At 34.4% G+C, this 72,089-nt stretch overlaps 1 non-coding gene and 1 pseudogene across 1 annotated transcript; one reads left to right on the top strand and one right to left on the bottom strand.

The window, feature by feature from the left end:
• Positions 1-3,196: 3,196 nt before the first annotated feature.
• Positions 3,197-51,060, bottom strand: LOC133668705 (uncharacterized; annotated as a pseudogene).
• Positions 51,061-63,195: 12,135 nt separating this feature from the next.
• Positions 63,196-63,304, top strand: LOC133668852 (small nucleolar RNA R71). Its single transcript, XR_009833808.1, has one exon. It is a non-coding gene; the product is annotated as a small nucleolar RNA R71 (small nucleolar RNA).
• The last annotated feature ends 8,785 nt before the right edge of the window (positions 63,305-72,089 follow it).

Below are 72,089 nucleotides of genomic sequence, written 5' to 3' on the forward strand. Positions count from 1 at the left end.
CAAGGGGCGGAAAATGGTTAGGTTTGAACTTGGAGATCTTGTTTGGATTCATATTAGCAAGGGCAGATTTCCAAGCAAACGTAAGTCCAAGTTGATGCCAAGAGCTGATGGTCCATTTCGGATTATAGAAAAAATGAATGACAATGCGTATAAGGTAGATCTTCCTGTTGTTTACAAAGTATCAGCTACTTTTAATTTGAAAGACTTGACTCCATACTTGGATGATGATGACGATTCTGATTTAAGGACAAATCATTTTCAACCCAGGGCTGATGATGTGCATCATAAGAATTATAATTCATTTTTTTTTTTGGTAAGTTGACGTATGTATTAAAAGAAGAAGATACAAACATTATAAGGGGCATACCCTAGATTTACAATGATAACAGAAACATAAAACAACAGATGGCTACAAGCTAGCCACCGACCATAACACTGAAACCTCACTGGATTAGTTAGGGAAACCAATACAACCAGCTAACTAACAAATTAAGAATCTATGGTATAATTCATTTCGTAAAGCTAAATTTAATGTGCAAGAGGATTCAGATGCTCCAATGACAAGAGCAAGAGCGAAACAACTACAAAGGGCCTTAACGAGTCAAATTGGAATGATTGAAGCTGCGTTGGAGTTAAAAATTAGCAATCAGTTTGAAATCAAGTGTGCTTATTTGCCTACAATTGGGACTTGGAGATGGGAAAAGCCCTTAATGATTCTTTTAATGGTGGGCTACTTGAGTTTGGATTGATAATGCAAATAAGTGAAGAAATTGATGCTGTTTACGGTCAGAAGAGTAGATGAATTTGAACCCGAATTTGAAGTCATCCATTGCATGTGAAAACAAGACTTATCTAGGTGGATTTCAAGTTTAGAACGTGATCTTTCTAGATTATTCAACCATGATTGCATTAGACTTTTGTGCAAGAAATTATAGCCGTTTTAACTTTGATCTGTTTATGTTTCAATTAAGGTTAGAAAATATGTGCTAGTTAAATTTGTCTAGTCACTTTGTCGAAGTCTACTTTTTGGACTTGACTTCTGTCATGTTGAATTTTCCTAACTATAGAGGGATGTTCCAGTTATAAAGATAGTATCAAAATATGTAATAAACAGTTTTGGCCAAGTTTTGAAACTTAATTCAAAGAATTAAGAATTGTTCTCCCAAATTAATTTATGAAGAACCCTACTTGACTTATCACTCTTCAATCACAAAGAGTGTGGCGTCGAAATCCTAGATTTATCTTTGTGGTGTCCAGATCGACTTATCAAAGTATATCATTCTAGTCTATCCTCCATCTTATTTACCTTAAAATCACTATAATCTAGCCTAAACACCAAAAGAAAGACAACACAACTAGATTTATTGTTGCTGATTTTCAAATCATTCATGGCACATCACCATGGCTCCTTAGGTACTGGCAAAGGGGTAAACAAGCCATGTGGTTGAGTTCTAGACTTTGTGATGCGAACCTCGTGATCACGCAATTAAGATTGAGATTTGATCCCAGAAAACTGAAATAGATCAGATAGTAGTATGACACAATGAAAATCTGCCTCAAGGTACCAAACTATTTGATGCAAACCTCGTGGTCACGCAACCCACACACAAAGACATCAATTCCTGGAAAGCCAAGTAAATCAGGTTTGATAAGAGTGTAACATAAAGATAACTTATACTCTAGGCACCAACACTATTGAAAATGGAAAACCCCCATCCAACGAATATTGATTCGCGAACGAGAAATATAAGGATGATGCCACGAAACTATTTTTTCTTCGATAAGTCATTTTGAGTTCTTTAGAGAAGCAAGAAAGGAAGATTATCCCACCAGCACAAACACAAAGTGCAGCAAACAAGAAGTTTTATTAATCTGAATTGCGTAACCTTACATGTTTGGTTATGCCTTTATTTATATTGACTATAGACTTAAAGAAACCTTATATAAAGCTCACTTACAATTGACCCAAATAAGTAATAATAACTCAAAGGCCATAAGAAAATAATAAAAATTCAAAAATTATCATCCTAATATGCTAGAATCAGATTTTTCACCCTTAAGAAGTCCCAAATAAACTAGGAGAAATATGATTTAGAAATTTATGGTGCTACCCCCTTTGATGTCCTTGATTAGCTGAGATTTCCTTGTTTCACCTGAGCAAATAAGAAAAAAAATTTCCTCATTTGTTGCTAATTTAATTACTTTCCTTCCTAGGTTAGAAAAAGTATTAAATAATCCTCCCTTTTAGAGGAACAAGATCTGTCCAACTTCCTTAATTAGGAGAATAAATTGCTGACTTTCCATCCTTGTAGCATTAGGAAAAAAACAAGCCTAACAAGGTTGGTATGGGGCCGGACACATCAGCCCCTTCTTCCACATGAATTGGGCACTTCTTAGACCTGAATTAGATGAATTATAGACTATCTCAAGCCCCTCTAGGTCCATCTCGCCCTATATGTTCTGAACAAGCCCATTCAATACTTTTTTAAGCTTCTTTGCCCTAGCTCTTGTAATTGGCCCAATTGGTATCTGCAGTGGGTTGTTGGTATGATTACGCTTGGTGTGGGCTGATCCTCATCATCTCGTCTCTCTTCAAAAGGATTCGACCTCGAATCATCACCTACATCAAACAAAATAAGATCAGAAACATTAAAGGTAGCATTAACACCATACTCACCTTGCAAATCAACTTTATAAGCATTGTCATTGATCCTCTCAAGGATCCGAAATGCCTAATCTCCTTGTGGTTGGAGATTTGATTTCTTATGGGCCGGAAATCTCTCCTTGTGCATATGCACCCAAACCTAATTGTCGGGCTAAAAGACAACATGTTTGCTCCCCTTATTAGCTTTGGTTACATACACACGATTCATCTTTCAATCATTGCCGCACACTCTCATGGAGTGTCTTCACAACCTGTGTGTTATGGTTACCATCCAAACTAACCCTTTCATCAAGAGACAAAGGAATCAAATCCATGGGAGTTAAAAGGTTAAATCCATACACATTTTCAAATGGTGAAAATTCAGTAGTAGAACGCACACTACGATTATATGCAAACTCTATAAATGGCAAACAATTTTCCCAATTCTTTAACTTCTTTTGAATGACAACACGCAGCGGTTGTGTTAAGGTCCTATTAACTACTTTGGTTTGTCCATCTGTTTGGAGGTGACAAGTAGTTGAAAATAACAGTTTAGTACTCAATTTGCCCCATAACACCTTCCAAAAATAGCTAAGGAACTTAACATCTCTATCAGACACAATGCTCCTAGGGACCCCTTGAAGTTGTACTATCTCCCTAAAGAACAAATCGTAATGTTAGTTGCATCATCAATTTTATAACATAGAATAAAGTGTCATCTACTCTACCCCATTTTGACCTCGGTAAACCTAAGATGAAATCCATCGAAATGTCTACCCATGGTTCCTTAGGTTGCAAAGGGATATACAAGTCATGTGGTTGAGTCCTAAACTTTGTATCCCTACAAGTTATGCATTTATCACATATACATTGCACATCTTTTTTTTCATTTTAGGCCAATAAAAAATGCTCATGCAACATATCCAAAGTCTTAACAACATCAAAATACCACATCAACCCGCCCCCATGTGTTTCACGTACAAGCAATTCACGCATAGAACTTAATGGAACACACAAACAACTCTCTTTAAACAAATATCCATCAAGTCTATTGAAGTTCCCAAAAGTCGAAGTTTCGCAACCATTGTAAACATTAGCAAAATCACTATCATCATTGTAGAATTATTTTATGTGTTCAAATCCTAGAAATCAAGCATCCAAAGTAGATAAAAGAACATACATGCATGAAAGTGCAACAGCCACAATGTTTTCTTTTCCTTGCTTATACTTTATCACATACGAAAAGGTTTCAATAAATTCAACTCATTTAACATGTCTCCTACTCAACTTACCTTGCCGTTTCAACTGCTTCAATGATTCTTGATCAGAATGTATCACAAACTCCTTGGGCCATAGGTAATGCTGCCACGTCTCTAAAGTCCTTACCAAGGCATAGAGCTCCTTTTCATATGTAATCAAGGCTGCCCAATTAAGTTTTTCGCTGAAATATGCAATGGACCTCCTATCCTTCATTAACACAGCTCCTACACTAATACCTGACGCATCACATTCAACTTCAAAAGCTCTCGTAAAGTCTGGCAAAGCTAAAACAGACGCTGAAAAAAGTTTATCTTTCAACAAATTAAAAGCTTTATCATGTTCATCATTCCATTTAAATCCAAGAGACTTTTTCACAATTTTAGTACTAAAATCCTTCACAAACCTTCTATAAAAACTAGCAAGTTCGTGAAAACTCTATACATCACTTACCGATTTTGGTGTAGGGCAATCCAGAATGATCATAACTTTCTCCTCGTCCATCTTGATACCCTGCGCAGTTGTGACTTAGCCAAGAAACACAATTCTCTTCATGCAAAAGGTACACTTAAAAAAAGCATACAATTGCTCACTACGCAATACACTAAGTACATTACATAAATGATCAAGATGCTCATTTAAGTTCTTGTTATAGATCAAAATGTGATGACACACAACAACAAACTTACCTATAAACGCACCCAATACATGATTCATTAAACATGCTAAACACCTTTATACGTCCAAACAGCTACAAACCATGCTTAGTCTTAAATGTGGCGGCTTATTTTGGAAATCTACTAATTCTACAAAGATCTTTAATGGGCTGCAACATAGTTTTCAAGTTTGGCAAGGATTCATAATTATTTCAGAATCCTTTTCTTACAAGGATTACTTATTCATCCTAGCTATAAAAAGGAAAGAAGACTTCAGAATAAATTCTACCTTCAGATCAGATTTCCTAGTCTATTTGGGACTTCTTAATGGTGACAAATCTAATTCTAGCATATTTAGGATGATAATTTTTGGATTTTTATTATTTTCTTCTTAGTCTTTGGGTTATTATTACTTATTTGGGTCAATTGTAAGTGGGCATAAACAGACATGTAAGTTAGAGAATTCAGATTAATAAAACTTCTTGTTTGCCGCACTTTGTGTGTGTGTGTTGGTGAGATAATCTCCCTTCCATGGTTCTCTAAAGAACTGAAAAATGACTTATCGAAGGACAACTATTTTCGTGGCGTCATCCCTATACTTCTCGTTCGCGAATCAATATTCATTGGGTGGCGGTCTCCGTTTCCAATAGTGCTGGTGCCTAGGTACAAGTTATCTTTGTGTCACACTCCTATCAAACTTGATTTACTTGGCTTTCTTGGAATTGGTGTCTTTGCGTGTGGCTTGCGTGACCATGTGATCACGAGGTTTGCATCACTTTCCCATCTATATGAGATTCCATTTTGGTCTTAGGTGGTTTAGCCTTTGCACAAGGCTTTTATTGAACAGCCTCTCTTCAGATTGGCCTCCATGTTGAGGAAGATGAAGCCAAATTGGTCTCAAAATGTGTATTGCCCCTTCTTTTGCCTCTCCACCTTCATTGCCATATGGATCATTTCCTCAATTCTACACAATGTTGTAATTCTACAACATTTGCAATGTCTCTATTCAACCTATTTAGCAATCTGACCATGGTAGCTTCCCTATCCTCAATTACATTGGCTCGAATTATTTTGATCTCCATCTCTCTGAAATACTTATCCACGGACCTAGAACCCTGATTCAAGCCCTGCAATTTCAGATACAAATCTCTATAATAGTGGTTAGGCACAAATAACCTTCTCGTCAACACTTTCATCTCCTCCCACAATGCTAACGGCCAGGTTGTCAATAATGTTTTTTTAACACGACATGAAAAGTACAATATAAACTCAGATCGTAAACTTAAATCATAAAATCGTAAGTAATTTTTTTAACTAATTATATATTGATAATTGTAGTTAAGAAATTAAATTACATTAAAATCTAATAAAATGAGTCAACAATATTTAATCAATGAGTGATCTAAATAAAATGAAAGAGATAGTAGTATGAATTAATAAATTAATGACATGGAGAAATAAAAAGACTCAGAATAAAATTTCTCAATACAAGAGAATCACTAAAAGGTAGGAAGCACACATAAACCTAGTGACAACCTAGTTGTTCCCATCACAATAAGTCTTGATAGACCCCTTTTGGGTTGCAAGCTAATGAGTTTAAATTAGTAATTAATTAACATAAATACAATAATGAAATAAACTCCTAAACAATGTCCAATGCGCTATAAAAAATTCAAATTAAAAATAATTATTTAAAAATAAATAAATAAATAAAAATAATAAAGAAAGTCTTCATGTTAAAATTCCTCCATGTAGCTTGAATCTCCAATTTGTATATATTCTTAGCATCTTTGAGTCCTGATTTCAAACATGTCATTCTCTTTTATTTAGGTGAATGATTGGGCCTACGATATATAGTTAGAGAGTTTTAGATGTCTAGTTTCTATCCTAACTTTAATCGAAACAAAATTACACCAGTAACTCTGGATATGTCCTAAACAGTACACGAAGGCATTCTTTGACATATTTGACAATTTTAGTTTACTAAATTTGACCATTTGAATTATTATGTTCCCTAACTCCATTTGACCTGAAAATGTACCATAATATATTTTCAGGTATCTAATATTTTCCTGTAAAATTTCATCTTTATCCAATATATGGTTTGAAAGATACGCTCAATCTCGCAAAACTAGTTAGCCGATATTTTAAGGTCAAATTTGAAGCTAACTTGATTGATATCACAAATTTAGTAAACTTGTAAAATCGGATCGATTTTACCGATTTTGCATGAGTTAAGTCCAATTTTACTGGTTTCAAGTTTTTAGTCTGATTTAGCACGTTAGATTTTACGAGTTAACTCGCGATTTTAACAACCTTGCTAGTGACCTCTCTCCACTCCTTTTTCTACTAATCACATTTTGATCCCACCAAATCGGTGCCTAATCTGTGAATTCGATGATTACCAATTTGCTTTCTTCGCCTTTGAATAGTTATGGCAATCAAAAATCCAATCCACCTTTTTCTCCCACTCTAAATACGCCTCAGATTGTTTTTACCTTGAAAGGAAGGTATTTTCAATTTGATAGCATCTAAATCACCATCTAAATCAACACTAGAGAATTTCCCCTTTGGCCGAATTGGCCCTTACTTCTATTCCCAAAATCCCTTCAGTTTCTAGGTTGCCGAAAACCTTCCCAATGGCCTATGGTCTCATCCTCAAAACCACCATCACCAATATCATCAACCTTCTCCTCAAAATCCTCATAATCAGCCCACCTTGGCCTTTGGGGCCTACTATCACTGTTTGCTTTTGGTTCAACCCCAACCTTCCTCACGTCTTGGGTGCGTGTACCAGCCTCGTTACCACATTTCTCCACCCTATCAAGTCTGTCACACACGTTTCCTATCATGAAATTCATCCTCTCCATCATCTGTGTCATGGCTTGCATTTTTGAACTTAAGTTCTCCCTCGGGAGGGGGTGGTGTATTGTTTTAATCTGACATAATAGTACCTGCAAAAATTGGTTAGTAGTAAAAAAAAAACTCTCACATCACTTAAAGAATAAGACATGTATTTAGATAAACACCTTCAACTAAAAAAAAATAGTATTATTTATTTGACATGAATAGTTGAAGTGAATTCTCCTAAGAGAAAAGTGTGGATTATGGGAGTGTGTAACTTGGACTATTGTTTTAGCCATGCAGATATATGCATTTAATCTGCCACATTGGAATTTACAACCAAATATGTCTTTGTTCTAACCACTGCGTAAGCCGCATACATAAGATAGGACGGTTCGTTTGAAGAGAATCTTTTTTATGATCAGACCCAATCATGTCGTGCATGAGCAGGCTCTGTAAAATCCAGTAGCTAGTAGAATAAGTGTTTCGCCCAAACACTTTTAATATCCTCACACGCTCACACTTCTCGTCTCACCATCTTCCTGTTCTTGCGGAACTGAAATCAACACCAAATAGAACCAACTTAGCAGCGCAATCCCAATATGTATATATGACTACATGTATTTGATTGTCACCCTAGTAATCAGAGTATCAAATTTGAGCTAATTCCGAATTGATTTGATCTAATTTTCCCTTGATTGTCTTCTGCAGCAAAAACAAATAAACGTCTGATTTGTTATTTTTTTCGTTTTCTCTTTCCTCTGTTTTTTTAATGCTACTGATATATTTTGAACAATAGCAAACTGAAATAACATTTTTTTTATATGGCGCAAATTCAAAGACAAGAAGAAATTGGACACTAAGGAATTTTTACGGAAACAACAAGAAACGAAAATTTCAGAAGGATATAACCTGATTAATGGAGCCAAGCTCTGATACCAAATAATGTGAACCTCGTGATAACCCACATGCAAAGATACTAATTCCAGGAAAGCCAAGTAAATCAAGTTTGATAAGAGTGTGACACAAAAATAACTTGTCCCTAAGAATCAGCATTATTGGAAACGAAAAACCCCACCCAACGAATATTGATTCGCAAATGAGAAGTATAAGGATGAACCCACGAAGTCAATTGTTCTTCAGTAAGTCATTTTTCAGTTTCTTTAGAGAACCAAGGAAGGGAGATTACCCACCAATACACAGTAAGTGCTGCAAAAGAAGTTTATTTATCTGAAAATTGTGTAACCTTACATCTCTGGTTATGCACTTATTTATACTGACTCCAAACTCAAATAAACCCTAAAGGAACCCTTATATGGATTTATATGAGGCCCGTTTATAATTAAATCCAAATATAACCCAAAACATAAAGAAATAAAAATAACATAAAGTCTGGTATGGTTTTGCCGCATATAACTTGAGAAAAATAAAAACTAATTAATCTAATTTAGTTTCCTTGCTGCTGTCCCTTTCTTTTCATTGATTAGCTTGGATTTCTTTGTATAACTTGGACAAATAACAAAGCAATTTTCCTCATTTGTTGTTGATTTAATTACTTTCCTTCTTATGAAAAGCACAAAATAATCTTCCCCTCTTTAGGAACAAGAGCTAGCCAACTTCCTTACTTAATTAGGAGAATAAAATGCTGACTTTTTATCCTTTAAAGATTAAAAAAACAAGCCTAACAAGGTTGTTATGGCATCGGACCATCAGCCCTTTATTCCACACGAATTGGGCTCTTCTTGGACCTGAATTAGATGAATTAGAGGTTGCCCTTCATGCTCATTCAATGCTTCTTTAAGCTTCTTTGGTCCAATTGGCAGCTCTAATGTATTGTTGTCATGATTACGCTTGGTATCCTCATCACTGCTTATTGTGCTATGAAACATATGATAAAAGCTTATGACTCGGTTCAATGGGATTTTGTTGATGTGCTTGAACAAAAATAGGATTTCCTAAAACAGTCATTGATTGGATCATGGTTTGTGTTACATCATGCCAATTCTCTATTAACGTCAATGGTGAGCTTGTAGGTTACTTCCAGGGGGGGTTGAGACAAGGTGATCCATTATCTCCATATGTGTTTACCCTATGTATGGAAATCCTTTCGGGGCTGTTTCGCAAGATGAGTGACAATCAAAACTTTAAGTTTCGCTGGAGATGCAATAAGGATAGAAATGTTGATGAAGTTTCAAGAACGGTCAGATCCGTATCCAAATCCAAACAAAAGTGACATCTTTTTGAGTGGTCTATTAGATTCCTATTATTGGGTTTAGAGAGGGGGAGCTTCCTATGAAGTATTTGGGAGTGCCTCTTATCTTGTCAAGGCTTAAGGTTATTTATTGTAAGGGTCTCGTGGATTGAATCACCTCTAAAGTTCAACATTAGACTTGTAGAACACTCTCGTACAACTGATTAGCTCAGTTTTATTTTCCATTCAAGTCTATTGGGCATCTCTCTTCCTTTTACCTAAGCAAATAATTAAAAATATTGAGCAAATTATGAGATCCTTTCATTGATCAGATATGAGAACTACTGGGGCTAAAGTGGCTCGGGATCAGGTGTGTCTTCCAAAAAAAGAGGGGGTGGGGGGGCCTAGGAATCAAAAGGATAATAGAATGAAATAAGAATGCTTTGTTGAAACACATCTGAAATCTGTGCAATGACTCAAATGGCTTAATCTGATCTACTTGGATCAGATCCAATCTGTTGCCAGGTAGAAATTTCTAGAAAATCAAGGCACAAGAGAATTGCTTTTCGGCTTGGGGAAAGATCCTTAAGCTCAGATCTTTAGCATGGCCAAAGATAAAGTACACCATAGGTGATGGAACTTTCATCCAAAGTTGTTGCCGACGATTGTCGGCAAGAAAAGAACTCCAATAACTTCGAAAGAAGGCTAAGGAATTGTCCATTCAACTTGTTAGTGATTCGAGGATGAATCATCTTGAAGAGAGAGGGAATGATACGATCCAGGAAAGGTCAAATTCGAATTTTGAAGTAAAATGTGCAACTATCCAGTTTTACGACAACAGTCACAATTCTCAATCCAACCGTTGGATCAGGCTGAAAATTTACATGGAGTCTCCTGACATGTTTTCATACCTTGGGTTAAAATTTTAGATCAATCAGAGTTTGGAAAGGCATCGCAATACGGGTCAACAGAGGCTATACGAATTTTGTTATTTACTTCCTTTTAACTTGTGGGCTTCCTATTTGGCTAGGATTTTTTTCCTAAAAGGATGTGGTAGGTTATTTTGGGAATCTCCTAATTCTCCAAATATCTTTAATGGGCTGTAACATAGTTTCCATGTGTGGCAAGGATTCATAAATGTTCATAATCCTTTTCTTACAAGGATTCCTTATTCATCCTAGCTACAAAAAAGGAAAGAAGACTTCAGAATAAATTCTACCTTCAGATCAGATTTCCTAGTCTATTTGGAACTTCTTAATGGTGACAAATCTGATTCTAGCATATTTAGGATGGTAATTTTTGGATTTTTATTATTTTCTTCTTAGTCTTTGGGTTATTATTACTTATTTGGGTCAATTGTAAGTGGGTTTAATATAAGTCCACCTAAGGGTCCATTAGGGTTTATTTAAGTCTAGAGTTAGTATAAATAAAGGCATAACCACACATATAAGTTAGACAATTCAGATTAATAAAACTTCTTGTTTGCCGCACTTTGTGTGTGTGTGTGTGTTGGTGAGATAATCTCCCTTCCATGGTTCTCTAAACAACTGAAAAACGACTTAACGAAGAACAACTGTCTTCGTGGCGTCATCCTTATATTTCTCGTTCGCGAATCAATATTCGTTGGGTGGGGGTCTCCGTTTCCAATAGTGCTGGTGCCTAGGTACAAGTTATCTTTGTGTCACACTCCTATCAAACCTGATTTACTTAGAGCGTGTTTGACAGTGTGGTTGCGGGTGCTTTTCAAATAACTTTTCGTGCCAAAATACATGCCAACGATGTTTTTTCATTTTTTAAAAATCATTTTTGATATCAGCACATCAAAACGATCCAAAACGTATAAACCATATTAAATTTTAGCAAAAATCAAAAATTCAAATTTTTTGGGAACGCCGCCGCAGCCGCGTTCCCAAACGGGACCTTAGCTTTCCGGGAATTAGTGTCTTTGTATATGGGTTGCGTGACCACGTGAGCATGAGTTCGCATTAGAGAATCTGTGATTTGGCGAATCCAACCAAACAATCTCATCCTTTTGCCCCATCTTAGGATTATAATTGGAAGGAATAGCTTCTACAATGGATGCCAGCTAATAGCTTGAGTGGTAGGAATTTTCCATTCTAAGTTATAAATCAGCACATTCACCTTCGTGTTCTTTTCCATACCTGAATCATAGATGAATCTTTCACCGTAAGAATCCGCGAGTGGGCTGTGAGGATGCCAATTATCAAACCATAGAGAGGTTGTCATACCATCTCTTATGATGTACTTCATCTTCGACCATGCTAAGGATATGAGCTTTAGAATCTTTCCCCAAGCCCAAGAGCAATACTCTGGCATCTTGATTGTCTAGAAATTCCTGCATTGCAGCAGATTGGATCTGATCCAAGTAGACCAGATCGAGCCATCTGAGTCATTGCATAGGTTCCAAATGTGTTTCAACAAGGCAATCTTGTTCTATTCTATTATCCTTTTTATTCCTAGGCCCCCCTCCTTTTTTGGAAGACATACTTGATCCCAAGCCACTTTAGCCCCAATAGTTCTCATATCCGAACATGACCAAATAAAGGATCTCATAATTTGCTCCACATTTTTAATTACTTGCCCAGGTAAGAGGAAGAGAGATGCCCAATAGACCTGGATGGAAAATAAAACTGAGTTAATTAGCTGTACACGTCCTGCATACGAGAGTGTTCTACAAGTCCAATGTCGAACTTTAGAGGTGATTCGATCCACGAGGCCCTTACAATAAACAACCTTTAATTTGGACGAGATAAGAGGCACTCCCAAATATTTCACAGGGAGCTCCCCCTCTCTAAACCTAAGAATACGAATAATTTGTTCCCTCTCAATATTTAACGCACTACTCAAGAAGATGTCATTTTTGTTTGGATTTGGGTACAGACTTGATAGATTTTGAATCTTTGTGAGCACAGTTCTAATCATACGAATTGAGTTTACATCCCTTTTGCTAAAAATCATCAAGTCGTCAGCAAAACAAAGATAAGAAATTTTGTCCTTCTTGCATCTCTAGTGGAACTTGAATTTTTGGTTGACACTCATCTTGTAGAATAGCCCCGAAAGGATTTCCATACATAGGACAAACAAATATGGAGATAATGGATCACCTTGTCTCAGCCTTCTCCCCCCTTGAAAGTAACCTGCAAGCTCACCATTGACGTTGATAGAGAATTGACATGATGTAACACAAACTATGATCCAATCAATGACTGTTCTAGGGAATCCTATTTTTATTAATGTAGCATCAACGAAATCCCACCGAACCGAGTCATAAGCCTTCATCAGATCAACTTTCATAGCACAACGCCTAGGTCCCATAGATTTATGATAGCCTTTCATAAGTTCCTGAGATAAAAGAATATTGTCACTGATTCTCCATCCAGAGATAAAAGCAGTCTGATACGGACCTACTAGGGATGGCAAAACAGCTTTGATTCTCCCAGCTAGAATCTTAGCGATGCATTTATACACTGTATTGCAGCAAGATATAGGATGAAAATCCATCAACCTCGTAGGATTAGCAACTTTAGGAATAAAGGAAATCGATGTAGCATTCATTTCTTTAAGCATTCTACGAGTCTAAAAGAATGAGCTAACAGCGTTGATTACATTTTCCCCAACTATGTGCCACATTCTTTTGAAGAAACCTGCGTTGAAGCCATCCGGACCAGGGGCTTTGTTGTTCTTCAAACTAAACATAGCATGTTTAATCTCCTCCCTTGTTACATCTTGTGCTAGTACATGTTGTTGTGTCGAAAAGAGTTTCAAGTTAATTGCCAATTCCATCACTTCCTCGTTCAGAACCCTAAGCATCTAAAACTTTAGGTGTTGTTAATTGAGTTACTTACATTTTATTTTAGGCTTTTTAGGCTACATCTTAACATATAAAAAATTGCAAGCTAATGCGCAAACTTGTTTCATTTATATAATTGAATTTTTATCTAATCATAGACCAAAATTCTATTTTGTTTTCTCTGTGCTATAATACTCAAAGTAAAAACATTGAGAAGTTAATGGGGCTACGGGCAACATGCTTTGTTTCCATAAACACGATGAACCTTTAGTTTATAGGACAACAAATGGACTTAACATGAGCTCATTGTCCTGCATTTTAAATGGATTATGAACTTTTATAGTCCTTGTCCTTCACTGCATGGCTTGGTTGGTCAACTCGTGTTTCATTACTTGTAATTAATGGCTATGAAACTGGGCCTGAAATAATCAAATGTTTTAGTTAAATTTCTTAGATGTGGATGATGTGGATCAACCCACAAACACGAAGGACCCATTACATGTTCCACATGGACCCATTATAAAGTCCAAAGTGAAGGCATTGAAAGGCATAGTTGTGCAAGTTTTGGCCAAGGTTAAACTTAGGGATCCTTTGAAGTATCTTTTTTTTGGTAAGTTGACGTATGTATTAAAAGAAGAAGATACAAACATTATAAGGGGCATACCCCAGATTTACAATGATAACAGAAACATAAAACAACATATGGCTACAGGCTAGCCACCGACCAAAAATTGAAACATCACTAGATTCGTTAGGGAAACCAATACAACCAGCTAACTAACAAATTAAGAATCTATGGTATTCACCCTCCAAGCTCGTTGGATCCTTTTGTTTTCATTTGTTGGTGCGACATTCCTCATCAAATCAAGCTTATCATGAATCATAGAGTATCAAAAGGAGGCGTTAGTATATTTAATCTATGTGCTAGAGGGTCATAATCCACCATTATTTAAGCCATGAAATTTCGACAATAAGGCTGAAATTTTATTTCAATTTCAGCTAGCCTTGTTACGTGATGTTTTCCATGTATTTTGTGTATTTTTAACTAGTTTTGAATTTCCTTTTATGTGTTGGAACGTTAATTATTTTCTTTAAATATTAGGATTTATTATTTTAATTTTATTCGTTGTCAGGTCAGGAGAAAAGATAGCAAAGAAAACCAAGGAATCGAAGTTGACCTAGGAAACATATGTGGTGGCAAATTTTCATGTTGTCCAAGGAGAATAATTCAGCAACTCAATTGTATTTCCCAGTATTGGAAGGATACCAAGAGGTGGCAAAGAGGAGCTTTAAAGGCAACATCATTTTCCTTCCAAAAGAAGGATAAATATAAGGCTAAGATTAAAATTCTAATATAACTTGAAAACCAAAAGGGCAACTTGTCCTTTAGTTCATAAGATTATTGGGCAGTGTATCAAACCTTCAGTGTTTTTTTCTTCTCTTCTCACAGCAGATAAAGACCTAGAACTTATAAACTTTATTTTTATTGTGTTAGTTACAACCCAATACTTGTTTGGGTTTAATTAATACTTTGTTTTCAGCTAGGATCTAAGGCTTGTTTGGATCAGGGTCAGTTTTTGTATGTGGATCAATTTAGCCCACAATGGTAGATCTATTAGGGTTAATTTCTCTGAACTATGTAAACACATATAAACTTAAATTTTAGAGCTATTGATGAATAATACTTCTGAACTTTTTAGTTTTAATGTTTGACAAACCTTCTTGTATTCTTTAGTTATTGAACAAACTAAATCTGACTATTAACCGGCTTCGTGGTATCATTCAAATTCATTCCAATAGTGTTGATGCCTTGGGATAGGTTTCCATTGTGTCACATTCCTATCAAATCTCTTCCGACTTTCCAGGATCATATCTTAATCTTGATTGTGGGTTTGTGACCATGTATTAAGAGGTTCGCATCAGGATCCTATGGAGTATCAAGAGGAGGCCTTAATACATTTAATCCATGTGTAAGAGGGGCTCATTCCACCCTTATTTGGGCCGTGAAGTTTCGACAGCAAGACTGCTAATTTTATATCAATTTTGGTTGCCCTTGTTATATGATGTTTTCATGTGTTTTCTGGATTTTTAACTAGTTTTGGATTTCATATTATGTGTGAGAAAATTCATTATTTCCTTTAAATATTAGGATTTATTATCATTTTTATTTCATTGTCGGGTGAGGAAAAAACACAGTAGAGGAAACAAAGGAATCCAAGCTGACTTAGGAAACACAAGGCTAGCACCGTCTCCTTGTTGTGCTAAGGAGAATAATCCAGCAACTTTATTATATTTCCTAGTATTGGAAGGATACCAAAAGGTGGCAAAGAGGAGCATTAAAGGCAACATCATTTTCCATCCAAAAGAATGATAAATACAAGGTTGAAATTAGATCCTATTCTAACATGGAAACTAAAGGGGCAACAACCTACAAAGTGTTTTTGTCTTTCTCTTCTTATGGCAGATAAAGACTTACGACATATGGGCATTATTTTTATTTTGTTAGCTACATCCCAAGGCATTTTTGGGCTTTATTAATACTTTGTTTTCATGTAAGATCTAAGACTTGTTTGGATCACGGTTTAGGATTACTAGTAAAGGTTTTGGGTCAGTTTTTGTAACTAGGTCAATTCAGCCCACAAGAATAGATCCATTAAGGTTAATTTATCAGAACTATTTAAACATATGTATGCCTAATTTCAGCACCTTTGACGAATAATACTTCTGAGCCTTTTAGTTTTAATGTGTGAGAGAGATTCTTGCATTCTTTTAGTTCTTGAATGAATTGAATTTGACTTATCGAAGATTAAATAGCTTCATGGATTCATTCGGCTTCATTCGACTTCATTCCAATAGTGTCGGTGCCTTAGGACAAGTTTCCATTGTGTCACACTCTTATCAGACCTCTTTTGACTTTCCGAGATCAGATCTCAATCTTGATTATGATTACATGATCACATGATCAAGAGGTTCACATTAATAACCTCATCTGATGGGGGTAGCCACACACAAAAGACACTCTAACAAAATGGTTTGTTTACAAAACCTCAAAGAAAAATATAACAACATAAAAGAATGAGTTGTTTCACGTCAAACAAAACTCTAGCTTCGCAAAAAACATATAAAGAGTGTACTTGAGACAATGATGTTGGATGCTTGGGCATCGTAGCGAGTGATGGAAAAAACTCATGCATGTCTCTGACCTACTACTACAAAACCTCTACCACCTGCTTCACAGACTCGCTGGCCACACCCACCTTGAAACATGTAATGGTTTGTTGACTGAGTTTGAGTATAAGATGCAACTGATATAGATGCACTAGGCTCGAAAATAACTTGTTCAGACAATCTGATGTGGACCATCCTAGAAACACCAGCAAGGATCCATTACATGTTCCAAATGGTCCCATGAATCGGTCCAAGACAAAGGCATTGAATGCATTGGTTTTGAATGTTTCAACCAAGTCAGAATTGAAAGGTCCATTAAAGTATCAAAAGGAGATCCTAGTACATCTTATCCATGTGCAAGAGGGGTCCAACACAACCTTATTTGGGCTATGAGGTGAGGACAGCAAAGGAAACAAAAGAATCCTTCTACAACTTGGAAACAACATGGGTGGCTACCTTTTCCTTTTGTTTCTAGGATTAAGAGGTTGCATGGAAGGCTATAAATAAGCCTTGAATCAGTTCAATAATATTTTACTTCCTTCTTTTCTTCTCATGACAGAACATGGAATGGGAATAGGTGCTTTTTTGATGCAGGATCGGAGACCTATTGTATATTTTAGTGAGAAGTTAAGTGGAGCAACCTTGAACTATCCCACTTACGACAAAGAACTTTATGCATTGGTAAGAGCACTTGAGACATGGCACCATTACTTGTGGCCAAAAGAGCACTTGAATCAGTTCTGTAATATTTTACTTCCTTCTCTTCTTCTCATGATAGAACATGGATTTAATATTATGGGCTTTGTTTTATTTTGTTAACTACAGCCCAAGGCTTGTTTTCAGTTAGGATCCAAGGCTTGTTTAGATTAAGTTATGGGCTTTTTAGTTTAAGGTTTTGGGTTAGTTTTGAGTTGACTTCAATTAAGTCCACATAGGGGTCCATTAGGGTTAACTTTTCAAGAACTATTTAAACTCATGTGCCAAAATTTCGACAGTTTTGATGATAATTACTTTTGAATTTTTCAGTTTTAATGTGTGAGAGTGATTCTTGCATTCTTCAGTTCTTGAACGAACTGAATTTGACTTATCGAAGATTAACTGGCTTCGTGGTGTCATTCTACTCAATCCAATAGTGTTGGTGCCTTGGGGCAGGTTTTCATTGTGTCACACTCCTATCAGACCTATTTCGGCTTTTCGGGATCAGATCTCAATCTTAATTGTGGGTTGCGTGACCACGTGATCACGAGGTTCGCATCACAATCCCTCAATATAAGTGATCAGTCTATCTGCAACTAAAACAAGCTTCAATATGCCTATAGCAAATTGTGTTATAATGCCTAGATCCATAAGACTGACACAGCGGCCTCCCCTTTGAATCATGTTGTGCTGACTGAACAGTATTTTGACTCCGAGTTTGACCACCTCTACTCATACCATATCTACCAGCCTTCTTAATAGTAAACCTTGGTGAGAAACTCCTCGATTGTCTAAATTGGTCCTTTTGGCCTCCCTGTCCCTTGTTAGGACTTGTATTAGACCGTTGTTGGAAAGAGAACTGACTCGCCACGTTGGGCCTCTTGGCCGAACCAACTGATAATCCATCATCTAACTCTTATGCCTCAATAGTTGGGTTACGATCCATGTCGCACGTGGACATGCGGCATCAAGGGGTTAGTGAGATGCCACTTAGTTGTATGGTTGAGGGTCGCTAGGTAACCCAAATATATTATAAAAAATTTTAAGGGTAGGAGACTAGTTGTGGTTAAGGAAGGTATTAACACCTCTAGCACACCCTATGATGCGAACCCTAGCGGAGTTGAATGGAATTCGTGAACCCAAGATCTACTAATCCAAGTTTGTTGAAAATAGAATGAGCTTATTATAATGGAAGATCTGCTTCAAGGTAACAAGACTATAAACCAACCCAATCACAATGCCTACACCTGGAGACGAGGGAAATGAGTATAAATTCATAACAAAGATTGGTCAATTCTTTAAAGAGTTGGAAGTTCAATCAAGAACCAAGATTGACAACCAAAAGTCAGCACAATCAGAATATTATTAGCCAAAAAAATGATATAAAAAATTATTCTCAAGAGTATTTATACCCCAAACCAATAACTCTAGTTTCCCTAATGAGTCACATATAAACTCAATTTTAAATAATAATCAACCCAAGCTAAAACTAGCCCAAACTACTTAAAATAAATAAAATAAATAGGTCTGAAACTTAAACAAGTGTTTCCCCACAAAATAAAGAAAGTTTAATAGCCCACGTATCTTGAAAGAGTCCATTGAAAGCCTCTTTGAACCTCTTAGCTCTAAGCCTTGTAACTGGACCAACCAGAACCTCCAATGGATCCTTTGATGCTTGGATCACATCATCCTAGGTAAGTTGCTTTCTGTGGTCTGAATATGGTTTACAAATTTTGATAGGTTTCTAATCGTTAGTCTGTCTATGACTCAAGATAAAGATTCATTCGTGTCAATAAATGTGGTTTAGAATTTATTATAGGCACGTGTGCCCAAATGAATTCTTTTGAAAAGGATCCATATAGGAACCTTGACAGGGTTCAACTATCTTGGAAGACAGAAGGGTTTTCACAACTTGTATCTTGTGATAAAAATACTCATAATTAAATTTGGTGAATATTTAAAGTAATTTTGAGAATTTCCTGGTTAACTCTTGATATTTAAATATCAACCTACTTGTAAGTCCATCATTTATACCAGAATATTGACCATTAATTCACATAAGTTAAATTTTTTTAGGGATTATTGAAAAATTGGTCAAGTTCTCATAAATTCAATAAAATAATTATCAAATCCAAAATGCATGCAAATATATATTTTTTGAATTCTGTATAAAAATACTAAAACACACCATGTATTTTATTTTTTAATCCAAATATAATTTTTATTTTTATTTTTTGAGAGACTTGGTTTTATGCAATTAGAACATTTGGATAAATTTGATTTTTTTTATCTTTTTACCTTTTTTTATCACAAAATGAACATAAGTAATTAAAAAAATGAAAATCCAACACACACAACACATTCTCTTTTTTTTACTATATCTTACTTACACATCTAAAAAAATGCACGTGTTTACAAAACATCAAAAATTCAAATTTCTAGCAATAATTTGAAAATTGCAAAATGGACCTTCCAAAGGTAAAAACAAATAATATGAAGAAGTTATTCAAGCTTAAGAATAGTGCTGGAAGATTTCGGGGCTGGAGGAATTGTGGCGACGCTTGTATCAACATGCCATCACCACTTATGGCGCTTGGAACCATGCACCGCCACTGCTGGAGAGATGGAAAACAAGGTGGATCTAAAACATATTCTTTTTCTCTTATATCTTGTGCTTGCTGTGAGCGTCACCGTGACCTGCAAGTAAAGGAAATCACATAGGCAATTTGTTTTCATCTATTTTTTTTCTTTATTCAAAAATTTGTTTCTTGGTTTTTTCCTTTTATTTTGGTTATTTCAACAATCAACAAGGGGTAAAGACACGATGTAATAAAGAGAGAGTATTTTGGTGTAAGGGAGAATCCATGGCTGCTACTGGTGCTAATAGTTAGAAAGAGGACGCCATACTAGTTTGAGGATAGTGCTACTGCGACTAGTGGTGAAGGAATCAGTTTGTGAGGTGTTGGTTTGATTCTCGGCTAGATGAAGATCTGTTGATAGAAAGTGTTATGGGTGAAAGAATGCAAGGGAGTTGGAAGGTTGAAGGTTCTAGACAGGAGATGGAAGCTGATTGAAGAGGCTTAGGTGTTGCTCATATAGCGTGGTAGAGGAGAAGAGGAACCAATATTGGGTTGATGATGGAGATGATGGTGATGATTGGCAGTAAGGGAGATAAAGAGGAAATTATGTGTTTTTTTCTTTAACAGTGAAGTTGAAGGGTAGATGAAGAGTTCTTGGTTGGTGTTGAAAAACATAAAAACAGGGAGGAGCTAGGCAAGAGAGGCAAGGTCACGGTTTTGTGACTTTTTGTTTGTTTTTGGTAATTTTTTTGGGTAATACTCTCATTAATTTGCCCCCTCTTTTGTGTGAGTCTATAGCCACCTATTTATAGGTGTAATTTCTTTGGCTTGAAGGCAAAGTAATTTAAGATCAACCATTGAATTTCAAGAACAAATATCTACCACTTATTTGATAACTTGGAGGCAAAGCAAAGAAAAAATGACCCCTGGATTAAAAGAATTGATTGTGGACCATTTGATTAGAAATTAGGTTGCTTGGTGAGAGGGTTCTCAATTTTAGAATTAGTTCTCTCCCTACCACAATTACAAATAAGTCACTAAAATAATAAATGCATTTTTCCTTTTTTTTTATTTTAAATTATTTGGAAAAGAAGTTAAAAATAGTGCAAATATGTCAAATTTGTATTAATTTCATATTTTTATTATTTTATTTTTATTATTTTATTTTTATTTTAGTCAATTTTATAAGTGGACTAGGATCCATTAAGGTTATTTGAAGTATTATATTAGTGTTTTGTATGTTAAAAAGCGAGGGGCATGGATTTATGAAATAAACTCGTGTTTTACGTGATGCAACATGTTATGTTTGCTTGGAGAAAGTTCAATTCTGAATTATCAAGGTATAACTGACCTTGTGGTGTTATTTTATTCAATTCTTATAGTGTTAGTGCTTTGGGACATGTTTTCGTTGTATCACACTTCTAAAACTTGGTTTGCAACTTTCTTGGGAAAGTATCATCTTCATTGAGGGTTACTAGACCATGTGATCAAGAGGGTCACATCAGGTTTTATATCAGTTTTTGTACGTGAGTCAATTCAGCCCATAATGGTAGATCAATTCAAGTTAGTTTTTTAGATGTATTTAAACACATGTAACCCTAAATTTCAATAACCATTGATGAACAATACCTCTGAACTTTTCAGTTTTAATATGTGAAGAGAGCTTCTTACATTGATTCTTGAGTGAATTGAATCTGATTTAACAAGGATTAACTTACTTTGTGGCATCATTCGACTTTATTTTAATAGTGCTGGTGCTTTGGGCGAGTTTTTATTGTGTCACACTCTTATCAAATTTCTTTTGGTTTTCCAAGATCAAATCTCAATCTTGATTTTTTATTGCGTGATCATGAGATTCGAGATTAGGATAGTGATTTGGATGTTATCAAACTGAAAACAGCTACTTTCAAGGTAAAAACAATCTTGAGGTGTATTCGGAGTTGGGGAAAAAGGTGGATTGAATTTTTGATTGTCATAGATATTCGAAGGCGAAGAAGGTGAAATTGGTAGTCGTTGAATATACAGATTACAAATTGATTTTATGGGATTAGAATGTTATTAGTAGGAGGAATGGAGAAAGGCCAATAAAGTCATGGGAGGAAATGAAAGTGTTGATGAGAAGACGATTTATGCGTAACTACTATTATAGAGATTTGTATATGAAATTGCAAGGTTTGAATCAAGGTTCTAAGTTCGTGGATGAGTATTTCAAAAAGATGGAGATTGCAATGATTTGGGCCAATGTGATTGGGGATTAGAAAGCAACTTTGGCTATATTTTTTAATGGGATGACTAGTGACATTACATGATAATCAATAGAGGTAACTGTGCTAACATAGCTAATACTCTTGTGAAGAAATTGAATTTGAGTTGTATTAAGCACACTAGGCCTTATAAACTATGATGGTTAAATGAATGTAGTGAAATGAAGGTTACTAAGCAAGTGTTGTTTGCGTTTTTTTTGGAAAGTACTCCAAGTGTATAATGATCAAATAAAATTTAAAAGGTAATATGAGGATTAGAAGAGTGAAAATTCACTAGAGGCTAATGATGTTAGTAAGATTTACTAACAGTGGCATGACCATTCTAGAGAATGAGGAATACTGAACTTGATTAGCTATTCGGGTTATGAATGGTTAATGATGTCAACGAGTGAATTCAATATCGACAATTCCATGAATTTGATTAACTGTTCCTGATGTAAAAGCTAATGATGTCAAGAATCTTTGACGTCGGCATTCTCGAAAATATTCTAAGGTGTTAAAGAAAATTGATTAACTATTTTGGGTTAGAAATACTTAATGACATCAATTGGCTGCATTGATGTCATGCCTTTTGAACTTACAAATGCATCTAGTATTGCACCTTTAACAGAAATTGTGAAAAAGACTGTTGGATTTAAATGGAAAGAAGAACAAGATAAAGCTTTAATTTGTTGACAGACATATTGGTGCTGCACCTGTTTTAGCTTTGCCTGACTTTACAAAAGTTTTTGAAGTTGAATGTGATGTTTCATGTATTATAGGAGCTGTGTTAATGCAGGTTAGGAGGCCATTGCATATTTCAGTAAGAAACTTAATGGGGCAGCCTTGAATCACCCTATATATGACAAAGAGCTCTATGTCTTGGTGAGAACTTTAGAGACGTGGCAACATTACCTGTGGCCCTTACAATTGCTTCTTTAAACTTGCGTTTCCATTACATCCCTTAAGATTATGGTTCATCATAAATTCAGTTTTGAATATGGATTATTTTCTTTTGAATGTCAAGACACGACAGAACACATTTTACGAAGGAAAGGAAACTTGATTCTGCCCCTATAACGACCAAATTTCCTGTTTTGTCAATTTATTGAATTTACCAGCAAAGGTGACTACTTGACCTCTCCTAAGATATTTATCTATATCTGAGTTCTAGAGCTTCAAATTAAGTTAGGTCAAACTCGTTGGAAAGCTAACATCCTTAGCTGTAACTTCTATGTAGAAATGTTTCCTAAATTTTATCATTTTTAGGTCCGAAGCCTCTCTGGAATCAAGGTGACGAATTTGCCCAGTTTTCATCAATGGTTTAAATGAACCTCAAATTATCCCTAATTTCGTTCCTCTCTCAAGGCAACTATTTCTATGTTATATGTATGGAAACCTTCCTAAATATAACCTCCCAATGACAATTTAAACTAATTTGCCCTTTTTATATAAATTGGTTAAGAACTATTTTAAGAAACATGCACATTATTACTTCTACTTTTTCCTATATTTCGCAACTCCTCCCAAAACAAGTCATAGGCGATACATATGGCCAATAAAATCATTTCTACATCACGTAACTCATACATTCGATTTACAAAGTTCCCTACTATCAAGTTATCATGCTTCTCTTATTAGCAAACTTTTTATCACACCTAATTCACTCATTATTAACATATGAAATCTTAAAACTCCTCCTCCCCCTCCTCAATTTAGCCTTAGCCAATACTTGGCCTAAGGGAATCTAGGGTTCCCTTTTCATGCAATTATTTATCTTATTTAGTCATTGTTCACATTATAACAAAACATCACAAAGACTTTATCAAGAAAATCAAAATTTCTTTTCCTCCTATTCAACCCCTAAATGGTTAGGAATCCATTAGGGATGTCTTTTGGAAATACATTATCAAACTCCTGCCTTAAAGAAACAACCACACTAGGAATAGCAGAATCAAGATCGTTAGTGTTAAAATAAGTCTCCTTTTTTTTTTTTTTTGGTAAGTTGACGTATGTATTAAAAGAAGAAGATACAAACATTATAAGGGGCATACCCCAGATTTACAATGATAACAGAAACATAAAACAACAGATGGCTACAAGTTAGCCACCGACCATAACACTGAAACCTCACTGGATTCGTTAGGGAAACCAATACAACCAGCTAACTAACAAATTAAGAATCTATGGTATTCACCCTCCAAGCTCGTTGGATCCTTTTGTTTTCATTTGTTGGTGCGACATTCCTCATCAAATCAAGCTTATCACGAATGATACATTCGATTTGATTAAAGACCAAATTCGAAGTTCTAGACATTCCAGCAAAGATCCTTGCATTCCGTTCTTGCCATACATGATACACTGTAGCTGCAAAACTCAGTTTACGAGAAAAATTGACGAAACTCTTGCCATGCCAAGAGACAGTGGCCCATCGAATCCATTCATCCCAGCCTTTTGTCATTCTTGGAATGTTGCATCTGTCACAAACATCCCACCAGATCGCTTTAGTATAGGAGCATTCAAAGAACAAGTGGTTGTGATCCTCATTGTTGCGGAGACAGAGCGAGCATCTATTGGGACCATGTATACCAAACCGATGAAGTTTATCTTGAGTTGTGAGTTTCTGTTGGACAGCCATCCATAGAAGAAATGAATGTTTTGGAACAGCATTCTTGAACCACACAATGTCATGCCATTCAACCATCTGACGATGACGTCTTAGTTGTTCCCAAGCTACTTTGATCGAGAATCTGTGATTTGGTGAATCCAACCAAACTATCTCATCCTTTTGCCCCATTTTAGGATTAGAATTGGAAGGAATAGCTTCTATAATGGGGTCCCAGCCAATAGCTTGGGTGGTAGGAGTTTTCCATTCTGAGTTATGAATTAGCACATTCACCGGCTATTATCATCACACAAGTAAGATCATCGGCTTATTTGTAAAAAACACAAATCTGATTTCAGCTCCTTTTGCATAAAAATTAGGTTGTTTCTTTAATTTTCCACACTATTATCATCACACAAGCTTACTTTTTTCACTCCTCGGGTTTTACCTCCACTCTCAACTGGTTTAATTAATGATTTAGGTTTAGGTTTAGCCGAATCTGATGGTCTTCTCTCACCATTGTCCTCATGTGAATTTTCACTCTTCCCATCCTCACATTCCCTTTTTAATTTTATTTGATCATCATACACTTGTTTTGGAGAAAGAGATTCAAGAGTGATGGTTTTACCATCCTTTACAATAGTGAACCTATTTCTAAACCCATCATGGATCGCCTTCCGATCAAACTGCCATGGACGCCTCAAAAGGAAGTGACTATCATGCATTGGGAGTAGCCCAATGTATATATGTATATATGACTCAAGAAGCAATAAAAACCAGAAAACAAGCAAAAACAAAACTGCTATGACAGCTCGCGAGTAGCAAGCGAATTTATCCGAAATATGAACGAAATAGAAGACTGGAATAAAAACAGAAATGGAATATGCAACAATGATGAAACAACACCCAAATATGTTGGATATGTTGAAGATATACTGCAAGAAACGAAAACAACAAAAACAAAGCGAAATTCAAAAGTTGACGCAAAACAGACTCCTTTACGACAAGTTTCAGATATAGTGCGATATCAACCCAAATAGACAGAATATAAAGTTTGAGCAATTTACTATAAGGTTTGATATACTGACGCAAAAACGATATGAATTAGGCTTGTTTAAACCCGAAATTGAAAACCAAAGCAAAGTATATCCAATTGACCCCAAAATTGATTTGTTGTTCGATTAGAATGCCAGTAATTAGATTATCAAATTTGAGCCAATTACGAGCTGATTTAATCCAATTTTCTCATGTTTAGTTTTCTGCGGCAGAAACCAATAAACGCCTTTTTGAACAATTTTTTTTTACTTTTCTCTTTTTTTTTTGTTTTTGATGCCACTGATATATTTTGAACAATAACAAAATGAAATAATAAATTATTTTTTTATATGCCGCAAATTCATGGAGAAGAAGAAATTGGATACTAAGGAATTTTTGCGGAATCAACAAGAAATGAAAATTTCGGAAGGATATAACCTGATTAATAGAGCCAAGCTCTGATACCAAATGATGCGAATCTCGTAATCACGTGGTCATGCAAGCCACACACAAAGACATCAATTCCCAGAAAGCCAAGTAAATCAGATTTGATAGGAGTGCAACACAAAGATAACTTGTACTTATGCACCAGCACTATTAGAAACAGAAAACCTTCTCCCAATGAACATTGATTCGCGAACTAGAAGTATTAGGATGATGTCATGAAGCCAGTTGTTATTCGATAAGTCGTTTTCAGTTGTCTAGAGAACCAAGGAAGGAAGATTATCCCACCAACACACAAATACGGCAAAGAAGTTTATTGATCTGAAATTTGCGTAACCTTACATGTTTGTTCATGCTTTTATTTATACTAACTCTAGTGATATGATCTAGGAAAGGTCAAATTCAGATTTTGACATAAAAAGTGCAACTATCCAGTTTTACGGAAACAGTCATAATTCTCAATCCGACCGTTGGATCGGGCTGCAATTTTACGGAGTCTTTTGACATGTTTTCCTACCCTGGGATAAAGTTTCAGGTCAATTGGAGTTTGGGAAGGCATCTCAATACGACTCAACAGAGGCTATACGAATATAGTTTCTATATGTGTCAAGGATTCATAAATGTTTTAGAATCCTTTTCTTACAAGGATTCCTTATTCATCCTAGCTACCAAGAGGAAAGATGACTTCAGAATAAATTCTACCTTCAGATCAGATTTCCTAGTCTATTTGGGACATCTTAATGGTGACAAATCTGATTCTAGCATATTTAGGATATTAATTTTGGATTTATTATTGTTACTATTATTTTCTTCTTAGTTTAAGGTTTATTTATATTATTTGGGTTTAATTATAAATGGGCATCATATAAGTCCATATAAGGGGTCCATTAGGGTTTATTTAAGTCTAGAGTTAATATAAATAAAGTCATAACCAGACATGCAAGTTAGACAATTCAGATTAATAAAACTTCTTGTTTTGCCGCACTTTGTGTGTGTGTTTGTTGGTGAGATAATCTCCCTTTCATGGTTCTTTAAAGAACTGAAAAATGACTTATCGAATAACAACTATCTTCGTGGCGTCATCTTTATACTTCTCGTTCGTGAATCAATATTCATTGGGTGGGGGTCTCTGTTTCCTATAGTGCTGGTGCCTAGGTACAAGTTATCTTTGTGTCACACTTCTATCAAACCTGATTTACTTGGCTTTCCAGGAATTGGAGTCTTTGCGTGTGGGTTGCGTGACCACGTGATCACGAGGTTCGCATCATCTAGACTTAAAGAAACCCTAATGGACCCCCATTAAATGGACTTATATAAAGCTCACTTACAATTTACCCAAAATAAGTAATAATAACCTGACTAGGAAGAAAATAATAAAAATGAATAAAAAACTAAAAATTACCATCCTAAATATGGTAGAATAAGATTTGTCACCTTTAAAAAGTCTCAAATAAACTAGGAGAAATCTAATTTGAAAAATTTGTATTGCTGCCCCCTTCGATGTTTTTTATTAGCTTGGATTTTCTTATTTAACTTGGACAAATAAGAAACAAATTTCCTTTTTTGTTGCTGATTTAATTTCTTTCCTTTCTAAGTTAGGAAAAGCATTAAATAATCCTCCCCTTTTTAGGAATAAAATCTGGCCAACTTCCTTACTATTAGAATAAATTGTTGACTTTCTATCATTTTAGCATTAGGAAAAAACAAGCCTAACAAGGGTAGTATGGGGCCGGACACATCAGCCCCTTGTTCCACACGAATTGGGCTCTTCTTGGACTTGAATTAGATGAATTAAAGGTGTCCTTCATGCTCCTTAAATGTCCCAAGCCCCTCTAGGTCCATCTTGCTCCATATGTTCTAAACAAGCCCATTCAATACTTCTTTAAACTTCTTTGCCCTAGCTCTTGTAATTGGCCCAATTGACACCTCCAATGGGTCATTGGCATGATTACGCTTGGTGTTGGGCTGATACTCATCACACCCTCTTTTAGGTCCTTAATTTCCCTTGTTTAACTTGGACAAATAAGAAAACAAATTTTCTTCTTTTTTGTTGATTTAATGACTTTTTTTTTTTTGGTAAGTTGACGTATGTATTAAAAGAAAAAGATACAAACATTATAAGGGGCATACCCCAGATTTACAATGATAACAGAAACATAAAACAACATATGGCTACAGGCTAGCCACCGATCAAAAACTGAAACATCACTAGATTCGTTAGGGAAACCAATACAACCAGCTAACTAACAAATTAAGAATCTATGGTATTCACCCTCCAAGCTCGTTGGATCCTTTTATTTTCATTTGTTGGTGCGACATTCCTCATCAAATCAAGCTTATCACGAATGATACATTCGATTTGTTTAAAGACCAAATTCGAAGTTCTAGACATTCCAGCAAAGATCCTTGCATTCCGTTCTTGCCATACATGATACACTGTAGCTGCAAAACTCAGTTTACGAGAAAAATTGACGAAACTCTTGCCATGCCAAGAGACAGTGGCCCATCGAATCCATTCATCCCAGCCTTTTGTCATTCTTGGAATGTCGCATCTGTCACAAACATCCCACCAGATCGCTTTAGTATAGGAGCATTCAAAGAACAAGTGGTTGTGATCCTCATTGTTGCGGAGACAGAGCGAGCATCTATTGGGACCATGTATACCAAACCGATGAAGTTTATCTTGAGTTGTGAGTTTCTGTTGGACAGCCATCCATATAAGAAATGAATGTCTTGGAACAGCATTCTTGAACCACACAATGTCATGCCATTCAACCATCTGACGATGACGTCTTAGTTGTTCCCAAGCTACTTTGATCGAGAATCTGTGATTTGGCGAATCCAACCAAACTATCTCATCCTTTTGCCCCATCTTAGGAAGTTTATCTTGATTTAATGACTTTCCTTCCTAAGTTAGGAAAATCATTAAATAATTCTCCCCTCTTTAGGAATAAGATTTGACCAACTTCCTTGCTTAATTAGGAGAATGAATTTCTGACTTTCTATCCTTGTAGCATTAAGAAAAACAAGCCTAACAAGGCTAGTATGGGGCCGTACACATCAGCCCCTTGTTCCACACGAATTGCGCTCTTCTTGGACCTGAATTAAATGAATTATAGGTTGTCCTTCATACTCATTAGATGTTACAAGCTCCTCTAGGTCCATCTTGCTCCATATGTTCTTAAAAAGCCCATTTAATGCTTCTTTAATCTTCTTTGCCCTAACTCTTCTAATTGGTCCATTTGGCACCTCCAATGGGTTGTTGGCATGATTCCGCTTGGTGTTGGACTCATCCTCATCACTCTACTTCATCCCAGTAGATTGGGGTACGACACTTTCTCTCATACAATGCTTCGTACGGAGCCATACCAATATAAGTTTGGTAGCTAATTTCCCCCAAACTCCAACACATATGATCTTAGAAGATCTTTAAATATCTGGATAGTTTTTTCAAATGGACCATCTGTCTGAGGGTGGAATGTTTTACTTAGGTTCACATTAGTCCCTTAATACTCATTGTTGGCTTGGCCATAACCTCAATGTGAACCTTGGGTCCCAATTTAACACCATTGATCACCCCATAAAGTCTAATCACCTCATTCACGTATAACTTGGCCAACTTATCCATTGAATCCATCATTTTCATGGGTAGGAAAAAAGCCAACTTCATCAGCCGGTCTACAATTACTTATATGGCATCATTACCCTTCTTGCCCCGATTTATCTTTTCCTTGATCTTTCTTATTTCCTCATCTGTCTATTAAGCCTCTAGGACATTATCTTGAAGTACATATTGAATTTTTACCTGAGCTAGTAGTGACCCCTCGGAGCTCTCACTTAGACGTAAACCCATCTTCCTCAACTCTACTAAACTCCTTTGCTCTTTCATTCTCATATCATCAACCACCACTTTCCCTTTTTTACTTAGGGCATATGTTAATACATTAGCCTTACGAGGATGATAGTCAATCACACAATTATAGTCCTTTATCAACAACACCCATCTTCTCTGCTGCATATTTAACTCCTTTTTTTTTTTTTTGGTAAGTTGACGTATGTATTAAAAGAAGAAGATACAAACATTATAAGGGGCATACCCCAGATTTACAATGATAACAGAAACATAAAACAACAGATGGCTACAAGCTAGCCACCGACCAAAACACTGAAACCTCACTGGATTCGTTAGGGAACCAATACAACCAGCTAACTAACAAATTAAGAATCTATGGTATTCACCCTCCAAGCTCGTTGGATCCTTTTGTTTTCATTTGTTGGTGCGACATTCCTCATCAAATCAAGCTTATCACGAATGATACATTCGATTTGATTAAAGACCAAATTCGAAGTTCTAGACATTCCAGCAAAGATCCTTGCATTCCGTTCTTGCCATACATGATACACTGTAGCTGCAAAACTCAGTTTACGAGAAAAATTGACGAAACTCTTGCCATGCCAAGAGACAGTGGCCCATCGAATCCAATCATCCCAGCCTTTTGTCATTCTTGGAATGTCGCATCTGTCACAAACATCCCACCAGATCGCTTTAGTATAGGAGCATTCAAAGAACAAGTGGTTGTGATCCTCATTGTTGTGGAGACAGAGCGAGCATCTATTGGGACCATGTATACCAAACCGATGAAGTTTATCTTGAGTTGTGAGTTTCTATCTTGACCATATTTAACTCCTTTCAATCTGTTGTCGCACACTCTCATTGAGTGTCTTCACCACCTGTGCGTTATGGTAACAATCCAAACTAACCCTTTCATCAACAGGCAAATGAATTAAATCTATGGGAGTTAAAGAGTTAAATCCATACACAATTTCAAAAGGTAAAAAGTCAGTAGTAGAAGGCACACTACGATTATATGCGAACTCTATAAATGGCAAACAATCTTCCTAATTCTTTAAGTTCTTTTGAATGACAGCACGCAGAAGTTGTGTTAAGGTCTTATTAACTACTTCGATTTGTCCATCTGTTTTGGGGTGACAAGTAGTTGAAAGCAACAGTTTAGTACCAATTTGCCCTATAACTCCTTCCAAAAATAGCTAAGGAACTTAACATATCTAATGAGGATCAGCTTAACACTAAGCGTAATCATGTCAACGACCCATTGGAGGTGCCAATTAGTTCAATTACAAGAGCTAGGGTAAAGAAGCTTAAAGAAGCATTGAATGGGCTTGTTCAGAACATATGGAGCAAGATGAACCTAGAAGGGCTTGGGACATTCAGCCTTTAATTCATCTAATTTAGGTCCAAGTAGAGCCCAACTCGTGTGGAACAAGGGGCTGATGTGCCTGGCCCTATACCAACCTTGTTAGACTTGTTTTTCCCTAAAGCTACAAGGATAGAAAGTCATCAATTTATTCTCCTAATTAAGTAACGAAGTTGGCCAGATCTTGTTCCTAAAGAGGGGAGGATTATTTAATGCTTTTCCTAACCTAAGAAGGAGAGTAATTAAATCAGCAACAAAGGAGGAATTTATTTGCTTATTTGTCCAAGTTGAACAAGGAAATCCAAGCTAATGAATGACATTAAAGGGGGCAGCAACACAAACTTTCCAAATCAGATTTCTCCTAGTTTATTTGAGACTTTTTAATGGTGACAATCTGATTCTAGCATATTTAGTATGATAATTTTTGGTTTTTTATTCATTTTTATTATTTTCTTCTTAGTCTTTGGGTTATTATTACTTATTTGGATCAATTGTAAGTGAGCTTCATATAAATCCACCTAAGGGGGGTCCATTAGGCTTTCTTTAAGTCTAGAGTTAGTATAAATAAAGACAATTTAGATTAATAAAAACTTCTAGTTTGCCGCACTTTGTGTGTGTGTGTCTGTGTGTTGGTGAGATAATCTCCCTTTCATGGTTCTCTAAAGAACTGAAAGTGACTTATCGAAGAACAACTGGCTTCGTGGTGTCATCCTTATACTTCTCATTCGTGAATCAGTATTTGTTGGGTGGGGGTTTCTTGTTTCCAATAGTGTTGGTGCCAAGGTACTAATTATCTTTGTGTCACACAACTATCAAACCTCATTTACTTGGTTTTCCAGGAATTGATGTCTTTGTGTGATCACATGATCACGAGGTTCGCATCATTCGGTATCAAAGCTTGGCTCCATTAATCAGGTTATATCCTTCTGAAATTTTCATTTCCGCAAAAATTCCTTAGTGTCCAATTTTTTTTCTCCTTGAATTTGCAACATTTTTTTAAAAAAATTTATTTGTTTCTATTACTATCCAAAATATATCAGTAACATAAAAAAAAGACAAGAAAAAAAATCGTTCAAAAAGACGTTTATGTGATCAAGAAAACTAAACATGGGAAACTTGGAACAAATCAACTCGGAATTAGCTAAAAGTTGATACTATGATTACTGGGGTCATAATCGCATCACATATTTATTATGGGGTCAATTGGATATCGTTGTCTTTGGTTTTCAATTTCGGGTCTAATCAGGTCTGATTCATAACGTTTTTGTGTCACTATATCAAACCTTATCGTAAATTTCTCAAAATTTATATCCTATCTATTTTGGGTTAATATTGCACTATATCTGAAATGTTAGCTCAATTGGACAATATTTACTTTAGATTCCAGATTCGGACTTAACTCGTCGTAAACGAGTATGTTTTGTGTCAACTTTTAAAATTCACTTTCTTTCTATTGTTTTCATTTCTTGCAATATATTTTCAACATATCCAACATATTTGGGTGTTGTTTCATCATTTTGCATATTTCATTTCTATTTTTATTCGAGTCTTCAATTTCGTTCATATTTTGGATAGATTCGTCTGCTACTTGTTAGACTATCATCATGTGTTCAAATCCTATCATCCTTCCCAAGGCCTGAAGGTTTGGCAAGCACTGTAAACATTAGCAAAATCACTATCATCCTTGTACAATTCTTTTATGTGTTCAGATCCTAGAAATAGCATCCAAAATAGATAAAAGAACATACTTGCATGAAAGTGCATCATCAGCAATAATGTTTTATTTTCCTTGCTTATACTTGATCACATACAGAAAGGTTTCAATAAGGTTTTAATGTCTCTTACTCAACTTACCTTGCCCTTTCAAGTGCTTCAATGATTCATGATCTGAATGCATCAAAACTCCTTGGGCCATAGGTAATGATGCCACGTCTCTAAAGTTTTTACCAATGCATAAAGCTCTTTGCCATATGTAGGGTAATTCAAGACTGCCCCATTAAGTTTTTTGTTGAAATACGCAATGGGCATCTTATCTTGCATTAGACCTGAAACATCACATTCAACTTTAAAAGCTCTCGTCAAGTCTGGCAAAGCTAAAACAGGCGTCGACCAAAGTTTATCTTTCAACAAATTAAAAGCCTTATACTGGTCATGGTCATCATTCCATTTAAATCCAACAGATTTTTTCATCATTTCAGTTAAAAGTGTAGAAATAATACTAAAATCCTTCACAAACCTTCTATAAACCTAGCAAGTCCATGAAAACTCCTTACCTCACTTATCAATTTTGGTGATGCCAATCCCGGATGGTCTTAACTTTTTCCTCGTCCATCTCGATACCTTGTGCAATTACGACATATCCAAGAAACACAATTTTTTCCATGCAAAAGGTACACTTTTTAAAATTAACATACAATTACTCAATTTGGAATACACTAAGTACACTACGCAAATGATCAAGATGCTCATTTAAGTTCTTCATGTAGATCAAAATGTCATCAAAATACACAACAACAAACTTACCTATAAACGCATGCAATACATAATTCATTTAAGTTTTCCCGTTGCTGATCTACATCATCTTCTTTGATTTACATGTTCAGTGCACGCCTTATAACCAAGGCCTCCCCCTCAAAGGTATTGAATGCAGTGGTTTTGAAGTCAGAATTGAAAGGTCCATTGGAGTATCAAGAGGATGCCCTAATACATCTTATCCATGTATAAGAGGGGCCCAATACAACCTTATTTGGGCCAGAGGCGAGGACAACAAGGGAAACAAAAGAATTCTACTAAAACTTGAAAAAAACATACGTAGCTACCTTTTCCTTTTGTTTCTAGGATTAATGGGCTGCATGGCCGTATAAATAAGCCTTGAATCAGTTTTGTAATATTTTATTCTTTCTTTTCTTCTCATGGAAAAAACATGGATTTAATATTAGAGGCTTTATTTTATTTTGTTAGCTACAACCCAAGGTTTGTTTGAGCTTAATTAATACTTGGTTTTTAGCTAGGATCTAAGGCTTGTTTGGATCACGCTATTGATACAATCCAGGAAAGGTCAAATTCAGATTTTGACGTAAAATGTGCAACTATCCAGTTTTATGGTAATAGTCATAATTCTCAATCCGACAGTGGGATCGAGCTGAAAGTTTACGTGGAGTCTCCTGACATGTTGTCCTACCTTGGTTCAAAATTTCAGATCAAACAAAATTCGGAAAGGCATCGAAACACGGGTCAACAAAGGCTGTATGAATTTTATTATTTACTTCCTTTTGACTTGTGGACTTCCTCTTTGGCTAGGATTCTTTTCCTAAAAGGATATGGCAACTTATTCTGGAAATCTACTAATTCTACAAAGATCTTTATTGTGCTGCAACATAGTTTCCAAGTGTGGCAGAGATTTATAATTATTTCAAAATTCTTTTCTTACAAGGATTCCTTATTCATCCTAGCTGCATAAAGAAAAGAAGACTTCAGAATAAATTCTACCTTCAAATCAGATTTCCTATCTATTTGGGACTTCTTAATGGTGAAAAATCTGATTCTAGCATATTTAGGATGGTAATTTTCAGATTTTTATTACTTTCTTCTTAGTTTTTGGGTTATTATTACCTATTTGGGTCAATTGTAAGCGGGCTTAATATAAGTCCACCTAAGGGGGGTCCATTAGGGTTTGTTTAAGTCTAGAGTTAGTATATATAAAGGCATAACCAGACATGTGAGTTAGAAAATTTAGATTAATAAAACTTCTTGTTTGCCGCACTTTGTGTGTATGTGTTGATGAGATAATCTCGTTTCCATGGTGCTCTAAAGAACTGAAAAATGACTTATCGAAGAACAACTGTCTTCGTGGCGTCATCCTTATACTTCTCGTTCTCGAATCAATATTCGTTGGGTGGGGGTCTCCGCTTTCAGTAGTGTTGGTGCCTTATGGGCTTTTCAGTTTAGTGTTTTTGGGTCAGTTTTGAGTGGATTTCATATACGTCCACATAAGGGGTCCATTAGGGTTAATTTTTTAAGAACTATTTAAACTCATGTAACCAAAATTTCAGCATTCTTTGATGAATATTATTTCTAAATTTTATAGTTTTAACGTGTGAGAGTGATTATTGCATTCTTCTGTTCTTGAACGAACTGAATCTGACTTATTGAATATTAACTGGGTTTGTGGCGTCATTATACTCATTCTAATAGTGTTGGTGCCTTGAGGCAGGTTTCCATTATGTTACACTCCTATCAGACATATTTTGGTTTTCCAGGATCATATCTCAATCTTGATTGTGGGTTGCGTCACCAAGTGATCACGAGATTCGTATCAATTGGTATCAAAGCTAGGCTTCAAAAAAAGGTCATATCCTTATGTTATTTTCATTTTTTTTAGTGTTCCTTTGAGTTTTTCAATGTTTGCGTCCATCATCTTGTTCTTTGTGTCTGGTTTATCTAAACAAAACAAAAAAGGCTTATATTTCATGTTGTTACTCTCTCTAATCATATCAGTATATTAAAAGAGAGAGAGAGAGAGAGAGAGAGAGAGAGAGATTATTTGAAATATGAAGGATGATTTAATTTTTTCCCCAGAAACACAACTCTTTGTGAATCATAAGCAAACCACCTTAGAATCAATTGAAACTTCAAATTCAGTCTATTAGGGGTGAGATCGCATCATATGTCAAATGTGGGCTTATTCTCATATTGTTTGCTTGAAGTTTTAGTTCGATGATCAATTTTACTGTAGAAACACAACTCTTAGTGAACTATAATCAAATCACCTCAGAATCAATTGGAACTTCATATTCTATTTATTGGTGGTGAGATCGTAAAATATATAAAATTTGGGCTTGTTTTAATATAGTTTGCTTGAGTTTTAATTCGAGGTTCAATTCTGCTGTAAAAACACTACTCTTAATGAACATAAGCTAACCACCTGAGAATCAATTGAAACTTCATATTCTGTGTGTTGGGGGATAGATCACACCATATATTAAATTTGGGCTTATTTTGATATCGGCTTCTGTAGGTTTTAATTGGAGGTTCAATTCTGCCGCAAACTGATCATACAAGGGTTTTGGGTACCTAGATAGAAGTGAACAATCTATAAATTGATTTTTGCTCTTTTTTTGTATAATAATACTAAATATTGAATTTGAGGTCATTTTGAGATTGTTTGGTCTGGGTTTTAATTCTGTTATGGAAAAATTGTGTAACGGTTAGATTTGCGTCAAGTTTCAAAACGTGATCCTTACTGTTTGGTTTTGTCCAAAACTTTTTTTTGCTATTATATTTGGGTTATCTAGGGGTTAAGTAATTGTTTTTTGTAATATTCGCTTCTGTTTTATTCAGTGTCTTCGTTTCATCTACAATTCGTATATATTTGAATTGCTACTCGCAAAATTGTAATCAGTTTTGTTTTGCTTTGTTTTCAGTATATTTATTGATTTTGATTCTGAAAATTATAATTAGAGTACGCTGCTACTAAATTTGATTTTTTTATTTTAGTTCTTAAAGAACAAAAAAAAGCAAGTTGTGAGGTAAAAGGCGTAGTAAGCTTATTAGAGTGAAAAGCCTTGATTTTTTTTGTGTGATACATGAGAGGTGTGAAGATATATTTTATGCTACTGACCAAATTTTGCATATTCAAATAAAGTCTAAAAACAATGAATCAGCGACACAAAATGCTCCTTAGATGTCCCAAGCTCCTCTAGGTCCATCTTGCTCCATATTTTATGAGCAAGCTCATTCGATAGTTTTTAAAGCTTTTTTGCCCTAGCTCTTGTAATGGGCCCAATTGGCATCCCTAATGGGTCGTTGGTGATGAGGATCAGCCCAACAGCAAGCATAATCATGCCAACGACCCATTAGGGATGCCAATTGGGCAAATTACAAGAGCTAGGGCAAATAACCTTAAAGAAACATTGAATGGGCTTGTTAAGAACTTATGAAGCAAAATGGACCTAGAGCGGCTTAGGACATTTAAGAAGCATGAAGGACAGCCTTTAATTCATCTAATTCAAGTCCAGGAAGAGCCCAATTCATGTGGAACAAGGGGCTAATATGTCCGGCCCAATACCAGCCGCCTTGTTAGGCTTGTTTTTTTCCTAATGCTAAAGGAATAGAAAGTCAACAATTTATTATCCTAATTAAGTAACAAAGTTGGCTAGATCTTATTCCTAAAGAGAGGAGGATTATTTAATGGTTTTCCTAATGTAGAAAGGAAAGTAATAAAATCAGCAACAGAGAAAAATTGTTTTCTTATTTGTCCAAGTTAAACAAGAAAATCCAAGCTAATCAAGGGCATCAAAGGGGGCAACAACACAAATTTCCTAAATCAGATTTCTTCTAGTTTATTTGGGACTTCTTAAGGGTGACAAATCTAATTCTAGCATATTTAGAATGATAATTTTCAGATTTTTATTATTTTCTTCTTAGTCTTTGGGTTATTATTACTTATTTGGGTTAATTGTAAGTGGACTTCATATAAGTCCACCTAAGGGGGGTCCATTAGGGTGTTTTTAAGTCTAGAGTTAGTATAAATAAAGGCATAACCAAACATGTAAGGTTACATAATTTTCTTTTTTTTTTGGTAAGTTGACGTATGTATTAAAAGAAGAAGATACAAAGGTTACATAATTTTCAGATCAATAAAACTTCCTGTTTGTCGCACTTGTTGTGTATTGGTGGGATAATCTCCATTCCTTGATTCTTTAAGAAACTAAAAAGGACTTATCGAATAACAAATGGCTTTGTGGCGTCATCCTTACACTTCTCATTCGCGAATCAATATCCGTTGGTGCCTAAGTACAAGTTATCTTTGTGTTACACTTTTATCAAACTGATTTACTTGACTTTCCGAGAATTGGTGTCTTTGCGTATGGGTGGCGTAACCACATGATCACGAGATTCGCATCAGTTGGCATGATTGCGCTTGGTTTTGGGCTAATCCTCATCAACTAGAAATAGAAAAATCAAGATCGTTAATGTTGAAATAAGTCTCCTTATACACAAGTAAGATTATCGGCTTGTTAATGAAAAATACAAATCTGATTTGAGCTTCTATTACATAAAAATTAAGTTGTTTCTTTAATTTTTCCACACTATTATCATCACACAAGCTTACTTTCTTCACTCATCGGGTTTTACATCCACTCTCAACCGGTTTAATTAATGATTTAAGTTTAGCCGAATCTGGTGGTCTTCTCTCATCATTTTCATTACGTGAATTTTCGCTCTTCCTATCCTCACATTCCCTTTTTAATTTCATTTGATCATCATTTACAATAGGTTTCACTTGTTTTGGATAAAGAGGTACAAGAGTGATGGTTTTACCATCCTTTACAATAGGTTGAGATTTAGATTTACCTTTCCCATCCGTATGAGCGTCTTTTTTGGCCTTAGGTGGTTCTACCTTTGCATAAAGCTTTGGTTGGATAACCTCCTCTCTCTTCAGATTCGGCCTCCATGTTGAGGAAAATGAAGCCGAATTGGTCTGAAAACGTGTACTGCCTCTTCTCTTTATTTGCCTCTCCACCTTTATTGCTATATAGACCATGTCCTCCAATTCCACATAATCTTGTAATTTTACAACATTTGTAATGTCCCTATTCAGGCCTAAAACTCTGATTCAAACCCTGCAATTTCAGATACAAATCACTATACTAGTGGTTAGGCACAAATCGCCTTCTCATCAACACTTTTATCTCCTCCCACGACGCTACCAGCCTCTCTCCACTCCTTCTCCTACTAATCAAATTCTGATCCCACCAAATTAGTGCTTAATATGTGAACTCAATTACTACCATTTTTACCTTTTTCGCCTTCGAATAGTTATGGCAATAAAAAATCCAATCCACTTTTTTCCCCAATTCCAAATACACCTCGGGATCGTTTTTACCTTAAAATGAAGGTAATTTCAGTTTGATAGCATCCAAGTCACCATCTAAATCATCATGTTCCCAAATACTATGAAAATTTCCCCTTTGGCCAAATTGGCTCCTAGTTCTAGTCCTAAAATCTCTTCGGTTCCGACGCTGCCGAAAACCTCCCCGATGGCCTTTGGTCTCGTTGTCAACACCACTATCATCAATATCATCAACTCCCTCCTCAAAATCCTCATAATCAGCCCACATTGGCCTTTCAGCCCTACTGCCACTGTTTGCTTTTCGGTTCAGCCCCAACTTTCCTCACGTCTTGGGTGCTTGTACCAGCCTTGTTACCATGTCTCTCCACCCTATCAAGTCTGTCACACATGTTCCCCATCACAAAATTTATCCTCTCCATCATCTGCGTCATGGTTTGCATTTGAAACTTAAGTTCTCCTTCGAGAGGGGTGGGTGTGTTGTTTTGATCTAACATAATAGTACCTGCAAAAATTGGTTAGTGGTAAAAACATATCCTCACAGGTTCACACCTCTCATCTCACCTTCTTGCAGATCTTGCGAGACTGAAACCAACACCAAATGGAATAACGTTACAACGCAATCCAAATATGTATATGATGCGGACCTCGAAATCACGTGATCACGCAACCCATAATCAAGATTGTGATCTTCCCGGAAAGCTGAAATAAGTCTAAAAGAAAGTGTGACACAATGGAAACCTGCCCCAAGGAACCAATACTATTAGAATGAAGTAGAATGATGCCATAAAGCCATTTAATCTTTGATAAGCCAGATTCAGTTCGTTCAAGAACTAAAGAATGCAAGAATCACTCTCACACGTTAAAATTGAAAATTCAAAAGTAATATTCATCAATGAGTGCCGAGATTTTGGTTACATGAGTTGAAATAGTTTTTGAAAAATTGACCCTAATGGACCCTTATGTGGACTTATATAAGGTCCACTCAAAACTGACTCAAAAACCCTAAACTAAAAAGCCCATAACGTGATCCAAACAAGTCTTGGATCCTAGCTGAAAATAAAGTATTAATTAAACCCAAACAAGCCTTGGATTGTAGCTAACAAAATAAAATAAGGCCCTTAATATTAAATATATGTTATGCCATGAGAAGAAGAGAAGGAAATAAAATATTACAGAACTGATTCAGGGCTTATTTTGTGTCAAACTCCTATCAAACCTAATTTACTTGGCTTTCCAAGGAATTGATGTCTTTGCGTGTGGGTTGCATGACCACGTGATCACGAGGTTCACATCAAGATTGTGACAGCTTGTTTTGGGAATCTCCTAATTCTATAAGGATCTTTAATGGGCTACAACGTAGTTTCTAAATGTAGCAAGAATTCATTAATGTTTCATAGTCCTTTTCTTATAAGGATTCCGTATTCATCCTAGCTATACAAGGAAAGAATAGCTGATGGTATTTAATGACATTTTAGTTTCTAGGAAGGAAACTAAATTGGCAAGTATAAAACATGAGGATTTTCTTTATTAAATTGTCCATGTACAACAAGGAAACCAAGCATAACAAGGCAACAAGAATTCAGAATTAATTCCACATGTAGATCAGATTTTCTAGTTTATTTAGGACTTTTTAGGAGTGACAAGTCTAATTTTAGCATGTCTAGGATAATAATTTTTGGATTTTTATTATTTTTATTTTTTCTTCTTAGTCTTTGGGTTATTATTACTTATTTGGGTCAATTGTAAGTGGCCTCATATAAGTCAACATAAAGGGGGTCCATTAGAGTTTATTTCAGTGTAGAGTCAGTATAAATGAAGCTATAACCAGACGTGTGGGGGCTACAAATTTTGTAAATTAATAAACATCTTGTTCCATAACATTATGTGTGATGGTGAGATATTCTTCCTTGGTTCTCTAAAGAACTGAAATGACTTATTGAAGAACAACTGACTTCGTGGTGTCATCTTTATACTTCTCGTTCGTAAATTAATATTAGTTGGGTGAGGGTTTCCGTTTTCAATAGTGCTGGTGTCTAAGTACAAGTTATCTTTGTATCATACTCCTATCAATCCTGATTTACTTAGCTTTCCAGGAATTTTTGGCTAGAATTATTTTCCTAAAAGGATGTGGCTGCTTATTTTGGAAATCTACTAATTCTACAAAGATCTTTAATGGGCTGCAACATAGTTTCCAAATGTGGCAATGATTCATAATTATTTCAGAATCCTTTTCTTACAAGGATTCCTTGTTCATCCTAGCTATAAAAAGGAAAAAAAGACTTCAGAATAAATTCTACCTTCATATCAGATTTTCTAGTCTATTTGGAACTTCTTAAAGGTGACAAATCTGATTCTAGCATATTTAGGATGATAATTTTTGGATTTTTATTATTTTCTTCCTAGTCTTTAGGTTATTATTACTTATTTGGGTCAATTATAAGTGGGCTTAATATAAGTCCACCAAAGGGGGGTCTATTAGGGTTTATTTAAGTCTAGAGTTAGTATAAATAAAGGCATAACCAGACATGTATGTTAGACAATTCAGATTAATAAAATTCTTGTTTGCCGCACTTTGTGTGTGTATGTTGGTGGGATAATCTCCTTTCCATGGTTCTCCAAAGAACTGAAAACGACTTATCAAAGAACAACTAGCTTCGTAGCGTCATCCTAATACTTCTCGTTCGCGAATCAATATTCGTTGGGTAGGGGTTTACCATTTCCAATAGTGCTGGTGCCTAGGTACAAGTTATCTTTGTGTCACACTCCTATCAAACCCGATTTACTTGGCTTTTCCGGGAATTGGTGTCTTTGCGTGCAGGTTGCATGATCACGAGGTTTGCATCATAAATAGATATCATTTGTGAAATATCTTTGATATTTTTCACAAAGTATCAACTTTCAAATACCTAACACCATTTAGTTTCTTTTCTTTATAAACTTATCTTTTAAAGTCTTTTAAAAGACTTTATACCGTAGGTATTGTAAAGAGAAATATCTAGGTTTTTTAACGGATGGTCTCTATTCGGGCAACCAGCATGATTCATGATTAGGTAACCCCTGCTCATTATGTGATTTAAGACATGATTTAGTGTGTGTGTGTGTGTATGTGTGTGTTTTGTTTAAAGTTTAGTTGAATGATTAAATTTGTTCATTGAAGTGTTAAGTGTTGGTATGTACTATTGTTTTATAAGCTTTGATGTTAAAATGATCATTTTTGAAGTTGTGGCAATGTTTTCTAAGTAGGTAAGGTGTACTACATCATCCATATACACAACTAGTCCTCTAATCTAAAATCTAAGACTAGTTAGGGTTTCTAGTAACCAAAATACTAAATAGCGACTACATCCCATTTTTCTAATAAGAAACAGTAATTCCTTATTCTTTTCATCCATCACCACAAAGATCCCATTTCAGGAGGACAATATTTACGACGCTGCACATGTGTGACACTAATGATGATTGATGATTGATTATTTAAATGTATTAAGATGTTGGTTGTTTTGGTAGTAGAGTTAGATATGATTTTAAGGTTGTTTTGAAAGTATACATGAGTGTAAAAGGAAAGGTCATTTAAATTATTTATCAAATAAATTTCAAGACTATTTATGAAACAGTATTGAGGCTATTCTGTTTTGAAAAACTATTTCAATAGTGTAATGTATAAAGTCTAATGTCGTCTTTGGAATAATATTGAGGGTGCATCAAAATGGTTGTTTCATTGCTCAATGTCAGAGCTGAGGACTATTTTAGGGATTATTGAGTAACTAAAGTACAATAATTTAAGGAATTATGGAAAGGTATTGTGCTGACAAACAAGACATTAATTTAAAAGATATTAAGAAAGAGATGTATAGATAATGCGATAGATATTTCATGATTAGTATATATAGACAACTACTTGGGATACTAACTAAAATTATGGGAAACTATCAATCACACACAAGATGGTGTATTTTATTTAGGAAACTATATGATGCATACCTGAGAGAGAAATTCACTTCCATTTAACTTGATAATGAAACATGATTACACAAAAGAACATCACATATAATGAACCTTCTAGGGGGATTTAGAAAGTATGAAATTTCATCTCTAAATTACTTTAAACAAAAGAACATACAACACGTGTGTGGAATTAGTAAGTATGATCTTTTGATTGTAATATTAAGGCTAATTAATTAAGGATAAAATAAAGGGATTTGTATAAAAAAAAGAAAGAGAAATGACCTAATACAAGCTATAAAAGAGGAAGTGATTGTTAATACGAGGTTGAAGGGATTTAGTCAAGAATAAGAAGTAATATTTCATATCTTATATAAGGTATGGTATAGTAAATTATCCGGTAAATTCATGTTAACAGGGATTTGGATCCAAACGATCTCGTTGATGAGTGGAAAAAAGATTATGTAATTATATTTACATTGTCAATCTTGGAATAATGAAGTAAATTATTAATGTATGCATTTAATATCTAACGCATTATGTCATTTTATACTTATGTTGTATATATATTTTTTATTTTAGGTGCTCTCAAACTTGAACAAAGCAATAAGATTTCCTTATGGTTCTTTTAGTTTAAGTAATGAAAATGTAATGTGGGACATGATAGATTTTTTAAAATATATTAAAGGATGTCGATCCATTTATAATATAAATAAATAGGAATTTATTATGCAAGTAACTTAGCTCTTGATTTCAATTATTATATTATAATTTGATTTTCAATTTACCTTTTTATAGTAAATAAACTACATATGCAAATATATTGTAAATGATCTTATATCTATAATTGTTGATGTTACTGAAGAGTTCATAATATATTTGTTATGTGAATCTAATAAATGATTTAATGGAGTAGAGGATATTTACTCTTGACTTTGTGTTATGAATGGATATTGAACAATGCCAATTTGTTATATTGTTATGTATATAGGTGTCGATAATTTGAGAATGTTTATTTTAGAGGAAACTCTACTAGAATTCTAGTAGAGTTCTCAATGACTAAAGGATGAGATCTAATGATGAAAAAAAAATCATCCTATTTTTCTTTGAAATCAAGGTTTAAAATTTCGTTATGATGTTTAAAAATTACAGGGTGTTACAACATTAAAACATTTCTAAAATAAAAATATTAAATTATATATTTTTTAAGAACTCTATAATTAATTTAATTTAGAGCTTTAATTTTAATATAATGTTAATATTTTATATTTGCAAGGGTAAAATCATAATTATACCCCTTAAAAAAACTCTAATAATTCAATAGGGCAGAATTATAATTATATCCCTTTCTTCTTCTTCTTATCACCAGTTGTAATGGGTGGATGCCATAATAGTGAGAGGCAACAACCTTCGACCGCCCCAGGCACGTCATCCAAGCTGGCCTTACTGTAACAGGACAATAACTTCCTTGCCTAGGACACGAGGTATTGGCTAGGCGCTTAAGTAATGTTGGTGTCACTGGTGGAGGCGTAACATCCTTTCCCTATTTTTGTTTTTTGAAAAATTCAACTTTGAAAAAATCAACTAGACTTGGTTGGAGCAAACACCAAATTAAAAAGAATCAAGAAGTTATTGGTTTCCACATAAAAATAATTCATAATTAGCACCAATAACAATGAAAACACAAACTAAATAAACTTGATCATTCAACTACAACTAATAGGTTTTTTGAAAGACATAAATGTAGTTGAAATAGTAATTTTAAAATATTTGAAAATTTATTAAGAAAATTTATCATATTGAATTCTTATTCATATCCTAAACAATTTTAGAATCAATCAAATAAAGTTTGTTGGCTTAAAGAACTATCTTTATTTAGGAAAATTATTTTTTTAAAATATAGTTTAGTTAAGTATTTTAATTAAACCTAATCTAAATAGAATATTATATATATATATATAATTTTAAATAATTATATAATTAATTTAATTTAGAGTTTTAGTTTTAATATAAAGTTAATATTTTACGTGAAGGGGTAAAATTAAAAAGCCCAAATACTTTAGTTAGGTTTGGCGATAGGGTAGAATTATAATTGTCTCCCTTTCTTCTCCTTTACTTGGTTAGGTTTTAATTTAAAGTTAATCATAGATTTCATTAGAATCATAATCATCATAATTATAATCACTTTATAATTTTCTTTGCATGAATAAAATCAATGTCACTTGTGCTCATTTGAATTGGCTACAAAATATATACATTAACATTGAAGTCCTATGTAATTGATGCGAACCTCGTGATCACGTGATCACACAACCCACAATTAAGATTGAGATTTGATCCCGAAAAGCCGAAATAGGTCTGATAGGAGTGTGACACAATGAAAACCTGCCCCAAGGCACCAACACTGGAATGAGTAGAATGACGCCACGAAACCAGTTAATCTTCGATAAGTGAGATTCAGTTCGTTCAAGAACTGAAGAATGCAAGAATCACTCTCTCACTTTAAAACTAAAAAAATCCAGAAGTAATTATCATCAAAGCAGCCAAAATTTTGGCTTACATGAGTTTAAATAGTTCTTGAAAAATTAACCCTAATGGACCTCTTATGTGGACTTATATGAGGTCCACTCAAAATTGACCCAAAACCCTAAACTGAAAAGCCCATAACTTAATGCAAACAAGCCTTAGATCCTAACTGAAAATAAAGTATTAATTAAGCCCAAACAAGCCTTGAGCTGTAGCTAACAAAATAAAATAAAGCCCCTAATATTAAATCCATGTTCTGTCATGAGAAGAAGAGAAGGAAGTAAAATATTACAGAACTGATTCAAGGCTTATTTATAGCCTTCTATGTAGCCCCTTAATCCTAGAAACAAAAGGAAAAGGTAGCCACCCATGTTGTTTTCAAGTTGTAATAGGATTCTTTTGTTTCCTTTGTTGTCCTCACCTCATGGCTCAAATAAGGTTGTATTGGACCCCTCTTGCACATGGATAAGATGTACTAGGGTGTCCTCTTGATACTCTAATGGACCTTTCAATTCTGACTTGATTGAAACATTCAAAACCAATGCATTCAATGCCTCTTTTAATGCTTTTGTCTTGGACCAAGTCATTGGACCATTTGGAACATGTAATGGGTCCTTGCTGGTGTTTCTGGGCTAGTCCACGTCAGCCCCTCTCTCCTTGAAAGGATTCGACCTCGAATCAAAATTTGTGTCAAACAATGTAACATCAGCAACATTAAAGGTAGCACTAACACCATACTCACCTAGAAGGTCAATTTTGTATGCGTTGTCATTGATTCTCTCTAAAACCTGAAATGGACCATCACCACGAGGCTATAATTTTGATTTCCTTTGGTTAAGAAATCGTTCTTTACGCATGTGCACCCAAACCAATCACCGGGTTGGAAAACAACCAGTTTACGTCCCTTATTTGCTTTAGAAGCGTAAAGTCTGTTCTTTTTCTCTATTTGCAGTTGAACTCCCTCATGGAGTTGTCTCACCATCTTTGCCTTCTTTTCACCATCTAAACTTACCCTTTCTTCAAAAGGCAAAGGAATTAAGTCCATAGGAATTAGTGGATTAAAACCATAAACAATTTCAAAAGGAGAAAAACTAGTGGTCGAATGCACAGTTCTATTATAAGCAAACTCAACAAAAGGCAAACATTTTTTCTAACTTTTTAAATTCTTTTAAATTATAGCACGCAAAAATGTTGGGATAATGTTCTATTCACTATCTCAGTTTGTCCATCTGTTTGAGGATGACATGTTGTAAAAAATAAGAGTTTAGTTCCCAACTTTCCCAATAAGGTCTTCTAAAAGTAGTTAAGGAACTTAACATCACGATCTGACACTATACTCTTAGGAATGCCATGCAAACGTACAATCTCCCTAAAAACAAGTCTGCAATATGAGATGCATCATCCGTTTTATTGCATGCAATGAAATGCGCCATTTTAGAAAACCTATCAATCACAACAAAAATAGAGTCTCTACCTTTCTTTGACCTAGGTAAACCTAAAACAAAGTCCATAGAGATATCTACCCAAGATTCAGTAGGCACAGGTAATGGTGTATATAGTCTATGCGGTTGTACTCTAGATTTTGCCTTTCTACAAGCAATGCACTGCTCACAAATTCGTGGCACATCTCTTTTCATCTTTGGCCAATAGAAATGCTCATGCAATACATCCAAGGTTTTCTCAACCCTAAAGTGACCCATTAAACCACCTAATGTGCTTCACAAACAAGTAATTCATGCAAAGAACTAGCAAGAACACACAATCTATTCTCTTTGAACAAATAACCATCCATCAAATAAAACTTACCGAAAGTTGAATGTCCACATGCATTATAAATCTCAGCAAAGTCAGAATCATTATCATACAATTCCTTCACATATTCAAAGCCTAACAATCTAGTATTCATGGTGTGTAAAAGAATATACCTGTGCGAAAGTGCATCAGCTACGATATTCTCTTTGCTTTGCTTATACTGATTATGTAAGGAAAAGTTTCAATGAATTCAACTCATTTTTCATGCCTCCTATTCAACTTACCTTATCCTTTCAGATGTTTCAAGGACTTATGATCCGAATGGATTACAAACTCTTTTGGCCACAAGTAATGTTGTCATGTCTCAAGTGCTCTTACCAATGCATAGAGTTCTTTGTCATAAGTGGGATAGTTCAAGGTTACTCCACTTAACTTCTCACTAAAATACGCAATAGGTCTCCGATCCTGCATCAAAACAGCACTTATTCCCATTCCAGACGCATCACATTCTATTTCAAATGCTTTCGTAAAGTTAGGTAAAGCCAAAACAGGTGCAGAACATAATTTCTCTTTCAAAATAACAAAAGCCAATTCTTGTTCCTTCCCTCATTTAAACCCAATTGACTTTTTAACAACTTCATTCAAGGGTGTAGCTATTGTACTGAAATCTTTCACAAAATGCTTGTAAAAACTAGCTAACCCATGAAAACTCCTTACCTCACTTACCGATTGAGGTGTAGGTCAATCCCGGATGGCCTTAACTTTCTCTTCATCCATCTCGATACCCTGTGCAGTTACAACATAGCCAAGAAACACAATTTTCTCCATGCAAAAGGCACATTTTTTAAGATTAGCATACAATTTCTCACTACGCAACACATTAAGTACATTACACAAATGATTAAGATACTTAGTTAAGTTTTTGCTATAGATCAGAATGTCATCAAAATACACAACCACAAACTTACCTATGAATGCACGCAACACATGATTCATTAAACACATAAACATACTAGGTGCATTTATAAGTCCAAACGGCATTAATAACCATTCATACAAACCATACTTAGTCTTTAATGCTGTTTTCCACTCATCACCTTCTTTCATCCTAATTTGATGGTACTCACTTTTCAAGTCAATTTTAGAGAAAATATAGGATCCATGTAACTCATCTAACATGTCATCAAGCCTAGGAATGGGGTGTCTATACTTTATCATTATGTTGTTGATGGCTCGGCAATCAACACACATCCTCCATGTGTCATCCTTCTTAGGCACAAGTAGCACGGGTACAGTACACGGGCTCATACTCTCACAAATGTAGCTATTTTTCATCAGCTCATCAATTTGCCTTTGAAGCTCCTTCGTCTCCTCGAGATTATTTCTATAGGCTGGTCGGTTAGAAATTGAAGCTCTGGTTATAAAATCAATCTGATGCTCTATCCCCCTCAATGGTGGTAATCCACTAGGAGTATCGTCGGGGAACACATCATCAAACTCCTACAATAAAGAAATAGCAACATTAGGCATAATATGATCAAGATTATTAGTATTAAAGTAAGCTTCTTTGTACACAAGTAAAATCATTGGCTTGTTAGTGAAAAATGCAGATCTGACCTCACCCTTTCTAGCATAAACATTGGGTTGTTTCCTTAGTTTTTCCACACAATTCTCATCAGCCTTCCTGACTTTTTCACTCCTCTTGTCTTCACTCTCGGCCAGATTTGGGTGTTTTTGAGTTGTGGTCAAATGGTTTGATTTGTTTGGAGTGTAGGTCGAATATTTGTTTGAATTTGGATGGGTGGCCGAATGGGTTGTAGTGGTTTGGGTTCTAGCCAAATTTGGTGGTCTTCTTTCCTCTTGTTCCTCACTTTGATTTTCTCTCCCTATGCCTCATGCTCACTTTATAGCTTTATTTGATCATCATACACCTGTTTGGGTGTAAGAGGTACAACAGTGATGGTTTTTACCATCTTTTACAATGGTATACCTATTTTTAGCCCTATCATAAATTGCCTTCTAATCATATTGCCATGGTCTCCCAATAAGATGTGACTTGCTTGCATTGGTACCACGTCGCACAGAACTTCATCAATATATTTCCCAATCGAAAATGGAACCACAACTTCTTTAGTCACTTTCACTTCACCACTATCATTCAACCATTGTAATCTATATGGTTTAGCATGCTTAATAGTACACAAATTCAGTTTACTAACAAGGGTTATACTACAAACATTAATATTGCTTCCACTATCTATAATTAAACCACACACCTTGCTTTGTACATAACAACGCGTATGAAAGATGTTTTTCCTTTGTTGATTAGTTTCATCTTCCTTGACCTAAACCTGAAGTGTTCGTCTTATAACCAAGGACTCCATAACCAGTAATGCTAACTCATCCCCATCACTATCCTCTAATGGTTTCATGCCTTCACAATCAGATTTGTCACTTTCAGAGTCCATATCACCATTATCTCTAATCATCACGATTCTTTTGTTTGGACACTTTGAAGTATAATGTCCATGTCCCTAACACCTGAAACATTTAACATCATGGGTACGTTTAGGTTGAGTTTTAGATTTACCTTTGGCATCAGTAGGGACATCAACTTTAGCCTTTGGTGGTTCAGTTCTAGAAGGAACAAACGATCTCAGCTGGATAATACCCTCTCTCTTTAGATTCGGCTTCCAAGATGATGAAGAGCCCGAATTAAACGCTGGTCGAGCATGTCCCTTCTGAAGTTGTCTCTCCACCTTCGTAGCCATGTGAACCATGTCCTCTAGCTCCACATAGTGTTGTAGCTCAACCACATTGGCAATGTCCCGATTCAACCCATTAAGAAATCTAGGCATGGTGGCTTCTCTATCCTCATTGGCCCGAATCATTGCTATCTCCATCTCTTTGTGATATTCATCTACTGTCTTATAACCTTGATTCAGACCTTGGAGCTTCAGATATAACTCTCTGTAATAGTGGTTTGGCACAAATCGTCTCCTTATTAAGACTTTCATCTCCCCCCAAGTCTGAATGGGTCGCTCCCCATTCCTCCTCCTACTTATTACAATTTGATCCCACCAAATCAATGCATACTCCGTAAAGTTAATTATCACCAATTTCACCTTCTTTTGTTTAGAATAGCTATGGCAATCAAAAATCCAATCTACCTTTTTCTCCTACTCCAAATAAGCCTCGGGATCATTTTTACCTTGAAAGTTAGGAATTTTCAGTTTAATGGTGTCTAAGTCCCCATCCATATCTTCATAAGTGCCCATACCACGGAAATTCACATTCCTCCTAGCCCTCTTCGGTCCAGACCTGATTCCTTAGGCAGCAGATACAAAATCATAGTCATCTTCACCCGCATCTACATTTTCGTCAACAAACTCTTCAAAATCAGATTTGACATTCCGTACAGCCATATGAACCGTATTTCCTCGGCGATTAGCCCCACTTTTCTGTTGCTTTATTGAATTCACCTCATCTTTTAGATCCTTGTATGTTCTAGACAACAGCTCAAGTTGTTGGCATATGGCTCGTAATTGGAAAGCTACGTTGGCGTTTTGTGTCGCTGATTCGTTGTTTTCAGACATTCTTTGAATCTGCAAAATTTGGTTAGTAGCACAAAATATATCCTCACACAAAAAATCAAGGCTTTTCACTCTAATAAGCTCACTAAGCCTTTTACCTCAAAATTTGCTTTCTTTTGGTTCTTTAGGAACTAAAATCAACAAATCAAAGTCAGTAGCCTTCACAAGGCACTCTAATTATAATTTTTAGACTCAAGAATTAATAAATATACTGAAAACAAAGCGAAACAAAACTACGATTATGATTTTGCGAGTAGCAATGCAAATTCTTACGAATTGTGGACGAAACGAAGACACGAAATAAAATAGAAGCAAATATTAGCTAAAATAGTTATTTGACCCCTAGATAAACCAAATATAATAGAAACACAAAGATTTGGACAAAACTAAACAGTAAGGATAATGTTTTGAAACTTGACGCAAATCTAACTTATTACGCAATATTTACGTAACAGAATTGAAACCCGGACCAAATGATCTCGAAATAACCTCAAATTCAATATTTAGTATTATAATACTAAACAAACAACAAAAATAAATTTATAGGTTGTTTTATTATGTCTAGGTACCCAAACCCAAATGTATGATCAGTTTGCGGCAGAATTGAACCTCCAATTAAAACCTTCAGAAGCCGATATCAAAATAGGCCCAAATTTAATATATGGTGCGATCTCATCCCTAATACACAGAATATTAAGTTTCAATTTAGTCCAAGGTGGTTTGCTTATGGTTCACTAAGAGTAGTGTTTCTACGGTACCTCGAATTCAAAACCTTATGCAAACAATATCAGAATAAGCCCAAATTTGACATATGATGCGATCGCACCCCTAATAGACTAAATATGAAGTTTCAATTGATTTGAAGGTGGTTTGCTTATGGTTCACCAAGAGTTGTGTTTTTGCGGTAAAAATTGAATGATCCTTCAAATTTCAACTAATCCCTCTCTCTCTCCCTATTTTTTTTCTTTTTAATATACTGATATGATTAAAGATAGTAACAAGATGAAATATAACCCTTTTGTTTTTTTTTTGCTTAGATGACGCAGACACGATGAGCAAGAAGATGGACGCAAACACTGAAAAACTTAAGGAACACTGAAAAAAACAAAAATAACAGAAGGATATGACCTTGTTTCGGAGCCTAGGTCTGATACCAACTGATGCGAACCTCGTGATCACATGGTCACGCAACCCACAATCAAGATTGAGATCTGATCTTGGAAAGCTGAAATAGTTCTGATAAGAGTGTGACACAATAGAAACCTGCCCCAAGGAACCAACACTACTGGAATGAGTAGAATGACGCCACGAAGCCAGTTAATCTTCGATAAGTGAGATTCAGTTCGTTCAAGAACTGAAGAATGCAAGAATCACTCTCACACGTTAAAACTAAAAAAATCCAGAAGTAATTATCATCAAAGCTGCCGAAATTTTGGTTTACATGAGTTTAAATAGTTCTTGGAAAATTAACCCTAATGGACCCCTTATGTGGACTTATATGAGGTCCACTCAAAACTGACCCAAAACCCTAAACTGAAAAGCCCATAACTTAATGCAAACAAGCCTTGGATCCTAACTGAAAACAAAGTATTAATTAAGCCCAAACAAGCCTTGGGTTGTAGCTAACAAAATAAAATAAAGTCCCTAATATTAAATCCATGTTCTGTCATAAAAAGAAGAGAAGGAAGTAAAATATTACATAACTGATTCAAGGTTTATTTATAGCCTTCCATGCAGCCCCTTAATCCTAGAAACAAAAGGAAAAGGCAGCCATCCATGTTGTTTCCAAGTTGTAGTAGGATTTTTTTGTTTCCTTTGGTGTCCTCACCTCATGGCTCAAATAAGGTTATATTGGACCCCTTTTGCACATGGATAAGATATACTAGGGTCTCCTCTTGATACTCTAATGGACCTTTCAATTCTGACTTGATTGAAACATTCAAAACTAATGCATTCAATGCCTCTTTTAATGCCTTTGTCTTGGACCAAGTCATTGGACCATTTGGAACATGTAATGGGTCATTGCTGCTGTTTCTAGGCTGGTCAACATCAGTAATCCCTTAAACTTAATCCTATATGAACTATTCATATCACATAAGGAGCTTACATGTTGAATTCTAATACAAACTGTATTCTAACTAAAGCACAACTTTGTTTACACACACAGACACATGAATCCTGACTTGTTATGTAACCCTAACTAGTTGTACATGTTGAGAATTTCTATTTTGCATAGGTCTAGATACTCTAGTTAATCACTTGAACTTTTTCTTCATGGTCAAATTGCTTCATCCTAGTCAATTAGGTGGACTCCTTTCCTCAGTTTCTCCTAGTTGATTATTGTCATATCTTCCTTATTTTTAGTTGAGCATGAACTACAAAATAGATTTAAAAAAAAACGATGTAGGTAACAACCTTGCAAATTAAGTGGGGTGTTGGATTTTTAGATTGGCTTTGAAAAGTTAAGAGAGAAGAAAATGACAATGCTAGAAAACTACAAACTATATAAAAACGAAGGGCAAGTTAACTAATTAAGGTAAAAGAAAAACTATAAAAAGGCAATAAATTACATAAATCTATAAAGAAATTATATATATTAAGCTAACTATCATTTCTAGCTGCTAAATAACATATTTATAGTTTTACAAAGATCAAGTTTCATAGCAACTATAAATCACAATCCTTTAAAAAACGTGTACAATAGATAAGGATTACACAATATGAATCAATTCATATTACTTATCTGCGTGCGTTGCTTCCTAGCACTGTATGTGTTAAAATTCTACTTGTACAGTAATATTTTCTAATTAACTACTAAAAACTCATATTTTATGTAGGACTTGATCTTGATTAATAATTTTGATCTTTATCTCTCTAATGGATGATTAATGATCAATTTTAGCTTTCTTCATTAATGATTAAATACTTATCTTAATCAAAAGACACATAATTGTTATATATATTTATATAAATCTAATTGAACCTCCAATCAGACCTTAACTTCGATCTAGCATTATCTTTGTTGGAGGTCTAACAGATTTAAAGGAGTGCAAGCCTACGTAGGGAGAACAATATAAAAAAAATAAATATATTTTAGTACATTCTCAAAAGTCTTTTATATATATATATATATATATATATATATATATATATATATATATATATATATATATATTATGAAGAGTAAATTATTAGAGTCGAGCCTTGGGCTTTGTGGAATATACAAGACCAAAGGTCTTTTACCAAAGTAGAATAGTTTGGTAAAATATTTGAGACTATAGAACATGATAGAAAACTATTGAGGAAACAATACACTTTCAGTCAACTTATAATAAGAATCGCTAATTTATTAATGAGCCGCTAATAGAAATAACGGTTGTTTTAAAAAACTGCTATTACAAATAGTGTCAATATTAAATAACCGCTAATGACAATAGCGATTGTTCCATGCACAAATGCTAATATGAATAGCGGTTGTGTTATCCTAGCTCAATCTTAACGTAAGCTCGACCTTAAAATTTACATAAAACGAAGCATAAACCACCACACTAAAGTCCAAATAAAACCATTCCTCAAATTCATAATTGAGAGTGCAATATTTTAACATCAATTTGGTTTTTTTAATTATAATCGCAAATTAATACGTGTTGTTTTAAATATTGTTTTAATTTATTAGTTATAAAGATAATTGATAATAACAAGAACAAAATATAACAATGTACATTTTTTAACTTGTAAATGGATGATTTGAAATGTTAAACATCTTGTTTACATGTTCACCTGTTAATTAATAATTTAAAATCATGGTTATCTAAAATAAGTATGAAAATGCATAATATGCAAGACAACATTAAAAGCAACAAGATAATTAGCTAAAACAATATTACAGAAGTAATACAAATAAAATTAGCTCTTAACTAAGAAAATAATACAACATGATAATACATATGAGCCTATTTGTGTCTTCTACAACGAAAAAAGGATGTGTCGACTTAATCAATAGCACGACTTTCAGTTGTCTATGTGATTTCATCGTCTTAGACAATCTCATCTAGGCGTAATGTCTCTCCTAACAAATCAAGTGTATTACAACATGTCTCTAATCAAGAAAATGTATAATAACGAGCAAGTCCATTATCATCATCAAGATCACAAAGATTAGTCACAACATATCATAACAACTATCCAACCTAATATGAAGCAAATATAATTTATTAATCTATAAATAAAATGCAACGGATTTGTCCAAGCCTATAAAAAACAACAAATACTTATAGCATGCTTAGTCCGACGTGCATGTGGCTCATACTCCATCTCCTCGCGTGGAGGAACTTGTGTTGGGTTTGGTGTAATGATTTGACATGTTATACTCAAGTAACATCTCTAAAAATAAAATATCTTTGTGCATCCCACATCAATATATATTAGAGATGGTGAATCATCTAACTATAATCAGTGTGCCTACCCGAACAACTAATGAAATGCAATTGATCACTCGTATCTATTTCGGCTGGGATGAGTTGTTTAAAACTAAATTGCCATATTACATGTTTTAAGCAATGCATCTCAACAAGCTCAAAAATATAAGGGGGACAACAGATGTCTATGAGTCCATGGCTATTATGCATATAACAAGAGCAACTGACAATCATCTACTAAATAAGGATTTCACATAACCTATCAAAACATCAATAATTCAATTATTTTTCATTATTTACCAACATCAACCTATACAATTATTTCTCATCATTTACCAACAATATAAAATATCTACATCAACAATACAATTATTTCTCATCATTTACCAATATTAACCTATGCAATTATTTCTCATCAATTACCAATACCAAGAAATTTCAACATCAACGCAATCAATTATTTCTCATCATATACCAATATCAACGTGAACAATTATTTCTCATCATTTACCAACATTAACCTATGCAATTACTTCACAACATTTATCAATATAAAAAAATTTTAACATCAAAGTAAGCAATTATTTCTTATTATTTACCAACATCAATGCGAAAAATGATTTCTCATCATTTACCAATATCAACGCAAACAATTATTTCTCATCATTTACCAACATGAACCTTTGCAATTATTTCCCAACATTTATCAATATCAAAAAATTTCAACATCAGTGTAAACAATTATTTCTCATCATTTACCAACATCAACCTATGCAATTATTGTCCAACATTTATCAATATCAAAATATTTCAACATCAATGCAAGCAACTATTTCTCATCATTTACCAACATCAACATATGCAATTATTTCCCCACATTTATCAATATCAAAAAATTGCAAAATACCTGATTTGATTTCTATTATTTCTCATCATTTTTCAACATCAACATTGCAATTTATTAACATACATGACTTGATTGTTGTTTTTCTAAGTCACTATAATAAAATAACAAAACATGGATTGAATTATTTTTAAAATATTTACTCCCACATAATATATAATGAGAATCAGCCTAACATCAAGCATAATCATGCCATAGACCCATTGGAGGTGCTTAGTGGGCCAATTACAAGAGCAAGATGGACCTAAAGGAGCTTGGGATGTCTAGCGAGCATGAAGGACAACTTCTAATTCATTTAATCCAAGATTAATTAATGATTCTCCTAGTTTAGGAAGAAAATTGAATTGGCAGGTATAAAAGAGGGAGATTTTCTTCATTAATTGTCCATGCAAAATAAGAAAACCAAGCACAACAAGACAAGAAGTTCAAAATTAATTCCACATTTAGATTAAATTTCTTAGTCTATTTGAGACTTTTTTGGGGTGGTAAATCTGATTCTATCATAACTAGGACATTAATTTTGGATTTTTATTAGTTTCTTCTTAATCTTTGGTTTATTATTACTTATTTGGGTCAATTGTAAGTGGGTCTCATATAAGTCCATATAAGAGGGATTCATTAGGGTATATTTTAGTCTAGAGTCAGTATAAATAAAGCCATATCCATACATGTGGGGGGCTATGAAAGTGAGATTAATAAAAACTTCTTTGTTGCACTTTGTTATGTGAGTTGGTGAGATATTCTCCCTTCATTGGTTCTTTAAAAAATTGGAAATGATTTATCGAAGAACAACCGACTCTGTGACGTCATCTAATACGGTTCAGCATTGTGATATGATCCAAGCAAAGTCAGATTCGGATTTTGGAGTAAAATTTTCCACCATCTAGTTTTATGCTATTGAGCATAACTTCAAATTCAACCGTTGGATCGAGCTGAAACGTTACCAGATGATTCCATAGGTATTTGTCTATATTGGGGTAAATTGTTAGGTGAATCCATATTCGCGAAGAACTTGCAATATAGGTTAGAGCACAGACTATATGAATTCTGTTATTTACTTTCTTTTGACTTGTGGACTTCTTATTTAGCAAGGATCCTTTTCCTATAAGGATGTGAGAGCTTGTTTTAGAACTTTTCTTGTTCCGCAAAATTTTTTAATGAGGTGCAATATAATCTCCAAGTGTGGCAAGGATTCATTAATGTTTCAGAATCATTTTTTTTATAAGGATTCCTTATCCATCCTAGCTACACAGCCCTTCTTTCCTTGTGTAGCTAGGATGGATAAGGAATCCTTATATGAAAAGGATTCTAAAACATTAATGAATCATTGCCACACTTGGAGATTATATTGGAGCTCATTAAAGATCCTTGTGGAACTAGGAAATTCCCAAAACAAGCTCCCACATCCTTATAGCAAAAGAATCCTTGCCAAATAAGAAGTCCACAAGTCAAAAGGAAGTAAATAACATAATTTGTATAGTTTGGTCTGACCTATATTGCAAGACCTTCTTGAATATGGATTCACCTGAAAATTTACCCTAACATAGAAAAATACGTCTGGAATTATCTAGTAAAGTTTCAACTCGATCCAATAGTTGAATTTAAAGTTATACTCAATAGTATAAACTTGGACGGTAGAAACTTTTTCGCCAAAATCTGAATCTGACCTTACTTGGGTCGTGTCACAAGGCTTTCACCGTATCAACATCCTTATACTTATTGTTCGTTAATCAATATTTGTTAGGTGGGGGTTTTAGTTTGCAATAGTACGGGTGCCTAAATACGAGTTATCTTTGTGTCACACTCCTATCAAACCTAATATACTTCGCTTCTCATGAATTGGTGTCTTTGCGTGTGGGTTGTTTGACCACGTGTTCAAGAGGTTTGCATCATTTGATATCAGAGCCTGACTTCATTAATCAGGTTATATCCTTATAAAATTGTCGTTTCTCGTTGATTCTTTAGTGTCCAATTTCTTCTGCTCGAATTTACAGCATATAAAAAAATGGTTTGTTATTTCATTTTAAATTGGTAGCATAAAAAAACAAAACAGTCATTTTGTTACTATCCAAAATAAATTGGTAGCATAAAAAAACAGAACATAAAAGAAAAGGTCGTTAAAAAAGACACTTATTTGGATCAAATCAACTCGTAATTAGCTCAAATATAATACTTTAATTATTGGGGTCCTAATCGCACTGCATATTAATTTTCGAGTCTAATCAGGTCTGATTTATAACGTTTTTGCGTCAGCATATCAAATCTTATCACAAATTGTTAAAATTTAGTATTATGTCTATTTGGGTTGAAATCACACTATATCTCAAATTTTAACTTAATTGGACATCATTTACCATAGGTTCCAGATTCAGACCTAACTTGTCGTAAACGGGTCTGTGTTTGCGTCAACTTTTGAAACTTATTTTGTTTCTATTGTTTTCCTTTTTTGCAGTATATTTACAACATATCTAACATATTTGGGTGTCGTTCCATCATATTGCATACTTCATTTCTATTTTTATTTGAGTCTGCAGTTTTGTTCGTATTTCGTATAGATTTGTTTGCTACTCGCGAGACTATCATTGTAATTTCATTTTGCTTGTTTTCTATGTTTTTATTACTTCTTGAGTCATATACACCTATTTGGATTGTGCCATTGAGTTGGTTTTATTTGGTATTGGTTTCAATTTCACAAAAGCCAAAAAAAGGTGAGACGAAGGGAAAAGTCTAATTTTTAGTGAAACACGAGTGACATGAGGATATTTTTATACCACTAACCAATTTTTGTAGGTACCATCATATCATCATATCAAATCAACATACTACCCCCTCCCAAGGGTGAACTTAAGTTTCAAATTCAAGTCATGAAGAAAATGATGGAGATGATGAATTTTGTGATAGGGAATATGTGTGATAGATTTGATAAGGTGGAGAAACATGGTAATAAGGCTGATACAAGTACCCAAGACTCGAAAGGTTGGGGCTGATTTGATCAAACAACAACAGTAGAGCCGAAAGGCTAAGGTGGGCTGATTATGAGAATTTTAAAGAGGACATTGATGATATTGATGATTATAAGGATGAGACCATAAACCATGACACGATTAAAGAGTTGATGTCTTATCCCAAGTGCAAGACTGTCAAAGTAATAAGTAACCCGGCAAGATCGGGGTCGAACCACAAAGAGGTTAATTGTATAAATTACAAATAAAGAGAAAGATTTGAAGATAATAATAATAAAAAAGGAGTTGAAGAGAGTTTTGGAAAGTGATATTGATGTAAGGATTAAACAATAATAAAACAGATGTCAAGGTTAGAGGATCCACTAATGGTATTTTAAATAAATATAATATAAATTCTTTTTATTACTTAATTGATAACCACACACAAAGGAGGTTCCAATCGGATGATTTATCGTTATTAGCTCATTATAAATTATTAACATAATCTTATTAATCATCTTAACTAAGTAACACCATACTTATCAATATCATCAGGAATTTATGTTGCTAGCAATTAACAACAAATCAAGTTCCTATCATAACAACGATGTCGGCCGAAAACTATGAAGGATCAAGCATTTGATGTACCAAGTGTTATACAACACAAATTTAGACTAACTATTTAACAAGCAAGGTATTAAGAATTAGTAAGATAAAAAGATAAAACATGCTAATAACAAACTTTCTTGGATATAAACATTAAAGTCCATGTTGAGTTTAAATTATACCTATTCTAACACCATTAGTAAAACCTTTTCACCTTGACATAACTAACTTAGCTAAACATAATGAAGAAGAAGAACATAAATAAACAAGATAAGAACATGATTATGACATAAGTTAACTAAGTATATGAAAGGAAATGAAAAAGCATAAACAAGAGATTAATATAACATGAAAGAAAACTTGAACATTACAAAGATATAAAGAGAGAAAGCAAGAACATGATTTTGATCTGAAAAATAATATGACTAATTACATGGCAAATGCCTTCTTTTATAGGCTAAGATTCAGAACTATTGATTGATAGGCAACCATTGATTTGGTGGATGGTTTTTGACATTGTTGGCTACTGGTTCTTGATATTGTTGGCAGATTTTTTATCTTGTTGGCTGGCCAAAACGTCATTACTAACATCAGAATTTGAGCCCTTTATTCCATGAAACTATGGGCAATTGTCTCAGCTTTCCAACAAAAAGAACCAGAGCTCATTTGGACTTATAGAACTCAAGATATGAGCTGAAAACCGAACAGTGTTTGAGGTGCAGGACCGGTTCTGACTTCTCTGTTGTTGCTAAGATTTGAACTTGAAAATGGCAGAATTGAGTCTTGAACTTCGAATGAAAGTTTTAGATCTATGTTTTATCTTTCCATCCATATAAAGTGGACCTAAATCCGAGTTTTACAACTCCAGTTATGATCAAATAACCGAATGGTGTTCCAGTTTGGAATTGAACCAGCATCTCTTCTAAGGCCTAGTCATCCTTTTGTCTCTTCACTTTCAATAGTTAATCACATCAATCAATCCTTTGAATTGTGAGATATACCTGCATTCAGAACAAGCATTTACCATAAATTAAAGATATACTATATTATTAGACTTGTTATTATAAAACATGCTTTAGTTATGGAATTTAACGATACTTTAGTGCAATATGATGATATAAAGCCTTAATGAGAATGCATTTTTAAGTTTTCTATAGTCAATGCACATGCGCCAACCAGTAATAGTTCTAGTTGGAATTAACTCATTCTTCTCATTTGTTATCACAGTAACTCCAGACTTTCTTATCCTTGATTGTTTCCTGAGAATAAATCATTTGCAAATCTTCAAATTTATTGAAGTCAGTTTTACTCAAAGTAGATTCAAATTGATCATAAACTAATTCTTCAATAAGATCTACTTCTTGTAAATCATTATCATCTCCAGGTTGCTTGCAAATGTTAAAAACATTCATCTCCAATGTCATGTTTCCAAAAGATAACTTCATCACTTCATTCCTACAATTAATCAATGCATTAGAAGTTGCAAGAAATGGATATCCTAAAATAACAGGAATTGAATTGCATGCTTCAACAGGTTGTGTATCCGAGACAATAAAATCCACAAGAAAGATGAATTTATCAACTTGTACTAACACATCTTCAACTATTCCTCTAGGCACTTTTACAGATCTATCAGCAAGTAAAAGAGTTACAGAAGTAGGGTTTTAACTCACCTAGATTGAGACTATGAAAAACCGAATATGGAAGTAAATTCACACTAGCTCCAAGATCAAGTAAAGCTCTATCAATTTTATGTTCTCCAATAAAGCAAGAAATTGTAGGACAACCAGGGTCTTTATATTTCAAAGCATTATCATTCTGAAGAATGCACTTACTTGTTCGGCTAAAAAGGCTTTCTTTTTCACATTTAGTTTTCTCTTCACAATGCACAGATCTTTCAAAAATTTAGCGTAAGACGGTACCTATTTAATAGCATCTAACAAAGGCATATTGATCCTTACCTGTTTGAAAGTTTCAAAGATTTCAGAATTGTGATAGACTTTCCTTTGTTTGGTCATGGCATGAGGAAATGGAAATGCTGGTGAGGAATTAGTCTCCTCCTTGCAGTGTTCAGTTTCAACCCTTTACTTACCCTTAGAGACTAACTCATCTTCTTTTTTCACAAGGTTCAAGAATGAGTTTTTCAATAACCTTACTACGGCGGAGAGTAGTGACTGATTTGACTTGATCCATATATTGGCTTCCGGAACTACTTGCACTTCCAACAAATGAAAACAAAAGGATCCAACGAGCTTGGAGGGTGAATACCATAGATTCTTAATTTGTTAGTTCGCTGGTTATATTGGTTTCCCTAACGAATCTAGTGAGGTTTCAGTTTTATGGTCGGTGGTTAGCCTGTAGCCATATGTTATTTTATATTTCTGTTATCATTGTAAATCTGGGGTATGCCTCTTATAATGTTTGTATCTTCTTCTTTTAATACATACGTCAACTTACCAAAAAAAAACTACTTGCACTTGAATTGTATTGCCCTTTGGGATTTTGTTGTGGTTGAGATGGAAACTTACTTTTCTCCTGAAAACTAAAAGCAGATGTGAACTTTGCATGAATATCTTTTAGATCTGCCATGGTTTGAGCATTTTGAGTGCTGATTGTCTCTTGCTTTTCAATGAATGCGTGCAGTGTTTCCTCAAGATTTCTTCTAGGAGGGGGAACATAATAAGGTGCATATCCATGAGAATTTTGAAAATTATGTTGTGCTTAAAATGGTGGCTGTGAAGTTTGTGCATTATTGTTACCACTCTTCCAACTAAAATTTAGGTGATTTCTCCATCCAGGGTTATACGTTTGTGAGTATGGGTTATGACTTGGCCTTTGGTAGCTATTTAAAGCATTGACTTGTTCATGGAGACATTCCTTAAAAGAAGGCAAAGTTGGACAATCATTGGTTGAGTGTTCATTAGTTTCACAAATTTGACACAATTTCTTGAATAGATTTTATTTGTCCACTCTTTTATAATTTTAGTGCCTCGCTTTTCTAGCTAAAGATGCAAATTTAGCTTGGAGGTCATGATCTTCCCTAAGGTTGTACATGCCTCCATTAGATGTATGAGGTTGAGTTTTACCTGGTGCCTCACACGTACCTATGGTGTCCCAATTTTGAGCATTTTCAGCTAGCAAGTCTAGGTACTCCATTGCTTCATCAGGGTCTTTATCTTCAAAAGTTCCATTGCACATCAATTCCACCATTTGCCTATCTTTAGGTGTTAACCCTTCATAAAATTATGAGACCAATCTCCATGTTTCAAAACCATGATGAGGGCAGGTATTAAGCAAGTCTTTATATCTATCCCAACACTTGTAAAATGTTTCTCCTGGTTTTTGAGTGAAAGTGGTGATTTATCTTTTGAAAGAATTTGTTTTGTGAGACGGAAAAAACTTCTTTAAAAACTATTGTTGCATTTCATCCCAAGCATGAATGGATCCTGACCTAATATTTTATAGCCTTGTTTTAGCTTTATCTTTTAATGAAAAAGGAAAAAGCTTTAATCTGATGGTGTTCATGCTACAATTTAAGTCATTATAGGTGTTACAAACTTCTTCAAATTCTCTTAAATGCAAGTATGGATTTTCTAATTCTACGCCATGAAAAATGGGTAGAAGTTGAATAATACCCGACTTAAAATTAAAATGAGAAGCATCAGGAGGAAAAACTATACATGATGGTGCACTTGTTCTTGTTGGATTCATGTGATCTTTAAGTGTTCTCACACGGTTATTCTCATTATTCTCATTATGAATTGACTAGTTATCTTTTTCGGCCATGTTTTCTAAAGAAAATGAGGATTTCCTAGAAAGTCTACCACTTAATGTACGTGTCCAAACTCTCATGCAAATGCAAAAGAAAAGGAAAGAAAAGAAAAAGAAAAAGAAAAAGATTAGAAAAACAAATAAAAGTAAAAACAAAAGAAAATAAAAGAAATATAAAATTTATACAATACTTACCTCCCCAGCAACGGCGCCAAAAACTTGACAAGATCAAAGAGTATATGTCTTATCCCAAGTGCAAGACTGTCAAAGTAATAAATAACCCGACAAAATCGGGGTCGAACCACAGAGAGGTGAATTGTATAAATTACAAATAAAGAGAGATTTGAAGATAATAATAACAAAAAAGGAGTTGAAGAGAGTTTTGGGAAGTGATATTGATGTAAGGATTAAACAATAATAAAACAGATGTCAATGTTAGAGGATCCACTAATGGTATTTCAAATAAATATAATATAAACTCTTTTTATTACTCAATTGAAAACCACACAAAAAAGAGGTTCCAATCGGATGATTTATCGTTACTAGCTCATTATAAATTATTAACATAATCATATTAATCATCTTAACTAAGTAACACCATACTTATCAATATCATCAGGCATTTATATTGCTAGCTTATGTTAACAACAAATCAAGTTCCTATCATAACAACGTTGTCGGCCAAAAACTATGAAGGATCAAGCATTTGATGTACCAAGTGTTATACAACACAAATCTAGACTAACCATTTAACAAGAAAGGTAGTAAGAATTATTAAGATAAAAAGATAAAACATGCTAATAACAAACTTTCTTAGATATAAACATTAAAGTCCATGTTGAGTTTAAATTATATATATTCTAACACCATTAGTAAAACCTTTTCACATTGACATAACTAACTTAGCTAAACATAATGAAGAAGAAGAACATAAATAAACAAGATAAGAACATGATTATGACATAAGTTAACTAAGTATATGAAAGGAAATGAAAAAGCATAAACAAGAGATTAATATAACATGAAAGAAAACTTGAACATTACAAAGATATAAAGAGAGAAAGCAAGAACATGATTTTGATCTGAAAAATAATATGACTAATTACATGGAAAATGCCTTCTTTTATAGGCTAAGATTCAGAATTATTGATTGATAGGCAACCATTGATTTGGTGGCTGGTTTTTGACATTGTTGGCTGCTGGTTCTTGATATTGTTGGCATATTTTTGATATTGTTGGTTGCTGGTTCTTGATATTGTTGGCAGATTTTTGATATTTTTGGCTAGCCAAAACATCATTGCTAACATTAGAATTTGAGCCCTTTGTTCCATGAAAGCTGTGGGCAATTGTCTCAGCTTTCGAACAAAAAAACCAGAGCTCATTTGGACTTATAGAACTCAAGATATGAGCCGAAAACCGAACAGTGTTTGAGGTGCAGGACAGGTTCTGACTTCTCTGTTGTTGCTAAGATTTGAACTTGAAAACGGCAGAATTGAGTCTTGAACTTCAATGAAAGTTTTAGATCTATGTCTTATCTTTCCATCCATATAAAGTGGACCTAAATCCAAGTTTTACAACTCCAGTTATGATCAAATAATCGAATAGTGTTTCAATTTGAAATTGAACCAGCATCTCTTCTCTTAGCTTAGTTCTCTTTTTGTCTCTTCACTTTCAATAGTTAATCACATCAATCAATCCTTTGAATTGTGAGATATACCTGCATTCAAAACAAGCATTTACCATAAATTAAAGATATATTATATTATTAGACTTGTTATTATAAAACATGCTTTAATTAGGGAATTTAACGATATTTTAGTGCAATATGATGATATAAAGCCTTAATGAGAATGCACTTTTTAGTACTAATCAAACCACAGGGAAGGTTTTTGGCAGCCAAAGGGGAAATCTCCATAATTTTAGGAGACATGATGATATAGATGGTGATTTGGATGCTATCAAACTAAAAATACCTACTTTTCAAGGTAAAAATGATCCCAAAGCATATTTAGAGTGAGAGAAAATGGTGGACTGGATTCTTGATTGCCATAACTATTCGGAGGCAAAAAAGGTGAAAGTGGTAGTAATCGAATTCATGGATTACGCATTGATTTGGTTGGATCAAAATGTGATTAGCAGGAGGAGGAGTGGAGAAAAGCCAATAGCGTCGTGAGAGGAGATGAAGGTGTTGATGAGTAGGTGATTTGTGCCTAACCACTATTATCGAGATTTGTATTTGAAATTGTAGGGTTTGAATCGGGGTTCTAAGTTCATGAACGAGTATTTCAAATAGATGGAGATTGCAATGATTCGGGCCAATATGGTTGAGGATATAAAAGCTACCATGGCTAGATTTCTTAATGGGTTGAATAGGGACATTACGAACGTTGTATAATTACAACATTATATGGAATTGGAGGACATGGTCCATATGGAAATGAAGGTGGAGAGGCAAATAAAAAGGAGGGGCAAGATACATTTTCAGACCAATTTAGCTTTATCTTTCTCAACATGGAAGCCAAATCTGAAAAGAGAGGGGGTTGTCCAACTAAAGCCTTATATGCATACAAAGTTGAAGCATCTAAGGCTAAAAAGGATGCTCATATGGATGGGAAAGGTAAATCTGAATCTCAATCATGACAGAAATATTAAATGTTTTAAGTGTTTAGGAAAGGGGAACATCGTATCTTAATGTCCAAACCGAAGAGTTATGCTTATAAGAGGTAATGGGGAGGTTGAATTTGAAAATGAAGAGATGCCATCTTTGAAGGATTGTAGTGATGAGGAGATTGCATATCCTGTTAAAGGGGAGACCTTGGTTATAAAGAGTGCGTTGGACATGCCAATAAAAAAAAGATAATGTCAATCAGCAACGGGAAAACATATTTCACACTCGATGCCATATCCAAAACAAGGTATATAGCATGATAATTGATGGAGGTAATTATGCTAATGTAGCTAGTGATACTCTTGTGAGGAAAATGAATTTAAGTTGTATTAAACATCCTAGGCCTTAAAGATTGTAATGGATGAATGAATGTGGTGAAGTGAAGGTTACTAAGCAAGTGTTGATTGTGTTTTCTATTGGGAAGTATTCTGATGAGGTTAAGACTAAAGTTTGGAAGGCTAACTACATGCGAAAGTGATTTACGAGTGACGTCTGCTTGGAGTTCCCACTTTATTTCCCTAGTCGGGAATACAAGATCTGAGGCTTTCTTCCTATTGGCGAATGCTAGTCTCTTGTTGTTACCGATGTCGGCTCCATGGGCTTTGTCTAAACTAACCGAGGATTTTATCTTGTTTCCATTTTATTTATTATCTTTGATCTAGAAGTAACCTTTTTCTTTCCTTGAGCAGTTTCTTTCAACAAGATTGATCTGTTTAGATTTTGGTCCATGATGGCCTTTTCATTGATTTTGACGATTGGATTTCTCTATGAATGGAAAAACTAGTCACATACTTTTAGAGAATCCATGATAGTTTGATTGGAAGATGATTCATAATGGGTTTAGAAATAGGTTCACTATAGTAAAAAATGGTAAAACCATCACTCTTGTACCTCTTTCTACAAAACAAGTGTATGATGATCAAATGAAATTAAAAAGGGATTGTGACGATTGGAAAAGTGGAAATTCACGTGAGGACAATAATAAAAGAAGACTATCAAATTTGGCTAAATCTAAGTCATTAATTAAACCAGTTCAGAGTGGAGTTAAAACCCGAAGAGTGAAGAAGGTAAGATTGTACAATGATAATAATGTGGAAGAATTAAAGAAACAACCTAATTTTTATGCAAAAAAGTTCAAATCAGACATGCATTTTTCACTAACAAGCTAATGATCTTAATTATGTGTAAGGAGGTTTATTTTAACACTAACGATCTTTATTCTGCTATTCCTCGTGTGGTTGTTTCTTTGTTGTAGGAGTTTAAAGATATATTCTCTGAAGACACCTTTAGTGGATTACCACCATTAAAAGGAATTGAAAATTAGATTGACCTTGTGCATGGTGGGGCTTCGATTCCTCACCATCTAGCCTATATCCTGAGGAGACAAGGGGGCTTTAAAGGCAAGTAGATGAGTTGATGATAAAGGGATACATTCGTGATAGTATGAGCCCTTGTGCCGTGCCAGTGTTGCTTTGCCTAAAAAGAATGAAACTTGGAGGATGGTGTGTTGATTGTCGGGCCATCAACAACATCCCAGTAAAGTATAGACATCATATCCCTACACTTGATGACATGTTGGATGAGTTGTATAGAGCATGTATTTTCTCTAAAACTAACTTAAAAAGTGAGTACCATCAGATTAGGATGAAAGAAAATGATGAATGAAAAACAACATTTAAGAATAAACATGGTTTGTATGAATGGATAGTCTTGTTGTTTGGGCTTACAAATGCACCTAGCACGTTTATGAGATTGATAAATCAAGTTTTATGTATATTCATTGGTAAGTTTATTATTGTGTATTTTGATGACATCCTAATTTATAACAAGAACTTGAATGAGCATTTTGATCATTTGCGTAGTGTACTTAGTGACACGATCAAAGAGTTGATATCTTATCCCAAGTGTAGGAGTGTCAAAGTAATAAATAACTCGGCAAGACCGGGGTCGATCCACAAGGAGGTCAACTATATAAATTATAAATAATATATATAAATTAACAAAGAGTTAAAAAGATCTTTGAGATGTGAGATTAATGTGAGGATTAAACAATGATAAAAACAGTCGTCAATGTTAGAGGATCCGCTAATGGTATTAGAAATAAGTATAGTATAAACTCTTTTTATTACTCAACTGGAAACCACACACAAAGGAGGTTCCAATCGGATAATTTATCCTTAATAGTTCATTACAAATTTTTAACATGATCATATTAATTATCTTATGTAGTAACACCATAATTTTAAATATTGTCAGGAATTCATGAAGATAACTTATGTTAACAACAAATCAAGTTCCTCTCATAACAACGATGTCGGTCGAAGACTATGAAGGATCAAGCATTTATTGTATCAAGTGTTATACAACACAAATCTAGATTAATCAGTTAACAAGCAAGGTATTAACAATTAGTAAGATAAAAAGATAAGACATATTAATAACAAACTTTCTTAGATATAAATAAACATTGAAGTCCATGTTGAGTTTATATTATACATATTCTAACACCATTAGTGAAACCTTTTCACCTTGACATAATTAACTTAGCTAGACATAATGAAGGAGAAGAACATAAATAAACAAGATAAGAACATAATTATGATATAAGTTAACTAGGATTAGTAAAGGAAATGAAAAGTATAAATAAGAGATTAATGAAAATAAAACATGAAATAAAACTTGAACATTACAAAGAAAGAAAGCAAGAAAATGATCTTGATTTGAAAACCAAGATGTCTAAATGTATGGGAAATGCCTCCTTTTATAGGCTAAAAAGAACTATTCATTTTGTAATTAACTATTGAATTAGTGGCCAACTATTGGCTTAGTGGACTTGGTGGTTTAGGTATGGATTTGTTTTCTGGACGAAATGACGTTGTTCCAATCATAATTTGGCAAAGTGGTCTTCATGAAAGTTGTAGGAATCTATCTCAGCTTTCCACCCAAAGATGAATGAGCTCATTTGGGCCTCTAGAACCTAAGATATGGACTGAACACCGAACAGTGTCTGGGCTATATAACAGATTCAGACTTCTCTTTTGATGCTAGGATTTGGACTCCAAAATGGCAGAATTGAGTCTTGGACTCTTCATGAATATTTTAGGTTTATATCTTAGATCCAAGATCTACAGCTCCAGATATGACCCTAATGACGGAATGGTGTTCTAATTTGAATTGAACCAACATCTCTTTTTTAAGCTTAGCACTTTCTTTGTCCTTTCACTTTCAATAGTTAATCACATCAATCAATCCTTTGAAATGTGAGATATGTCTGCATTTAAAGCAGACATTTACCATAAATTAAAGCTATCTTATATTATCAGACTGGTTATTAAAAAATATGTTTAAGTTAGGGAATTTAATGATACTTTAAGTGCAATATGATAATATAAAGCCTTAATGAGAATATATTTTTAAGTACTAATCACACCCCCCAACCAGCTTATTACTAGTCCCTAGTAATTAAAGCGTTAAAATAGAAAAAAAAATTTGCAAGATCAATAAGCAAGGCATTCAGCATTTAAGTTCTTATTAATTTATTCAAAGAAACAAATTCTCAATAAATTTATATACCTACTTTATATTTCTTAATCACGATATTAATAAACCCTTTTTTGTGCTCAATATATCGAAACATAGTTATGGGGCTTTTCATGGAAGAAAACAAAATTTTATTCTAATGTTTAAGGTTAACTTTCTTGGGTTGAGATTATTATCTTTTTTTTTTAACTAAAAACTTAAAACACAATGCATCATAAACCCATGTAACGAGCTTTAGGTCAATGACTCCCAGACCAGTTGGTCTTAGGGCATTATTAGGTGTTGAGACACCTCCTCGAGCTTAGTAACTTAGGTTGCAGATGCTAAAATATAGATGGCGCAATGTTCGATTCCCTTAAGCTTTCTCCTCAATCCATGTAACAAGCACTAAGCTAATAGCTCCCAAGTCAGTTAATTTTAGGGTATTAGGTGTTTAAACACCCCTTCAAGCTTAATTGATTAGGTTAGGGAGGCTACGAAACCAAACTTCTACATTTTTATTTATTTATTTTATTATATTTATTATTATTTTTTCATTTTTTTTCAAATTATATACTATCCCTTTCCCTTAGTTGTTATCTTTAACAAAAGAACTAAATAATGTAATAATTCAATGTGCAACCCACAATCATATGTTAAAGTGTGTGTTTGAAAATAAGGGTTTATGGATACTTATAGGAAAAAAGTATATGAGCAGAATTACATGATAATAATACGAGAGTTTGTAAAGCTGAATATTTTATAAGAAGTATGTGGTAGACCTTGTTATGAATATTCCAAATAACCATTGGAAAATGTTTACTAAGATGCGTCTTAAGAGTCAATAGAATTCCTCATTGGTGTTACATCCAAGAACAGCTTAAATGCCCTATATGGGCCAGGGATAGGCTTCCTATCCAATTTTTTAAAAAAACTAGCAAACATGGTCTTTTATAATCAGATTCTCAAGACTATGTCAAGCATATTCTTTATGAAAATGGAGCCATAAATCATAAAGTGCACAATGCACATCTCCATTAGGATACGTCTCAAGAGTCAATAAAAGCTTATCTAAAAAATCCTTATGTTTTGAAATAAATCCTAACTTTTGACAAATTTCACAGGTTTTGCAGAATGTATATGTGTCCTTGAATATGGCTGGCCAATAGAATCCACAATGTAAGATTTTTTCAATCATCCTTTTTGACGAGAAATGACCCCCACATGACTCGAAATGACAAAATTTAATGACACTACTTATCTCATTATTGGGAATGCATCTTTAAAATATTTGATCAGGAAAATATTTGAATAAGTAAGGGTCATCCCAATAAAAGTTCCTCACTTTGTTCAAAAACTTTCTTTTGTCTTGGGTACTCCAATGAGCTGACAAATATTCTGAAGCAAGAAAATTGATAATAGCACCAAACCAAGGCACAAAACTAAGAGAAAGTAAGGATTTGTTAGGAAAGTAATCATCGATTGGTGTGATGTCAGATATTGAATCTATTGTCAATCTTGACAAATGATCCACTACAACATTTTCAGTGCCTTTCTTGTCCTTGATTGTTTTCTGAAAATAAATCATTTGCAAATCTTTAGATTCATTGAAGTCAGTTTTACTCAAAGTAGATTCAAATTGATCATAAACTAATTCTTCAATAAGATCTACTTCTTGTAAATCATTATCATCTCCAGGTTGCTTGCAAATGTTAAAAACATTCATCTCCAATGTCATGTTTCCAAAAGATAACTTCATCAATCCATTCCTATAATTAAAAAATGCATTAGAAGTTACAAGAAATGGACGTTCTAAAATAACAGGAATTGAATTGCATGCTTCAATAGGTTGTGTAACCAAGCCAACAAAATCCATAGGATAAATGAATTTATCAACTTGTACTAACACGTCTTCAACTATTCCTCTAGGCACCTTGACAGATCTATCGACAAGTAAAAGAGTTATAGAAATTGGTTTTAACTCACCTAGATTGAGACTTTGAAAAACCAAATATGGAAGTAAATTCATACTAGCTCCAAGATCAAGTAAAGCTCTTTCAATTTTATGCTCTCCAATAAAGCATGAAATTATATGACAACCAGGGTCTTTATATTTCAAAGCATTATTGTTTTGAAGAATGGCACTCACTTGTTCAGCTAAAAAGGCTTTCTTTTTCACATTCAGTTTTCTCTTCATGGTGCTC

This window comes from Populus nigra, chromosome 11, assembly GCF_951802175.1.
Source record: "Populus nigra chromosome 11, ddPopNigr1.1, whole genome shotgun sequence".
Lineage (NCBI taxonomy): Eukaryota > Viridiplantae > Streptophyta > Magnoliopsida > Malpighiales > Salicaceae > Populus > Populus nigra.